Raw genomic sequence first — 72,089 nt, 5'->3', positions numbered from 1 at the left:
GTGAATTTTTACTTCATTCATTCATTCATTGTGGATTTTTACTTCATTCATTCATTGTGGATTTTTACTTCATTCATTCACTGTGGATATATAGTTATGAATTTCTGGATATATAGTTATAAATTTGTGGATATATAGTTATGAATTTATGGATATTTAGTTCATTCATTGTGGATATTTAGTTCATTCATTGTAGATATTTACTTCATTCATTCACTGTGGATATATAGTTATGAATTTATGGATATTTAGTTCATTCATTGTGGATAGTTAGTTCATCCATTGTGAATTTTTACTTCATTCATTCATTCATTGTGAATTTTTACTTCATTCATTCATTCATTGTGAATTTTTACTTCATTCATTCATTCATTGTGGATTTTTACTTCATTCATTCATTGTGGATTTTTACTTCATTCATTCACTGTGGATATATAGTTATGAATTTGTGGATATATAGTTATGAATTTCTGGATATATAAAAATGTTATTGCCAGGAATCGAACCTGATTTCTTCTTTAAGTGGGACGCGCGTTTTTTTAACCAAAACGGCGCCGTTTTACAACCGAATGCACCTTGCAAGGTGCATTCGATTGCACAGCATAATTTGCGAACTAATAACTTGTGCCATGTCATCATAGTAATCTGGAAACCTATAAAAATGCTAGGGAAAAAAAATTAATGGTAGGTGACTAATATACGTTATGAAAGTTCATGGTGCGGCGTGAACAATCCAATATAATTCATGGTGCGGGATGAGACTTCAAAGATAATAATAATCCCAAAAATCATATTTGAAAAACATACATCATAGATACTAATTATACCCCAAACAATTTTTTATTTTATTTTTTTAAATTGTGTACATTTGATTTGTAGGCAATAGCTAGCGGAGCTAAGTTTGGTACCCTCCCTTACATACTTTTTGTCTGAAACTTCTTATCAGTATCATAATATATATGAAAATTTTAGAAATCTATAATTATATTTTCCTCCCTAAATTAATAGTATATATAGTAGGTGAGTTTAGTTTGGAGTTTCTTTCGTTTCTTGAAGACTTCTTATGATTTGGGATTAAATTTGTGTGTTATGTCATTGAGATTGAAGATGGAGACGATAATAATCTTGGTGAGAAAGAATCCTTGCTACTTCTTCTCATCTGTACTCTAGTTATACTTGGCTTATTTCATTTATCAATATATCAGCTTTGTATTATCATAACATGGTATCAGAGCCTATATCTCCAATGAAGTTTGTTTTTTTTTTTTTTTGTTTTTTTTTATTTACTTACGTCTTTAAATATGGAAGTTAGTTTGATAGGGAAGTGAGAAGGGGCATTTAATTGAATTACTCCAGTCATGTTTATACCAGATGTCGAAGCAGTTGGTGTGATTGGAGTGATGGTAGCCATAGAGAGGAGAAAAAAAAAAACTTTGTTGGACATTTAGGCTCTGATATCATGTTTTTTTATGGAGTACTAATGACTCTAGTACAATGTAGTATCTGTTCATCCATATGGGAAAGTCACTACATGTCATTTGAGCACAAGGTGATTGTCTCTGATACCATGTTATAATAATATAAAGATGATATATTGATTAATGAAATAAACCAAGTATAAATAGAATACAGATGAGAAGAAGTAGCAGTGAGTTACAACAATCCTAAACTACAGGAATACAAGTAGGAAATATAGGATAGAATATGTCAACTAGTGCATATATATATATATATATATATATATATATATATATATATATATATATATATATATATATATATATATATATATATATATATATATATAAAAGTAAGAACTATCCATTAGCAGAGAGCTACTAGAGTTGGAAGAGAATGGGCGTTTTGAAAAAATAAAGAAAAATGCTAATTAATAAAGAAAATGAACTCACGCATCACTTTGCAACTCCAACATGAACTGAATATTATCCGCCATCGACATTCCATGCGAAAGAAAATGGGGATGCCTACGACGCTGAATGCCCCTCCGCCACTCCAACGCGAACTGAATATTATCCACAATTAACATTACATGCAAAAGAAAATGGGGATGCCTACAACGCCGAATGCCCCTCCGTCTCTTGCTAACCCTCCGCCTTCGTCTACCCCACCCCCTACTGTTGTGCCATGGTCAACTCTAGAAGCTTTCCAGGAATACAAGAGTAAGATTTTACGTAATTTGCGGAAAGCTGCGGAAGGACAAAGGCAGGAAAAATAGATTAAAAAAAAGAAAGGAAAAGAGAACAGACTGGGCTAGAAGAGGATACTCAATAAGGAAAATAAGTATTAGTAGTTACGTTTATATCTTTAATACAGTATACAATAATGTTAAAAGCTTAATAGTTGATGAGGTAGATAACGATAAGAAAAATATATGATCTTATTGGGTAGATAATAATAAGAAAAATTGATCGAGATTTAAGAAATAAGAAAAATATATGATCTTGTCAGCCTCACAAGTAATTATTCTTGAACCAGTTACATCATGGTGAGCGCATAAATGTCAGCTTCACATTCCAGTGACCCTGTCACAACATGGAGCAAATCAATAGTGAAAATTAGGGTTTGTCACGAATCTTACAACATGTTGGAGATAAATTCTCCATCGGTGAGGTTGAATTTTTTTATGTTGTCAGCAGAGGCAGTTGCAAACGCATCCCTGGAGCAGAGAAATGGATACCAGTCATATATGAGCCTAGAAATGAGGAACTAAAAGAGCAAGTTTGTTGAAGGCTAATAAAAAAAATGCATATATACTCCTTTGGATGCAAAGTCGTCGCCTGAATTAGATTTCTCTTGGTGTGTGAGTGTTGCCATAGTCTTACCTGAATCATCACCAGTAACTATAAAAGTGAGCAACAAAGTTAATTAGAAAGATAAATATATGGTGTCAATATCCATAAAATAATACCATATCTAAGGTCTCAAAATTTTATAGTTGAATCTTGTGAACCAGTGATGACTTGAGGATTCTGAAAAACCATAGTTAAAATGTTAGATTAATTCATTTTAACCCGCAGATAAACTAATTAGAAAGAGTAAAAGTATGGGTTTTCTTCCTCCTGTATTCATTTGCAATGCCTTTCATGCTTGAAATATGATATGGTATCAGAGCCATAACTCTTGATACGAGCTCCAATTAATGGCGTGGCCACCTCCAATTAATGGTATCGAACACTATTTGCATTTGGAGGTGGCCACCACATTAATTGGAGCTCGTATCAAGAGCTATGGCTCTGATACCACATCAAATTCCAAGAATGAAAGGCGTTGCAAATGAACATAGGAGGAAGAAGTGCACTTATGCAAAGAAGAAAGTAGAGAGCTCTTATTCAAAGTAAAAATGAGGATTCTTTTATGTTTTTTATTACCGAGAATATTAGCCATTTTATACAAGTTTTGTAGAGTTTAACTAACGGTGAAAATACAGAAAAGTAAATTACTCTTGTACTGAGATGGTTGCTGAGCTGCGCCTAGATGCTTCTGTTGACAGGTAACTCTAACCCAGGTGAGGTAGAAAGGAGGAAAAAAGAAAACAAAAAAATTGAAGATGGGCAGAAGAGAATGCATGCACTAGACAGTAAAACAAAAAAGGTGTAGTATGGACAATCGCAGTTGTAGAAGGAGGTTGCTATGGCGCTGTTATCAGGTACTGTTATTGTCACTTCTGAAAAAGCTAATGTTTCGTACCTCAACTCAGTTCTATCAGGTACTGTTATCCCCCATTAATGAATGCTAGTTTGTTCTTAGTTAGTAAGGCTATTTTCATTGCCCTAGCCCAAGGATAATATTTCGATTCATCTAAAACAGGTATAACTAACACCACTGCTGGACTCTTATTAGAGTGTATGCAATAAAGTTTACCTGCAGTATTTGGATTGAATTCAATGTCTGGAACTAAATTCGCAGCTGGAGAAGTCTCAATTCTTGCCCCTAATCCAGAGATGGTCGCAACAGTTGGAATCACTGGAGGTGGACCTTACGGTCCAGCACTATTTGCATTTGGAGGTGGCTACGCCATTAATTGGAGCTCGTATCAAGAGCTATGGCTCTGATACCATATTAGATTCCAAGCATGAAAGGCGTTGCAAATGAACACATGAGGAAGAATATCACTAATGCAAAGAAAAAAGCGGAGAGCTCTTATACAAAGTAAAAAATGAGGATTCTGTTGTGTTCTTTATTACAGAGAATATTAGTCATTTTATACAAGTTTTGTAGAGTTTAACTAAAGCTGAAAATATGGCTTAAAATACGAAAAAGTAAACTACTCTTGTGCTGAGCTGAGTTTAGAAACTTCTGTTGACAGGTAACTCCAACCCCATGAGAAGCAGAAAGGAGGAAAAGAAAACGATAAAATTGAAGACGGTGGAAGAGAATGCAGGTACTGGACAGTAAAACAAAAAAACTTTATGGTTTTTGTTAGCATTGAAAATTAAAATGGGCTGATTTGTGTGTTATTGGCCTGCTTTAATTTTGTTATTGGACTGATATTTTATTTATTGGATTAATTAAATGGCCCGATAAATATTCAATTGGTTTAATTACTTAATTAAATGTAGTTTGATGTTGGATTGTTCGGTCCAAAATGGTGGAATATTTAATTTAGTTAGACCAAACCTGTTTGTATTAATTGGGCTGATTAATTGGTGTGTTTGACTTGGTTTTGACCCATCAAAATTATATGTGGATTATATAATTTTGAATGAATTTGGATAAGTGGATATTATTTAAAGTTGGATTGGATGAAATGATGATCCTGGACTTGATGGTTTCCCGATACATTCCCGAATTTAATTCAGCTAATTAAATTAAATATATGAATTATTCAAAGGGATATGGTTTGTTAGATTTTCTCTACACACTCACCACTATATATAGTGGTTTCATTTTAGAAGAAGGAGAGCTCAAGATTTGCATATCGAAACTCTGTCGGAATCTCGTCAGAATATCGTCTATCGTCTGGAACACGGCTCGCAGTAATGGCTACCTACCCCTGAGCGTTTAGTTTTGGCACAAATTGTGGCTTATAATACACCATTTGGCTTTTAAAATATTGGAAAATCCTTCCATCCTTACAATTACCATTTCCATATTAAAAAAAATAATAAGCAAATTATTTATTTTCATGGATTACTAGTGAATTAATTAACCTCCCTTGGTCTCAATGGATGCCTTATTAGTTTTTTGTGTTTCAATAGGTTGAGAAAGTATATGAACAGATACTATATTATAACAGAGCCAGTAACATTCGAAAAAAAATTAACCTCCCTTGAATTAATAAGAAATTTATGTGTCCCATATATTAATAAAAATTTTACGTGTCCCATTCCCATAAAAAGATTATACATTAGGGAGTGCTACGGTAACTATTGCAGCACGTTTGGTTCACGGAATGAATTTTAAGGTAATAGGAATGTTATTCCATAAGGAATGGAATAGGCAAGGAATAGAATAGGAATTGTATTCTATTGTTTGGTTCGCGGAAGGAATAGACTTTAGGAATTATATTACAGTGTTTGGTTGATTTAAGGAATAGAAATGAAATATGTTTTAAAAGACATAAATACCCTTATAAAAATATGTGATGGTGGCGATGGTGACGGTGGTGGTGGCGGTGGTGGTAGTGGTGGTGGTGGCGGTGGCAGTGGTGGGGACGACGGTGACGGTTGTGGCAGTGGTGGTGGGAGCAACGACGGTTGTGGCGGTGGTGGTGGTGGTGGTGCTGCTGCTGCTGGGTGGTGGCGGTGGCGGTGGTGGTGGTGGCGGTGGTGGTGATGGTGGTGGTGGCGGTGGTGGTAGTGGTGGTGGCGGCGGTGGCAGTGGTGGGGGCGGCAGTGGTGGTGGGGGTGGTGACGGTTGTGGCGATAGTGGTGGTGGTGGCGGCAGCTATGGTGGTGGTGGTGGTGGCGGCAGCTATGGTGGTGGTGGTGGTGGTGGTGGCGGCGGCGGCAGCGTCGGTGATGGTGGTGGTGGCGGCGGCGACGATGGTGGTGGTGGTGGTGGTGGCGGCGACGACGGTGGTGAAATAGGATAAATTTATATATATGATTAAAAAAATTAGGTTAAAGAAAGGGGTAAAAAAGGAAAAGATTCTAAAATCTATTCCTGAGCGTTCAGTAATAGGCTAATACTAGGGGGGGGCCCTAGTAATAGCTATTACCTTATTTGAGGTAATAGGCTATTACCAGGAATATTATTCCTGGTAATAGAAATTGTTACCAAACAACGGAATAGGCCTATTACTGGGAATGCTATGCCATTCCTGGCCTATTCCGTGAACCAAACGGGCCATTGGTGTTTCTAACAGTACCATGTCTCTCTTATTTTACTTATCATTTTTACCAATAATTGGTCAAATCAATTATTTTTGGGTTATTTAATTTTTTTTTAAATTTAATTTTTAATCGTATTTTTAATGTATTTTAATTTAATTGAATGAGAGAGAGGAACCAGATCAAATGAGAGTTGATGCGCAGGAGAAAACGTAACTATGAACCCACTCGAGTCGTCCATAAGGAAAAATCTAGCGGATTATAAGCAATTTTTTTTTTGGATAAGGGTCAAATAAACCCTCCAACTATATATCAAAATTTAATTAGACCTTCAAATTAAAAACACATTCAATTAGACCCTTAAACTTGTTAGATTTGTGCAAAAAACTTATTTCACAGGTTACCAAAAGGTAATTTGTCAACTTTTCTTACATAACATGCATCTTTTGTAGAATCTTATTTAAAAATATTTTAAAAAAAATATTTTTAAAACTTTTTGAATGCTACTGGTATTCGGGTTGGACTTCCATTTGGAAGGTTGTGAGTTCGAGCCTACAGATACTACAATGTAATAGAATCAGTAGCATTCAAAAAATATTTTTAAAACTAAACTTTAAAAACTAATTTAAAAAAACTTTCCATCCGAAGAAAAAATCCCAACTACGTCTTCTCATGACAATAAATTTTCCATTTGACGAAGCTTCTGCTTCTTCATCCTCGACCACCTGGCCGATTCCCCGTTCAATATCATGAGCCTGCGATTCCTTTGATCCATCATCATCTGCGAATCTTCTTGCGATTTCACGCTCTCAAGTTTCACTTCGCTTGATCCTGAACAAGTTCATTCCACTAGGACAAGCTATGTTAGTGTTTCTTATACTGCAAATATATATATATATATATATATATATATATATATATATATATATATATATATATATATATATATATATATATGGTAGCTATGATGTAATAATAATTGAATTATGATGGAGAAAATATGAAATAAAAAGGCCTGGGTTTAATTTGGCGATGATTAGAGGAGCTGAGGTGAGAAGACGTAGTTCGGTTTCTTCGTCAGATTTTTTTAAAATTAGTTTTAAAAATATTTTTTAAAACATTTTAAATAAGATTTCACAAAAAATGCATGTCATGTAAGAAAAGTTGCAAGTTACCTTTTGGTAACCTATTAAATAAGCTAATTGCACATATCTAACTAGTTTAAGGGTCTAATTGGATGTTTTTTTAGTTTGAGGGTCTAATTGCACTTTGATATATAGTTAGAGGGTCTATTTGACCCTTATCCATTTTTTTTTTTTAAAAAAAAAACATACTGACATTTTTGTAAATAATCCAAACTTTGATGTGCCAAGTAAAATGTGTTTAGAGTGCGAGTAACAACTTAATAGAGTGCAGCAATAAAGAGTGCACTTTGATGTGCAAGTAATAATACTATGGAGTGCACTTAACAACATTATAGAGTGGAACAATATAATGTACACCTTAGCAACAATATTAAGTGCACCTAACATTATCATTAGTTGCACCAATGTGAAATGTAAATTACTTGTATCGAATATATTATATAGAAAAGATGAGCGCTCATATGCGGTGGGTGCTTACGGTGCGGCGAGGGTTCCAGATATACACCAACAGTGTTAACAACATGCACCAATAGTGTAAGCAAAACACATCACAATGAAATGCAGTAAAAAACACCAAAAAAATACCCAATACACCCAAAAGAATACACCATATAACTTACCACCCCAATGGTGTATTTCCAAACACTGTATGATGCTTTTACTCACACCTAATGGTGTGTTTTTGACGATGCGTACCTAATTTGTGTTTGTTTTTTATTGTGTATTTCCTAACGTTGATGGTGTATAATCGTTCAACTGTTGGTATTGCCGCACCACCGCACGAGAGGACCCCGCCGCACCTTAATCTAACACGTACATATAAAAAATATCGTTTCTCTTTTTTAATTGTATCTAATAATATCTACTTTATGACATGTTAATAAAAACTTTTATACTCCGTACTACTTATAAATTCATCAATCTCACCTTGTCTTAACAAATGAAAATAATAAAAATATTAAAATTTAAACAGTTTAAAAATTGAAGAAAAGCAATCATAATAAAAAAAATAATGCACAATTAAAATTAATAATTCAAGTTGTATTTCAATAATGTACAGTGATTAAAGAGAAATTAAAGTCACCGAGATATTAAATTGCCTAGGTATATTCATCAAGTTGTATTTCAATAATAAAGATAATTGAGCTTATTATTCATAATATAATAAAAGATTGTGCTTGTTATTTATAGGGAAAATGGCACTTTTTCCCCCTATGTTATATGCTTATAGCACTTTTTCCCCCTGAGTTATTCATGCATCCACATTTGCCCCCTCAATTATTATAAAAGTGGCGGTTTTTCCCCCTGATAATATTAAATAGACATTTTTACCCTTAAATACATATTTTATTTATTTCTCTTGTTCAACAAATTATTGTTTATACGTAGGGATGGCCACGGTTCGGTTCGAACTGAACCGAACACTATAGCAATCAAATAAAAAAAAAATTCGGTTATGATTCATAACATAACCCAATATTTGGGTTTCCATTTATTAAAATTGTGAAGTGGAAAAAAATAGATTCTGAACCGTGAACCAGAGGTTCAAATCGGAACAACTACTAGCAATAGCTTAAAATTAGAATTATAATATTTGCAAATAGTGTATGTTTTTTTCGCATTTATATTGACTCTCACATATAAGTATATATAATCGCGATTTGGTTTTTATTTTGAATCGTTGTTTCACAATTTCGGATCCAATTTGAACTGTTGGTTCAAACATTATTTTAAAATTTTATTTTTTTATTTTTAAAGTATTCTAAATTCAACAATTAATGTATTTTATTTTTTCAAATTGTGGTTATAATTTGTTGGAGAAGTAAAATAAAGGAAATATTTATTTTAAGGGTAAATATGTCCATTTAATATATTAGGGGGGAAAATTGCCACTTAAATAATATAAGGGGAAAAAGTGCTATAAGTATATAACACAGGGGGAAAAAATGCCATTTTCCCTTATTTATAATAAGGGCCGGCCTTGATAGCGGGCGTGATGGGCATCCGCACTAGGCCCAAAGTTTGAATGGACGCTACTCTGACCCAAGAGTTTATTCGTCCCGGGCAGTGGAGGCGGAGAGGTTCTTCGTCTCCGGTCATGGAGACGAAGAAGGACGAAGTCCTTTTTTTAAAAAAAAAAAACTTTTAAATTTTAAATAATTATTTTTAAAAAAATATTTTAAATTTGGAGTGACTTGTTGAAAACTTGGAGAGGAATTGCATTAAATTGATTAGTTTAAGAATTCAATTGTTGGTTTTTTTTTTCGTTTTAATGACTTAATTGCATTATCGTGTACAATTCGATGACGTATTTGACTCATACATTCATTGTTTTTATTTTACCCCGAGCATATAAAATGATAGGATCAATTCTGTTCATAATAGAATAGATTTGGCCTCCTTAATCGGTTAATCTCATTGTAACACGGACTTCCTTATATGATGCAGTAGCCATTCCTATTTCTTGTAGGACAAGTAATCCAAAATATGCATATATAAATAAGCCCCATAGGGAGAGGATTATCAATTCACAATAATACAAAATAAAATCTTACTCTTTCTAAATCCTGTCTGTATTCTTTCTATATTTAGTGTTGCCCATAAGTCATAAGCTCGTCCAGTTTATAATGGAGAATGATTTTGATAATGGTGAGTGGATTGGTGGTGAGTTTTATTACAGTAACCGCAAGGAGAAGCGGGTGCGGACCAAAGACGATGTTCTCTATGGCATTTTTGCTTCTGGGAACAGTAGTAGTGACTCCGACTATGAGGGAAGGGGCAAAAAGCGAAAGAAAGACCTTACCAAGCCTGTTAACTTTGTCTCCACTGGGAGTGTATTGCCCAACCAGAAAATTGATAGTGATAAGGAGGATTTGAAAGAGATGGAAGAGGATAGAGGAGCTTCATCTTCTGACAACTTTCTTTGTTCTGCTTTTGGGAAGAAGATCAAGGAAGGTGCAGTGTTGAGACAAAAATCTTCTCAGGCTGGGAAGAGAGAATCAGAAGCGGGAACCTTTGAAAAGCACACTAAGGGGATTGGAATGAAGTTGCTTGAAAAGATGGGTTATAAGGGAGGTGGGCTTGGGAAGAATGAACAAGGTATCACAGCTCCCATTGAAGCAAAGTTGCGGCCCAAGAACATGGGAATGGGTTTCAATGATTACAAGGAGATTAAGGTGCCAGCGCTTCAAGAATCCGAAGCAGCAAAGTCTGCTCCTCTTCCTGCCCACAAAAGAGAGAAGCCCTGGCTGAAGCAAGCTTCAAAAAAGAAAGTTTGCATAACGGTAGAAGAATTGCTGGCCAGGAAGCAAGAGCAGGGGGTTAATGTTGTTCAAAAGGTGTATGATATGAGGGGTCCACAAGTTCGGGTGCTGACAAACTTGGAGAACTTAAATGCCGAAGAAAAAGCCAGGGAAAGTGATATTCCTATGGCTGAACTTCAGCACAATATGGGGTTGATGGTTGATTTAGCAGAGCTTGAGTTTCTAAAAATTGATCGGGATTTGAGAAATGAGAGGGAGAAAGTGGTTGCTTTGCAGAAAGAGAAGGAGAAACTCCAAGCTGTGGCAGTTCACCAGAAAAAGCAAATTGAAAATATGGAGTACATTATGAATGAATTGGACCGGATAGATAAAGCGAGTAAAGAGGGTACATTGACTCTTGACTCACTCGTGAACTCGTTTCTTGACTTGCAACAACGTTACGCTGATGATTATAAACTTTCTAAATTGTCATCCATAGCTTGCTCGTATGCTATCCCGTTATTTATCAGAGTATTTCAGGGATGGGATCTACCTCAAAATCCAACACATGGATTAAAGATTGTTTCGTCATGGAAGAATCTGTTGCAAGACAACTCATCTCTTTATTCTCAGCTGTTTATGGAAGTATTTTTTCCTGCTATAAGAATATCTGTGACTAACACTTGGCAGGCTAGGGATCCAGAACCAATGCTTAGATTTTTGGATTCCTGGGAGAAGTTGTTGCCTCCTATAGTCCTCCACACCATTCTGGACAACATTGTTTTGCCAAAATTAGCAGCTGCTGTGGATTCGTGGGATCCCCGTCGAGAGACAATTCCAATCCATTCTTGGATTCATCCTTGGCTGCCCTTCTTGGGACAGACGAAGCTGGAATCATGCTTTAACACTATACGTTGCAGATTGGAAAGTGTACTTCATGCTTGGCACCCGAGTGATATATCTGCATACTACATATTGTCACCTTGGAAAACCGTGTTCGATCCAAGCAGTTGGGGAAAACTGATGGCAAGATTTATTGTCCCAAAGTTGGTGGCTGTGATGCATGAATTCCAAGTTTACCCAGCCAATCAGAACCTTGATCAGTTTCACTGGGTCCGGACATGGGCTGCTGCTATTCCCATTCATCAAATGCTTCCACTTATGGACATCTTCTTCGACAAGTGGCAACAAGTTTTATACCATTGGTTGTGTTCAAATCCAAACTTTGAACAAGTTACTCAATGGTTTTTAGGTTGGAAGCAACTTTTGCCACCACAACTACTTGCAAATAATCATATCCGGTATAGGCTTATTGTTGGTGACGATATGATGATCCAGGCTGCTAATGGCATGGAGGTAGTCCACCCAAGTTTAAGAGAGAATATAAGTTATCTCAGAGCTCTCGAAAAGAGACAATTCGAGGCATCAGCACAAGCTCAAAAACCGAACTTGAGTGGTGGGCTACAAAGAGATGGAGAAGACAGTGGATCAGATCTCAGCTTCAAAGCAATAATAGAAGCTTATGCGCAGCAGAATGGTTTGCTATTCAAGCCAAAGCCAGGGAGGATACATAATGGTTATCAAATATATGGTTTTGGTAGCTTAAGCATAATAATGGACTCTCTGAATGAGAAGGTATATGCACAAATTGAGGATAAATGGTCTCCCATGTGTCTTGAGCTGCTTTTGGAGTTACAAAATCGGAGGCAATGATAAAGAAAGAATGTTTATAAAAAAAAAAAAAATTATTACATATTTAGATAATAATAAACTTGTTGCATTTTGTGGGTGTTAATTTATTCATGTAATTTCCATTGAAACTTATTTTTGTGGACTGCATTCCAGGCTTGCAGCAGTTTGTGAAATGATTTAAGGTGTATTTTTTTGAGGTAAACTCTTTAGTTTTGTATGTCTTATCTCTAACTTAAATTACTTTTAGCAGGTGAAATTAATGGTTTATATGTAAATCTTAGCAAACTAAGGGTTGTACAGTTGAGATTATGTTTTTCTAGTTTGAAATTTATAGCACTTCGATAGCATTATATTGTTGAAAACAGAACTGATGTGTGAACATAAAACCTTTGTTATGATATAATTGTTGAAAACAGAACTGATGCCAGCCTTCAGCCTTCTATGATGCTAATAGATACAGAATCAGAGAGAAATTAGATACAGAACTAAATACTCTGTATTATATAATCAGAGAGAAACCAGGAAGCATATTGGGGATTCGAACAATAAATTCTTGAACTTGTTGAACTAGTTTGCTCTTCAATTTATTAATTAATGATTGTATTAAATGTCTTCCAATGTATTTGCTACTGTTCTCTTCCTTCCACCTGAGTGTTCATATATCTCTTATCTCCATCTATGTTTACTGTTATAATCCCACATTGAAAATATAAGAGAGAACATATAGTTTATAAGGTCATAGATTAAATTAGCTAATTGATTGAATTCAATCTTAGATTATAACACAACTGTTACAAGGCTTCAAAATGTATAACACAACTGTATCTTAAGCTCCATTCTTTTTTTGTCAAGATGTACCATGTTGAATCCTGGTCTTAAGCTCTACTCTCTTTTGCCAAGATGTACTACTAACCGAGTTGTTACATTAAATTACTGCTCCAAATCGTAGAAGTAATTTTTTTTTTTTTTAAATGAATCAAAAGGTTAGCAATACAAGGGGAGGGATAGTGTTTGAGCACTTGAACTAGACTGAGAGTCAATAGTCTTGGCCAAGGCATGAGCTACGTGGTTAGGGATAACAATGAGTCGGAAGTAGATCGGAAAGAGCTACATCCATCAGTCGATTCACCTTATATTTTATCCATCCATTTTACACTCTTAACCTGTATCTGGTGGACTTTTTCAAAACCAACCACCACCTCCATTGGTGCGTGTGCCCATCATAGATACCCACCACTTATTATTTTATTAAAAAAAATTAAATAATATTTAAATTAGTTACACATAATAAAATAATAAAATATTCAAATATAATAACTAAATTGTTAAATTTTTAAAAATAAACTTATTAGTTTAAAACTAAAATTAGTAAAAAGTTAGTAAAAGTTTTTAAAAATTTTATAATTAATTATACACTAGTACTTATATTCATGGTGAGTCAGGTGAGGTTCTAGACGAATTTTGTACATAAAACTCGAATCTAATCCAATCCACCGATCACCACAGGTTTAATTTTTTAAGACTTACCTCCGACTCATCACTCCCTATCACTCAAAAATTCGATCCATGCAAGTTAGATTCGTGTAGATATCTGCATGATGGATTGATATTAACATTCCTATACATGATTTGTTAATCGATTGACTTGTCTAATCATAATACTACTCAAAGAATAAATAAGGGACTTGTTTGTAGTAGCAACAAAACCATCATCAGATTAATCCTCACAGGGCGTTTGGTTGGAAGGGGGGAATTATGTGGGAAAGGAATTGTAATTCCATAGGAGTTGAATTACTGGAAATAAAGTGGGAATTTAAATTCCAGTGTTTGGTTGACAGGAATAGAATTACTGGGAATTTCAATTCCAATGTTTGGTATACATGGGAATTGAAAGGGAATAAGTAGTATAAAGTCAAAAATGTCCATTATTGTTGTTAGACATTAATTTTAGGTTAAAAAAGGAAGGGGTAATTTGACTCATCACTATCTTTTTTTCCCAGGAATTAAAATACCAGGGGGGGACATGGGATTTTAATTCCATGAAAATGGGGGAATTGCAATTCCATGGAATTGCAATTCCCTCCAACCAAACTACGGAATTTAATGGTCTTTGGAATTAGGTGGGAATTAAGTGGGAAGGGATTTTAAAATCCCTCCAACCAAACACTCTGTCAATGTTACGGATGAGACTATTACAAACATACAAACAATTGGACTATACCATCTCAAAGATTCAAAATAAATAAAAATAATCTTTGTAAATGTCATGATATCATTACCCTTCAATTGTCATACAAATTGACTTCATACATCAATTCTCATACTTAACAATAAAGTCACATTTCACAGACATAACAACAATTGAGTTTCAAGTTCATTGAATGCAATAATTATGATGAATGCCTAAATTTAACTTAAGAAAAATGTTCATTATATATATACACTAATCATAGTCACTCGTTTCAATCCTTATCAGGTCAACCCACCAATTACTTACATTAATACATTCTCATCTCTTAATCTTTATTAATATAGTGAAACTCGATCTAAATCTCCACTCCCATTCTAATTTACACTAGCAATTATAATTGGTTAATTTTTCAATCACGGAATTTCTTAACTTAACATAAACCAACCACAATACATTATATGAAATTAAACTTTAAATGTGGGAGTAATTATATTATATATTTTGGCTTTAGGAAGCAAGTTGGTGTCGGGTAGACATGATTGATTTGTCTACATTCATCCAAAGGTTGTCTGATTGAGAGGAAAGCAATAGGCGGTATCCCATTATTTTATCAACTTGGATTTATGAGCTTTGGAATTTGCCGGTTTTCTTCGAATAGCAACGTTGTTTAACCAACCAATCAACCTCAATTTAAAGTTTCCTTTCAACATTTCTTTTTTTGCTTTATACGGAGTAGCAAATAATAATTCACGCATGTAACGTAGTATCCACTTGCACAAATTATTACTTCCGCCGATTTGACGTCCTAGGTGGCTCCAATGCATCTTCCCTTAAATGAAAATAATAATAACTTTTTTAGAGATTTTTTCTAAATATGGAATATTATATTGTATATTTTAGTAGTTTAATTTTAAATTCGTTCAAATATAATATGATTATTTGGAGACAGAATTGATATGAATAAGTGATTTGATTGCAAATTACAAGAGTATAGAGTATTCTAGAGAAACAATGTATAAAGTTAAGAATGAGTAACTAGAGCAATTGAGTGGTAATTAAGGAAGAAAAGAACAAACTTGAGCCACTACTCGAGTAGGTTGGGAGCCCTATTGTAATTTAAAACTTAATTAGAGAATATCAAAAGAGTTTAAACCTATTAAAACTCTTCATATCCTATCACGGTAAATTAGAGTTCTCATTTGAAAATAAAAAATAAAAAAATCTCATATAATAAGGTAATTGTAATAGAGGCCAAAATGTTATTGACCAAAATGTTAAATAGAGGCAATATAGTAATTCTAATCCACTAAAATGTTGGATAGAGGCAAAATGGTAATTCCAGCGGAAACTCATGATAATTGATAAGATAGAATTAAGAATAAATTGACTATTTTACTATTTTGAAAATGACAATTAAATAATTAAATTAAAAAACTTTTAAATACACGATTTCTAATCATGTTATAACAATGTGTTAGATGAGAATGTGTGACCTTTCGTTGGTCCTTGATTTTGGGTGATCTAAGGGTTGATATTTACTATGCAATATGTGGTTATTTGCACTGTGCAATATGTATAGTTGTTTGCACTATGCAAATAATGAATTGCATGAATCTAATCATGGCCGTACAAAATCAAACATTCAATGGTACGGATTTGATCATACATTCTCACCTAATACTTTGTTCTTACCAGATTGGAAACCTAATTTTATGGAGATAAATCTCATACATCTAGCCTTTATGTGAGAATCAAGCCCATATATATGGTCCTTCGTGAAGACCAAACCCATATATCATGCTCTTTTATGAATACCAAACCCATATATCCCGCCTTCTCTGAAGACCAAACCCAAATATTCGGCTCTTCCATGAAAACCAAGCCCATATATATGGTAATTTTGTGAAGACCAAGCATGTTGATCCAGCCTTCCTTTGAAGGGAAATTATTGTGTGGATCATGCTCTACACAATGTTATGTGCACCATAACAAAAAGTACATTTTTAATATATTAAATGTACATTATTTTTGTACTGAAGGTACATTATACAATATAATGTACACTCAGAACAAAAATAATGTACATCCCCTGAATACAAAGTACATTATTTTTATCCTGAATGTACATTATTTTACAGTAGACAAAATATCGTTCACACAACTTGTGTGGACCATGGTCCACACAATAATGATTGTCCTTTGAAGACAAAGTCGTTTAAGTACATAGGCCATTTATCGAAGAACAAGCTACATATATGCATTTTTTCTAATCTAAAAATTAATAAGTGTGAATGAAAGTTATACCCGTTATATATATATTATGTTATAAGAGTTATACTATACATTATTTTGGACAAATATACCCCTATCGTTATAACTTATGTTATCTTTTCCACTATTATTACCATGGACATTCATCCACCATATACCTTCTAATCTTCTTCAATAATAATAATATATACACATTATATATTAGAATTATATGTTAGTTATTTCCTAAAATATAAATATCAAATTTATAAAAATATTTAACATTATTATTATTATTATTATTATTATTATTATTATTATTATTACTATTATTTACAATTTACAATAATATAAATATTTAAAATATAAATAAATCTAAGATTTTAATATAAAGTACTAATATTAGGCACTTATTTTTGCGCATCGCGCATAGAAAAACTAGTTTTTAAGATAAGTCACTTAGCTTGAGTTCCATGGGAGACTATTAAGAGATTTTGTACCTGAATTAGTACTCATTATAAACCAATTTTGAATTTTAAGATAAATTCAAATTTTCAAGTCCCTCCGTGCATGCCAAAATCTATAAACACAAAATAATTTAGAGTTTGTACATATTCAACTCCAAATTCAAGGTGTACCCTTGCCTTGACAAACCCTTGTCCTTTGGTTCTAGTATTGATAAATGTTAATGCTTCTTATATATACTCATATCGACAATTGCAATTATTTCTTTTGTTCTCTAACTATTGATAATTGTCTCTAATGTTATGTACATAGCAAACTTCTCAATTGAGAACAAGGAACGTGATTGAAGGGTTAGCTTGCAAGGCTGGCCCTGCCTTGATTGCCTCATTTCATTTGATTTTAATACGTTCTTTTTAGACTCGTTTGTTAATTTTATCATATTAAATTCAATAAATCTTGTATGATAGTAAAAAAAAACTAGGGAAAAAAAAAAAGCAAAAAAGAAAAGTTTGGTGGCACGGGTTAATCCCTATTCAACTCCCGAGCCTGCCGCCTAAGATGGGGTTTCCATTGATGAGAAAGGGGAGTTTTGCATCAATACACAAGTTGATCTCTGTTACAAGTAGGGAGGTGGCAGAAAATAGGGGTCGACATTTCGGATTTTGGTTCGATTTTTAGGGCTCTGTTTGATTTCGGTTTTGAAAAAATGAAATCATCAGATTTCAAATTTAGTTTCGGTTCAGTTTGAAATAGTTCGGTTTCGACTTGAATTTGGTTTGATTAGAATTTGGGTTCGGTTTGATGACTCAGATCAAACATTCCCTAGTTCTCTTGCGCGTATAATTATTTATTTATTTTTACTAATAATTTAAATTTGAAAAAGGTAAATAATAAGTTCACAATGCATATTTTAAATTTCTTAAACTAAAATAAGTCCAAATCGAACCGACATCTTCACCCGTGTTTGCTAACCGACGGCAACCTCAGACTCGCAAAGAAAAATTTGGAAGAAAGAACAATTTCGAAAATTTATGTTAGAAAATTGGGAATTTAGTATATATATTTGGATAAATTTGTACATATAAAAAAGAGTGAATTCCATATTTGGTCATACTATTATAGCGGTCTTTCCAATTTTAGTCCACTTTAATTAATTTTGCCACATTGTGACCACTGTTATTAAAAGTGTTCCACTTTTTGTCCACCATTAGTATTTATGTCAAGAGGTCGTGTAATCCAGGGGCATTTTGATCTTTTTATGTTTGTCTCATATAATTTTTCCAATTATAACATATATTTGCCGTGTTTGATTTTCTCGACAGGTTTTTGCAAGTCAGACCTGGCGGCGAGGGGAGGCCAGCCGCCGGTGCTGCAGCGGCGGAAGGTTTTCTGGCGACGGTTAAGTCGCTGGAAAACGAAAAGTTGGCAAAATCTGCTAGACTGCTTCCAGAAGGTCGGATTGATGATTCGATTGGCTATCTGCTTCCTGATTACTTCCGATTTCCATAAATTGCATCACAAAGCCGGGAGCAAGAAGATTTTTGCACAAATACCAAAACAGAAAATCTGATGTGAGATCGATCAAATTGGACTCGCACAACAGTCAGAACTGATAATTTGAAGGAGAGATAAGAGGATTGTCACCCGATTGTGCGAATTCCAGAGGAGGAATGAGAGGATCTAACCGTGATTGAGAACAACAGAGCGATGATAGGCAAAGAGCAGGTCTACTTCGCAAGGTGGTCACCGGTTAATTTTCATGCACCGAGTCGTTGTTTGTGCTGGTATTTTCATTCTCACCCGATTCGTCGTTTGCGCTAGATAGTATGGATACAAATTCCTAATCTGCCAATTCAGTTGTTTAATTTTCATGCACAGAGTCGAATTTGTGAGTCGATTGGGGAATTGATTGCGATGGATGTGGCGGACTGAGATGAAATTGAGACCTAGTGTTGGGAAGGTGCGGGTGGAAATCGATTTGAGGAAGCCGCCGTCGTCGGCCTCTTCTCCTTCTCCATCTCCATCTCTGTCGCCCAAATACACACCTCTCCACAACCACCGCTGCAGTCTCAAGCCCTAACCAACGTTGTCGACATTCTCTCCGACTCCGGCTACATCGCCATCTCTCAATGTTAACCTCGCTCATTGCGGAAAATCTCATCCACTCCGTCTCATCCCACTCCGCCTCCTCATCGCCAATGACACCATCGCTGGTCACACCATCTTCTTGCTGCCAGACTCCGTCTTCGCTGCCGTCGTTGCGTCATCCCCTCCTCCATTTCTCCCCTCTCGCCCTCTATATCTCCGCCTTCTGTTTCCTCACTGGCTCAGAAATTCCCAATTTTCTCATTTCCTTAGTCAAACACTCAAACATAGTCTTAAAAGACCAAAATGCCCCTGGATTACACGGCCTCTTGACGGAAATACTAACGATGGACTAGAAGTGGAACACTTTTAGTAACAGTAGTCGCAATGTGACAAAATTAGTTAAGTTGGACCAAAATTAAAAATGCCCCTATAACAATAGGATAAAAAATGGAATTCACTCTATATATAAACCATTCATTTTTTCAATTCAGTTCGGTTTTTAAAAGAACAGAACCGAACCGAAACCATTCGATTTATAAAATATAGAACCAATCGATTTTTAATCTAGGGTCATTTTGGATGGAGAACAACTCATGAAACCGGGCATATTTCAGTGTCAGGACGACAAGGGGAGAAATGAATGATCATTGAAACGTTGTCATTTGTAGGAGAATCTATCCTAATCTTTTAGCACTAGGACAAGGAAATTCTATGAATGGAAGCTGCACAGCTCCAACAACAACACATACGTGGGAAGAAACAAAAGACCCACTGTATGGAATTGAAAGATTCGCATCAATCATCATCATTGTCTCCTCTCATCATCTACTTTTGGGGCCTTCATTGCTCGCATTCTCATCTGCTTCCCAGAGGAACAATGGAGCCCCGCTCGAGTAATCATTCCTTATTTGTGAAAACCCATCATTTCATAAACAAATCAAAGTCCACTTCCCTATTTGGAATTGAAAGCTGTCCTCTAATATAATGCTGCGCTGCAGGTTGATATATGTTGTAATAGCTAGCATGTGTTAGTTGAGTCTTTTTGGGTTTTTATTTCTTGTTATGATTGGGAAAAAAGATCCCATTTGATCAACAATATTATATTCTTAAATTTTCATCCATATTAAACATTTTTCTTTTTCTTTGGTGTAAAGCTGATATATAATAAAATGATTATGAAAGGTCACAATTAATCATCAATGAGACTCAAATCAAACACCCCACCAAAAAATTGGTCACTTTATATTGTTTCATAAAAGCATGATAAATCTTAATTGGTGTGGTGCTCTGTAATGCTTCTGGTGATATTGTGGCAGCGGTGAATGGACCTTTTTGGTGTGGGGGAGACCTGTTCATGGGAGAGGCATGGACATGCAAGGAGGCCCTCTCGTGGCTAAGGAAATCGGGAGTGGGGGCGGTAAGTCTAAAGACGGATTGTTCCAATCTTTGCAGTGTCATTTGGGTCAGGAAGATCATATGAAGATGTTTTGATTCAACATTGTTTAGTATTGTATTATTCTCTACTTTTGATTCTATATCTATTTCTCATGTAAATCGCGTTTTATGAATCTGATAGCTCATACTCGGCCTATTTGTGGGATTGACAAGGCAGATTGTTGTTACTGGAAATCTTCTCCACTTGTGTTTATGTCTCATCTTTTCCCCTTTATGGGTTAATTTAAAGTTTGCTAGTTTGGTTTTCCAAAAAAAAAAGGTGGATAAAACCATATTACATACCTCTATATGAAATTTAATTTTGGAATAAGGTAAAAATTGGCCACTGAACGTAACCTGAAAATGCAATTAGGCCACTGAACGAAAAAAAAAAGTGCAATTAGGCCACTGAACACTCCAAAAATGTGCAATTTCACCTGATAGCAGGTTACCTTCAATTTTAGCAGGTTATCTGCTTACGTGACAGCTGAGTTGGCATTTTTAATAAATTTTAATTAATTTTTAATAAATTTTAATAATAACTTTTTATTAAAAAAAATTTAAATAAAAACGACTTTATTTTATTTTTTATTTAATTTTTTCTAATTTTTTATAAAATTTATTATTAAAATTAATTATTTAAAACTATTTAAAAATTATTAAAAATGTCAACTAAGCTGCCACGTAAGCAGGTAACTTGCTAAAATTGATGGTAACCTGCTATCCGGTGAAATTGCATACGTTTGGAGAGTTCAGTGGTCTAATTGCACATTTTTGGAGTGTTCAATGGCCTAATTACACTTTTTTCGTTCAGTAGCCTAATTGCATTTTCAGGTTACGTTCAGTGGTCAATTTGAACCTTATTCCTTTAATTTTTAATGTTCATTTCCTAGTGTATCAGAATTTGAGGGCATCGTATTTTCTATTGTCAATGTGTTAACATATTGGCGATGAAATTTATTCGGTAGTCTCATTCTGTAGCAAAAATGAACTTTATTTTAATATTAAATATTTTAGCGACGGAAAGAACGATCATCACAAGTTTCGTCACCAACCTCAAAGAGTACGTATGTGGAAATATTTGCCACTTTGCGCCAAACATCATAGCTGAATTCATTCTTGTCGCCAATTCCATTGTAACACTGTGAAGGAAATATCGGCCGTTGCCTTTTCCATCACCACTATAGTGAAGGAACTTAATTCCGTCACAAGATTCGTCACCAAAATGTGAGTGCCAAAGTTTTCTATTTTTTTTCTCACTTTGCGCCAAAAATTGCTAAAGAATTGAAATTCATAATAAATTTCTAATATAGTGTCTACGTTGATTTGTCAGTTTATCTATAAACCGATGTAGAAATATTAAATTAAAAAAAAAAAAAGTAAAGTTTCTACATCGATTTTCTAAAAAATTGACGTAGAAAACTTTGAATTAAAAATTTTCCCTTTTAGAATATATAATAGTTTTTTTTTAAAATCAATGTAAAATTACATTTATGTAGTAGTGTGTATAATATAATACTCCACAAAGTTTTTAATTGATACCCAGGAAAGTGTAGATGAGATGAAACAATGACTTTTCTAATTTAATGAAAACATGATTAATTTCAGTGTATGATTCTAATTAACTTGTCCAAGCAATTAACCTCTCATCATAACCAAAAAGAAAAAAAATGAAAGTTTTATATTGATAGAGACATGTCTCTACCATGCAACCATTTCTACAACATTAATGTTAAATTAGGCAAAGTTAAACATCATTTATTATTTGCACTAAAATTTTATACGGAGTAATAATTAAATAATGTTAGTCGTGTTAAGTATAATGGACCTTCAAATTTATTAATTACTCATGATTATGGACCACTATCATTATAATTAAGTTAATGTCATTCTAAGATTATTTACTTTCTATGTTTCTTCCTTTGGCATAGAGAAACTAATTTTATGATGAATACAATTAAGTTAATGATACAATTGCATGCAATGAATGAACTATCCATAAATGGCATGTGCATACATATGCATACATTTATAGAGAGGGAGTCGAAATTAACAACTAATTAAGCAAAAAATTGTTAAAGTCAACAATGACGGTAAAATATTGCTTTCAATAGAATGTCACGCACTGTACTCAAGCTTTCCACTTCTGTAAATAATATTTTAAAAAATAAATGTTTATTGATTGTCAATAAATTGACTAAACTTATGATAAAATCAAGAAAGAGTAGACTTACTAATCAAATACAAAAACTAATCATTCAAGTAATAATGCAACATGCTAGGGAGTAAACAAAGAGTCAACAACGCTTCCACTGAGACTCGATCTCATGACCATATGAGAGGTCACTACATGTCATCTGAGCACAAGGAGCTTGGCGAACTTATCACTCTTTAGAAATTTAAAAACTTTTAAAAAAAAAAAAAAAGAAGATTATATTAACCTAGGTGGCTTGGGTCAAGCACGGAGCCCCGCCCCAAGGCTCCGAGTCCACCCGAATATAATCCTTCTTACTCTGCTTCACCGGGTCGGTCTTCAATATATCCATCAATACTCGTAATGTCTAACTCAAAAGCAATTAATAGAAAAAACTAAAAATGTAATTTTCTCTTTAACTATATATTATAAAACTTTGATTTTAAAATGTTAGGTAGTGAGAAATGCATGAACCCAAACGTGTAAGTGACATTACAATTCCGCAGATTGTGAAACAACATATTTCTAAATTAGTACAACGTACATAAATGGGAAGGAATTGATTTGAATGGTGGGAAGATTGGTGTTGTCGTGGCCGCTTGGAAACCTTACGTACATTAGTTTCAAAAATAAATCCACTTTCCAAACTTGGAAAGTCTCTAAAACCAAACATAGGTGGGAAGATGACTACACTTAGATGACAGGAAAAAATTTTTAAAAGGTTGTCTCTTAGATATTTCTATTTTCCTCCCGGACCACTCTGCTTCCTCTTCCATTATTCTACTTTATTCTGCTAGGTGTCTTTGATTGCCTGATTGGACCACGAGCATTAAAAAAAACTGTATTTTTGTATGAAAAAGAAAAAAAGAATTTTATGTTTCAACAAATTTGATGATAAAATAGAAATTGTGTTGATTTATGGGTTTTTGCTCGCTCATAGGCATCTTGTATCGAGTATTTACACTTAATTAATGTGGCCAAGGTTAAAAGAGTAATTTTAACTAATTTTGACCCTGTTTGGTAAATGGTTGTTAGCTGTTAGCGGTTAGCTAATTGAGTTAATTAGAGAGTATAATTAGTTGATAACATTAACTTATTGTAATAATGTGTTTGGTAAATTAGTTGTTAGTTAATAGCTGTTTGATATAATTTCTTTTCTTAAAAAGCTAATTGAAAAAGTTGGTTTGAGTAACTTTTTTGAATTTTAACATTTTGAAGCTATAAAAAGTTAATTAACCAAACACTTATATTAATTTTTAATCAAATTAAATAATTAATAATTATTAAATAAACCAAAATTGATTGATAGACGAATTATTTTACCAACCAGGGCATTTATCAAATTTCTTTTGTTATTTTTAAAAACAATATGTATATCTTAATTCTTAGAGTGAAATGCAAGTTATTGATTCGAAAAATTTGAGAGTTTAAATTTTAGACTCCATACTAGGATATACCCGTACGCCGCAACATCAATACGTAAAAAAAAATTATAGCACATTGAGTAATAACTACGGATCGTTAAACGACATCGTTTTATTAAAAACGCGCATCCCACTTTAAAAAAAAAAAATCAGTTTCAATTCTGGAATTTTAGTTCATAGATTCTGGAGTTTTAGTTCATAGATTCTGAAATTTTAGTTCATTGATTATGGATCTTTAGACGTGAATCGAAACTGATTTTTTTTTCATTCATGCTGGATATTTAGTTCATTCATTATGGATATTTAGTTCATTCATTATGGATTTTTAGCTCATTCATTCTGGAATTTTAGTTCATAGATTCTGGAATTTTAGTTCATCGATTCTGGAATTGTAGTTCATTGATTCTGGATATATAGTTCAAATTATGCACAATATAATGTTGTTGCTTGGAATCAAAACTGAATTTTTTTTAATTGAGACGCGCGTTTTTAATAAAACGACGTCGTTTTTGCATCCGTATGCACCATGCATGGTGCATACGGATGCACAGCAAAATTTGCCAATAACTAGTGTTACATAAAAATAAAAAAATAATAATAAAAAAAAAAAAACTAGTGTTACATATTGATGGAGTTATGGGCCTATACCCAAGGTCAGGGAGTTGAGATTCAGAGCAAACATTATTACATGGACTATAGTCCATACAACTGCATGGACCATAAATAACAAGTACATTTTTAATATATTAAAAAAAAGTACATTATTAAAAACACATTATTTGAATACTGAAAGTACATTATATATATATATATATATATATATATATATATATATATATATATATATATATATATATATATATATATATATATATATATATATATATATATATATAAGAGTGCTCATATGTGGTCATGTCATTAGGTGTGGCGGTGTGGTCGTATCTGTGTCGTTGAATCAGTTTAATCTAACGGCAGCGGTTAATTCTGAGGATTTGAGGATTTTTGCGCTTTTTGGTAAGTGGGGGTGTTATAGTAATTACAGTGGCCATTTATAGCGGCCGGGTTCCAGAATACACCAACAATGTTGACAACATGCACCAATAGTGTATTCCCGAACAGTGTATGGTGTATTTATTCATATCTAATGGCGCATTTTTGGTGATGCGTACCTAATTTGTGTATGTTTTTGGCTGTGCATTTCATAACATGGATGGTGTATATTTGTATAACAATCGGTGCGGCCGCACTGACTACACAGGAAGGCGTTGCCGCACCTGAACTTGGCACCAATGAGAATCTACAAATACACCAGAGTAAGACTAATAATGCACCAATTACACAAATAAAACATACAACAATATGATTTGCCTTATTTCGGTGCCCTATGACGAGTTTACCCTTACAGTTCGCTGGGTAGGAGAATGTGCGCGAAAATACTGGAAGAATCTTGATTAACATGATTCATTGGATCTATCTAATCTAATGGTCTGTAATTGACCATATGACCACACCTAACAACATGGTTGCACTGATCGCCCCTCTATATAAATGCGAATAGGAGCCGCCGGTTGCTATAGTGTTCTGATTTATAAATGCGAACAGATTTTCGATTCGCAGTTATTCCGATTCCAGTTTCGATTTGAACCGCCGGTTCAAAACTTATTTATTTATCTATTTTCCGTAAATTCTATTTTCTATTTTAAAATAGCCTAAATTCAACAATTATTTTATTTTATTTTTTTACAGTTCTGAATCATAACAAGAATCGTCCCCACTGTTTCAGTTCGGTTGCTAAAGTGTTCGGTTCAGTTCATATCGAACCATAGTCATCCCTACATATAAGCAATAATTTGTTGGACAAAAAAATAAATGAAATAATTATTTTAAGGGTAAAATATCCATTTAACATCAAAGGGGGAAAAACTGTCACTTGTAAAATAATTGAGGGACAAATATGGATACATGAATAACTCAGGGAGAAAAAGTGTTATAAGCCTATAATTCAGGAAAAAAGTGTCATTTTCCAATTTTATAATTATAGAAAACTTTTAAGATCAGGATTCATTTTATAACTATTGTAAATTTTAAAGTTTAATAATTGTAAAATCCTAATCTTTGATTTTTCAAAATAGAAGATGTTGTGAATGTATCCATATATACCTTTTACAAGAGTGGTATTCTCACCTTAACCGCACCCATACATACATAGACACTGCACCATACATACTTATTATTGGCAGAAAAGGAAAAGGTGCTACTGTAGTCTAACATGGGTACAATGAAATTAACCTAAAAAAGACAAATAAATTAAACATAAATGAAATATATACTACCATACATAGGCTGTAGATACAGATGCAGCGTAAGAAGGAAATAATAATGAATAAGATGTGGCAACGTGCAGCGTTTCGTGGATCCTATGCAAGGATAATAAAATCTAGCGACTCTCATGTGGTCCAGTCCTGTCTTAAACCAGTCTTAGAAATGAGTTGTTATTTTCTTCTCCAATTTTTACTATTTTTTAGCTAACATTTATTTCTCATATTTGAATGCCACAACTACTCACCTGTTTTTATTTTATTTTTCAATTCCTTCTATCGTGTGGTACATTTTTTGTTTTTATTTTATGTTTCCTTCCTTCTATCGTGTGGTACATTTCTCTTTAAAAAAAAAAAAAAAAAAAAACATGAATCAAAATTAATGACATTCCAGCTCCTTTGAATAATCATCATTGATCATAGGAAGCTAATTGATTAATTACGTTCACAAATATTTCAAGTTTTGTTTTTAAATTACTAATTTCATGAGGTTTGATCATAACTCGCTAAGGGTGTTTTAACTTTTAACCAAGAAGCTTTTGATTTTTTAAATGTCACATTAATTATAACATTTACATTTCTGGAATTATAGCCACATAAAATAAAAAATTTCAAAAAATGATCTTGTAATCAAGCGATTCTTGATTCCCTTTGAGAAGGTCACTTCGTATTGCTAGACCACAAAGTTATTAACTGATCATATATAATATTGTTGAATCTCAATTTATAAAAATTTAAATTACAATTGTGTTTTTATAGTAACGATAAAAATCTACCCGAAAGCATACACTTAATAAACTCTAATTTAAATAGAAGTGTCAAACTCTAAAATCGAAACTATTTCCATATACTCCATAATTTGCAAGAGCGCAGCCATATATATACACGTACTCATCATTGAGAACCCCAAAAAATTATTTAAAAATTTTCCTAAGTTGAGAATAAAATATGCGAAATGTACTTTAATTCCACAATAAACAATAATGTTTTGTGTGGTCAAAAAGCACACCAACAAAGCAAAAACAATTCTTTTATCAAATAACAAAAAGCAAAGGCTGTATGATTGGCTCAACAGAATAGGGCAACCGAATATATATATATATATATATATATATATATATATATATATATATATATATATATATTAAAGTCTCTGCGATTATTTTATCTATATAAATATATCCATCCACACTTGCCAATAAACAATTCAACAATAAACAAAAATAGAAAGGTTCACGACCTTTATTATAATCGAGGGTGACGTCCCAGATGATGCATTCTTCCCCTCTTTTTTTATTTCTTTAAATTTCATCGACCAACCAGACCATGGAATGGGGTTGGACAATCAATGCTCCAAATCTTGATTTCATTTGTTTAAGCACATGTTGATTGCGATTATTAACCGGTTTTTCTGTGCACAAATTGCATTTTTTAACGTTAAATTCTGTAAAACATGTACTAGGATAATTGCTAATATTGTCAACGAGTTGTTAATTGTCGCCCTCGCACGCACCCCAGAATTCTTGTTCTCTGATTTCAGCAGTATTGCATTTTTTTTTTTGTTAATTGTTGTTAACGAGTTGTTAGGTTTCCAGCCTATGTTAGAGTAATCATAAGCCTCCAGAAGACCAGAACCCTTATCCAAGAGTTGTTTGAAGTCAGGACAATTGATCTCAGTCAGTCTTGGGGAGTCTATGAGTCCAAACGTACTCTAGCTTGAAGAGCCTTAGCTTCAAGATGAATCGAACTCTCATTTTACTGCTGAAGTGATGGCTTATGGTTAGGTGATCTACCAATTGAGCTAGTCCTACGGGGCAAACACACGATGACGATTCAGTAGTATTGTATTTGGTCTTTTATAATAATGCTTATTAGTCGACATTTTTATTATTCAATTTTGTAAGAGTTTGTTACTCCTTAAAATGAGAGTTTTTCAAAGTCATTGAAATTTGTGTTTATGGTAATTTGTTGTGTAGTGAAAAGTTTCAGTTTATAACTGTGGATGAAACTTGTTGAGTTGAGGTTTAGTCCCTCTCGCCATAATAGCCCTGCCTGCAGGCTGCTTTCAGTGATGGAGAGAACTTACTCAAAGGACACTGACGATGGTGACTATTCATCGGATCATTTGGTACGTTTAATATATGGTCGTGACTGAATGGCTCAGCAGTCAAGGTCAAATACTGGTGCACATAAAGGATCTATCTACTTTGGACATAATTCACACATTGCCGCTGTCGAGGTTCAAATCCTGGTCTCTTCTCTCAAATACTGGCTACTAAACCAGTGAGTTAGGCTCACATGGGACGAGAATTTTACTGGGAATAGAGTTATGATTTTCTTATATTTATTGTTGTATCAACCCCGTACCCCACACCCATGTTTCTGTGATTTAGGTTTATGTACATTTTAAGCAATGAATATATGCATTTACTGGTGATTCACGACACATGATAAACTCACCTATGCGGTACCTGATTAGGTTGCAAAAATAGAAGAATTTGCAATTTTTAGCATTGAGTGCCAAAAAGAAAGACAGGGTTTTTAAAAATGTTTTTAAAAACCAAAAAAGTAGTACTACATGGCTACTTGCTCATTTTATTGTTGCGCAATTTGGCACACTATCTAGAAGCTACTCCTAGTATTTCATAGGCCGGCAAATTATATATATATAGACTACTGATAAATGAGTCTATCATGTTATATGAGCCTGTGTGAACAGATCTAGACCAATGAATACTTGAGATCAATGACTTATATTTCATCACATGTGCAACCCGTGCAAGTGAAGTGCACAGTTAGCCAAATCTAAGCCATTGATCTCAAGTATTCAATGGCCCAGATCTGTCCACACAAACTCATATAACATGGTGGACTCATGATAACACACACACACACACACACACACACACACACACACACACACACACACACACACACACACACACACATATATATATATATATATATATATATATATATATATATATATATATATATATATATATATATATATATATATATATTATGGTGTATAATACCCTCACTAATAATTCAATTGATTCTCAAGTGAAAGATGCTCCTAAGGATGCAAATTAAAATCAAATTTTTATAGTCTTAAAGTTGAAATTTTCACTTTTGTAAGAATGGCTCCATGTGAACACTAGACGCTAATCCTCTTATCTAAGAGGTTGTTAAGTTATTATGATTTAACTCTTTCACAATCCCGTAAGGGCGTGGGGCAAGGAATTTCTTTAGCAACCAAAATAGAAAGATAAGAAGGGGAAAAAGTACGATTATGCCTGAATAAAAGACGATGTAATTATATTACATGGTGAAAAATGTTGAGTATTGAGAATTGCATAGTAAAATTGGTTAGTTTTGAGCAACAATAATTACTTCCAAATTTGAATGCCTCGATCAACAGCTTGAAATTTACTAGCTATGGAAGACAGTAATAAAATAGCAGCCTTTACAACAACGGTGAAGATCAGAGAAAGGATGGGAGCTGGTAAGGAGGAATTGGATGGCAAAGAAGAAACTCAAACTGTCAAGAAATGATATTAATCCAAGGTGGTTTAATGGAGGAACAATGGAACCCGGTTTTTCGCGAAGGCCGATGATGCTGGTGAGGGAATCCTGATGATGCTGCAGCAGTAGTTGCAGGTGTTAGAGGGAGGATGATTATATTGGAACCGCCATTGTTTGATGTATATATATATATATATGATTGATCTGTGGTTGATCCAATATAATGCAGCCTCCATTGCTGCTGCTGCTGGGAAGCTGATGATAGAGTTTTTTTGACTTAGCTGAACTGTGGTGGGAACATCTGAGGAGGAGTCATGAAATGCCCAAATCTCAGCATTTCACTGCTACTACCTGTGTTGTTATTAGCCTTTCTTGAGCCTGGAGAATTAAGGTGTGTTTGGCTTAGTTGCTGCAACGTTTCTGTCTCGTTGTACCCCTCCCTTCTCCGCCCATCATCACTACCACCATGCTCCTACAAATCAGGGTTTAATATTTGTTAAGATCAAGCGCTTACTACTACGTCAAAAACTCTATAGCGAAGGCGGCAGGTGCTAGACCCGAACCCGTGAAGGCGGCAGGTGCTAAACCTGAACCCGTGACCTGGTTCTAATACCACTTGTTAGATCAAGCGTGGCTATAGTTATAGCTAGTAGCGAATGCGGCAAGGTGCTTGACTTGGCCTTTTTCGACCTTTGCCCAAGGTTTGTACTGGTACTCAAATCTGTGACCTGACTATAATTTTAGATCAAGCGCTGCTATAACAAGTTACTATTTTTCTTTATACCGTCACATTTTCTAGAGGCGCTGAACTTGCCCTTTTGAGCCTCTACGCAACAATCTCCTTAACCACCTAGTGCTGGACTTAACCATTACCAGCCTCCGCCCAACAATATTTCATACCAATTGAATAAGAACTAGTAGATATCAAGATAACGATAGAGAGTTAAAGTATTGGAATATGTACCTTAGGCGGCCTTAGGCCACCTTGGTGCCACCAATTGAGTTCAAATTGCAATAGTGAAGAGTTCTGAGCCCTATGCTCCCCCACCATTTCACGGCCGCCACCGCCTTGCTTAGAGCTTGAACTGCCTAAGCTCAGATCAAGACTGTGATCAGCAGCATTCCCAGAATTTTCTGCAAATCAAATCAAATATTATCTAATTAAATTTGTGACATTAATGTAACATGCAACACATAACACAAATTAAATTACCAGTGGAATTAATCTGTTCATCCTCATAAATGCTGGGTTCAAAGTTGGTAACAGCGTCCTTGCCATTACATTTTATGGCAGCTGTATCATAAGCCCTAATCCAACAACCGTACCACAAAAAGTTATAAAATAATAATAACCATACATTTTCTATAGTGCCCGAATCGAATTATCGTCTCACAAAAAGTTAAATATATAATAATAATAAATAAAGAAAATGCAAGAGAGGTTCAGAAGAACCTGGCAGCTTCAATTTCAGTATCAAAGAGACCCAAATAAACATACCTATTTTAGCAACAAAAAAAAAAAAAAAAAGGAATTAATAAGCAAAGGAAGACAAGTGACAAGCAGTGAAAAGGTTTTTTTCATATTCCAATCAACAAGAATTTGAATAATTTTTATGTTTTACTTTTTGCCCAAGAATTGACCCATTCTTGCTTCCCATCTCCCACATTTGTGCAAGGTCACGCCTCTATACTTGGAGCTTCCCCTCGGAAACCCAGTGCTCTGACGCCGCAGTACATGCACAAATTCCTCCTTCGTCAAATTGCTCATCTGATAATAACGAAAACCCAAACCCAAACCCAGTCAAAAACATAATTTTTTTGATTTCGGAAAAATTAAGGTTTTTTAGGTAGTTGTTGGGAGTTGGAGATGGCCATTAATTCATGACAGAAAGGGAAGGTGGGGAAAGGAGCGTTGAAGATAAGGGGAAAAACTGTAGAAGATAAGGTAAGGTGAAACTATGGGATTCCAGGTAGGCAATTAAGCAAGCAAGCAGACAGACAGACAGGCCGCTAAATTCTCTCTCTTTCTTTCTCTCTCTCTTATTACAGTCGTGAAAATACATACATACCTGTTTCAAGTCTTCCTCATAATCCTCGAGACTAAAGTTTATGTCGGCCTCTACTCCCCGGAACTTTATTGCTGCCCTGTCGTATGCGCTGCCGGCAATATATACATTTCTATGCTTCATTTTCTTTCTTTAAAGATGAAGAAAAAAAATGTTTTTTTTTTGGGTGATCGAATTGAATTTCCAGATTCTTACCGAGCAGCTGCATGCGCTGTGTCGAATCCACCTGTTCAGATATATATGGTTATAACCATGAAAAAAAAATCAAGATTCTTTTATTTTGGGAAGAAAAAAAAAGGATTTTTAAAATACCTAGATAAACTTGCTTCCCACAATCCCTGAAACATGTTTGAGTTGATGGGGATTAGTTTAGTATAATTATGAGAGAGATGGGTGGATCGGAGGAAAAACGGGAAGGGCTAACCATATGTGAGATTCCCAGCGGCCAGTTCGCCGGTAAAAGGTGACGCCGCGATATTGGGAGCTGCGGGACCGTGGTCCACGGCGGCTCTTCTTCATAGGCTGCTGAGAGACCTCCAAAGGCTTTCCGGCAGCGGCGGCGCCGTTGAGAGGGTCAGACTGGCAGAACTTAACTCCGACCCAGTGAGCGGCTCTCGGGAAACTGGGAGATCCATCGCCGGAGGTGGCCCCCATTTCCGACTCATCAACCGGGAAGAACTGCCTTGTCACCGGCGGCGGCTCACTCTCCGACGACCAGTTGTCGTCGCTCCGACCCACCACCGGAAACCCAAAAATCTTGTTCCCACCGCCGCCGCCTCTCTTTCGCCGGTCTTCCTCATCCTCCGATGAAACATCCTCAACCACCAACGCCGCCGACGAGCTGGAATTCGACACCGATCCAACCCCTTTCCCTTTCTCGTCATCTCCGTCCATCGGAGAACAGCACCCTTCATCCGACTCCTCGTCCCTTCTCTGATCCGGCGAATCGTTTAGATCCCACATTCCGACAACCTCAGAACCAAAAACAAACAATACAAAACAGAAAAGAAAAGAAGGGTTCTCAGATCCTAGATCGATCACTCAGATGTCAGAACCCAACACCTCTCCCATGAAACCAAAATCTTGGAGTTTTATTTTTTATTTTTAGCTTAAGCTAAGGCTGTAGCTTTAGCCTAAGTTTCTCAGAGACTGCTACATATGTATGGGTGTATAGTAGTGTATGTATATATGTATATATTCTTTCTGTCTAAGCAGATGAGTGGAAATAAAATAATAGGGAAATATTGGAAGTAGCTGAAACTTCAAAGCCCGCATAAGAAAGAGAGAAACCTACGAATTATAGAGAGATTTGTGAAAAAAAGTTTTTAAGGTTTTTGTAGGAAGAGAGAGAAAGAGGGAAGTTTAACTAAGAGAGAGAGAGAGAGAGAGAGAGAGAGAGAGAGAGAGACCAAACAAATATTTTGGTTAGATGTGGTTGTGTTGTATGGATCCCTCTCTTCTCTTCTTAGCTGCAGCATAGACAAGCCTAATGAGAGTTGGAGAAAAGAGTAAGCCAAAAGCAGCCACCATTGCTGCCTGCCATCTCTACCCTCACTCGTCTAGTCACATTCACAATTACTTGTTCATTGTTAACCTTTTCTTTATATATATATATTGCGATCTGCGAATCAGGCTGGACACTTGTTGGTTAAGTAGTCTGTTTCTTTGTCTGATTGCATGAAGTGGTTTTCAAACCCTCCCTCTATCATTTGTAATGCTTTATCTTTGGATGTTTTAATATAATTCGTGTTTGTTTCCAAAATAAAAAATAAAAAATAAAATTATTGAGAATTGGTCGATGTATAAATGTTTTAAAATATTAATTGTTGGGTGTCTTGAGCACATAATATAACAAACACAAATATATATTTTGATCAATTACCGATGTATGAACTTTTAGTTGAGGTTTGTCTTGCCTTTTAGTTTGGTATGTCAAATCCATGTGAAATGTCATAGGGCATGTTGAGGATCATATATATATATATATATATATATATATATATATATATATATATATGGATGGAAAAGTTTAAGTGAGAATCCGTGGCAAAAAAGAAAATTAAGTGCTTAACTGTTCATCATAGCTCAAGTGGAAAGATTGACGGCTTTGAAGCAAGGAAAAATGCGGCGAAAATTAGATAATTATCTCAAACTTTGAGTGCGCAACACTACCAAATGCATTATATTATATGATATGTATAAGTGCAACCATTTTGAGTGCATTTTACATATCATTGAATACACTTGTAGTTTTGTGCAATGCGTTTTTAGAGTCACAAATTTTTAGTACACTTGTATATACTAGCATATGCACTTGGTAGTGTTGCAAATTGCACATCCGCAGATACTTAGTCCATCTCATACACACACACACACACTAAAATAGTAAAATCAGGAAAAAAAAAACTTTGTACAGTATAATATTAATTATCATTTCAATCTACTAATCATATCGTTAACAAAATTGTGAAGTGAATCGAACATTATTGTTTAACAGTATAAATATATAATTCTTGAAAAGATATAACTTATTCAATATGTTGAAGTAGTGTAATAAGTAACATTTTGTGTTGTGTACTTTTACCTAAGTCAATTAATATGGGCATGTGAATTTATTCACACACTCATACACAAATAATTGTGGATGGACATTGCCTTTGATTGCATATAACAATGTAATGTATAACTTGGCTGTAATATGCCAAATAAGTACATACCCCAATCATCATATGTGTCTCCACTAGATGTGCATTATATTAAATGTGCACATAAAATTCCACACAATATGTTAGCATAATTACATAATTTGACAAAATATTAAATAATTAAAATTACTATAGATGAATAGTGATGAATCTATATTTATAGTTCTTCCCAATCTATATTTGTAGTTGTGACTTGTGATTGTACCTATCTCCACTATATATAAATATTGTTCACAATTCTTTTGTATTATGTGTACGTACTTTTAACAAATTTATTATGTACATCACATTTTATAACAATTCACCACTATTATGTTTTTAAATAAAACTTTAATAAATTTGAGCCCACTGATTTAAAATTCTAGGATAAGTTGTACATACTACATGTATAAAATATACACATTTATGATTACACGACTTGATAACTTGTGCACTTAATTTCAAATATTATTTTTGTCATATTTAGTGCACAACTATTTCTTTTTATTCGAACACAATTATTCATTTTTATAACTAAATCTCTAGTATAAAACATCTGAATGTGTCGAATTTCAAATTTAAAATTATACTACCTTAATACTTTAACACTTTTATGAATAAAAAAAATGTATGATTTCTAAATATAAATTAAATATGACATTGTTTTCTAGTAAAGATTTGATTGGAAGGATCAATTCTCAAAAAATTGAAAGTATAAACCAATGTCACTTTAGGGCAATGGATTTGATTTCAAATCCCATCACCCACCTCCCTTATTAAATGTATCAAAAAAGAAAAATAATAAATCAACTCAAAATATGTTGGAAAATTAGAAAAAGAATGACATTTAAGTTGTTATTTTGAGATAATGTTTTGAGAGGTTTACTTTTAATTTGGGTCGAGTTAAAGCATATTTGGATTCTCTTAGTTGAGGAAAAGAACTTGATGTATTATACACTCAAAATAGACAATAGATGAATAAAAAAATTGATTATCAAAAGTATACCATAAAGTTGGAAAAATGGATATTAATACGATATATACGAGGGTCTGTATGATACGGTGTGGGTGTGTGGTGTTTGAGCTCTGGAGCCTACCACAGTGTGTCAGGAGGTCCAGTCAAACAAGTTGTCAAAAGTCCCCTCTTCTTCGCATTTAATACGGTATTTATAGGGGACCAGAGGGACATGATCCGGGCCTCCGGCATGGGGGCCGCTTGGCTCTCATGCACTCGCCAGTGCCCTGCCTGAGGAGCTTCTAACACGTGTCACGGATCTCCTGACGTTGTTCAGGAAACGTACTGGCAGGTCGGTGGTCGGTGGTCGGTGGTTCAGGTCGGTCGGACCCGGTCGGTTTAGACGAGGTGCGAGGGAAGAAAGCGGGCCAACCGTTGGTCCCAACACATGGTACGTAGGTAGCCGAGTATATTCCTATCAGATATGTTTATTAACCAAGGTGTGCCGATCAAACAAGGTTTGCCAAATTGGGTATGGTGAAATTAACGGGGTGAATTAATTCTCTTCAAATTCGGGAGTTACACTATTTTGACTCCAATTTAACTTAAGATTAATTAATTATGTAACCTCATATGTTAATGTCATATTGATGTGGAAGTTTTGAATTAAAATTTAAATGCCATGAATAATGTTAGTGAATTTCATTTTCCTTACAAACAATGTTTGTTGGCAAACTCTTTTTCTTTTTCTTTTTTTTTTTTAATATTTGTTGGCAAACTCTTTTTGCACTAAAAATATTTATAAAAAAAATCTAACCTTTTCTACTCTCGTTCCCTCTCAAAATTTATAGAAAACTCTACCAACTTCTCTTTAAATTCTTGTGTTCTATATTTTGTTGAAGTTCTTCGTACGGTTTAATGGGTTTATTCAACTGATCAAATAAACTCGTATTAATCTATTAGATTCTGAAAAATTAATGATTTTGCACTCCTAACACTTTCGTGAGTAAGCAAATCATTTTTTTAAAAGTGTGTGCAACCCATGCTTTTAATTTTTTTTTTTTTTTTTAGTATTACTGACTCAGTGACTTTGTTACACCTATAATGACTTTCTCAATCTACTGAAGTATAAAACTGAGCTCAACCCTATATTTTGATAAATTATTTTTTAAAATATGTAATAAAAATTTGTGAATTTAATATAGATAGACGTATCCAACATGTACCTTATATAGTTATATTCATTGCAATATCTACTAAATCATATATCATACATTATTTATTCACGTCATACACAAGGCAGGCATCACATAAACCGTAAAATATATGTAAGTGAATGAAAATTTTTGTTAAAAGAAGGAAATGGAAGTAGGAAGGAAAGCAAGAAAGAGGCATACATTGTTCTTGTTACGCAACTTTCCGACGTTAACCAAATCGAAAAGCGGATTCTCTCTCTCTTTCTCTTTCTCTTTCTCTATCTCCTTTGCCCACTAATGGAAACCGACAGCGCCAAGACTAGATGGATGACTTATTGTTCAATTACCATAATTAGCTACACTAATTAACATTTCACTTTCTTTCATTCAATCGCACGTCACCCCTCTTTCTTAGATTTTGTACTCTGTTTTTAACCTTGGAGTCAGCCTTTTTGTTTTTACCCTGTCCTTTACCGCTGCGCAACTGTAACCCATCCCCCGGAATGGAGTAATATTTCGCCCCATACACCTTTTTTTTTTTTTTGTAAGAATTCATATTTAACGCTGGGAAATATTTGGTGTATTCTCATTTTAAACTTCCAACTTGTACTCCCTCTCACATGCTTTTGATGTAGACACTTTTCTGTGAACTCATATGATGAAATTAATCAATCTTGATTTGCCACCTCAGGGAGTATAAATGAGGAATTAGAATTTTGGGAGTCTATGTAGTAGAACTCATTTACCACTAGACCTATACAATCGGATAAAAAGGTTACTTAGGCGATCCCCAATAAGGAGATTTTGGACAGATTTTACAAAAAAAAAAATGACAAGGTGGAAGAGAGAGGAGAGAGAGATGTGGTTGTTCTGTTATTTAGGGGATTTTGTCACTGATGGGGCCCATTGTATTAAATAAACAATTGTAGCCAAGGCTGCGTGAAGGCCAAATAGCGCCTAGTCTGGCGCGTGCAGCTGGGCGCGTTAATTAAAGTTGTGACTGTTTTTTTTTTTAATTTAACTTTTTTTTCATCACTTTTTTTATTTCCACCTCATTTTTTCTTTCATAATCATACCTGTAAAATCCCCTCAAAATCTTCACACTATTGAGGATGCCCTTATTCGCCAGACAGGATAATGACATGAATATGATAAAATTAAATATAAATATGATCCGTTAAAGTTTATAGTTTAGAGTTCTAAATGCGATCATGAACATAAACATAATTTTTAAACAAAATAGATGCGTTTAGTTAACAAGTTTTAGGTCCACACTGACACAATAGATGTGTTTAATATATTTTTTAAAAAAAATTGTATTTTTTGTCCAACACTTATACTCGTTGTACAGACTTAGTCCATGAATTATATGTGTGGCCATTTTAATCGCTGAGTTATCTGCGAAGTGACGATTTTAGTTTCTTAGGAACAATTTCTACCACAAATATGTCACTTAATAAAGTGTCAGATTTGATCGTTCAAAGACTAAACGCACCACTTTGCACATAATTTAGGAGTAAAAAATGACCACGTGTATAAGTCAGGGACTAAGTATGTACCATGTGCCTAATTAGAAGACTAAAAATATAATTTTTTTAAAAGAAAAAAGTATAATGATTTTTAAAGTTAAAAGAACTAAAAGTTTTAAAAAATCCTTTCAAAAAAATTAAAGTTTTAAAAAATAAATTTAAGTATTAATAGTAAAAAAAAAAAAACGAATACCGTAAGTAAAGTATTATTGCAATCGAGGGATTAAAATGAATTAAACTCCATTTGATTTGTAATTTTGACATATCTTTTTTTTTTTTTAACTTTAGGTTCAAAATATATAAAATATTTTCACTTTAGAAAAGTTTTAGTAAAAATTGAATGTGAATGAGAAATAATATGAAAAAGTAGGGGAAAAAAAAAAAGGATGGAGGTAAAAATAGGAGGGTAATTTGGGAAAATGGGGAGGGGAATTATTGCGAGTCAGGGCGACGGCAGAGGGGCAGGCGAGTTTGGTCTGAGAAAAGGAAAATGGAATAATGGCAATAAATGGAAAAACTTTCCTGAAACGTCCAATCCACGAGTACGGGATGTGGGCCCCAGCTTTCCTCTATTTGCTCTCCCGGGGACCACTTTCTTTTTGACCATGTACGTCCTATTATATTTAGGACTGCTTTCCCACTCGCACTTTCTCGGCGCGTGCTCCTAATTTACTGCTTTTTTACTTCCAACCCAAATTACACTTTACACGCCTCACCAAACATTTTTACTCCCTATTTTTTTTTGAAACAGTACGGAGTAAAAAAAAAAAAATTTACTCCGTATTTTTTAACAAGAAATATCTTATTATCTACTAAAAAAATTGTATTTTATAAGTGATTATTCTGTTAATTTGATCATAAATTAATCAAAATATTATTATAATATATTCTATATATTCTATATTTGCATATATCATTAAATCAACTAATTTTTAAATTTTTAACAAAATCAACTGATAATCAAATTTTCATAATTTAAAATTGATAACTAAATTTGCTTAATTAGGTTACCAATCAAATTAACCGTTTGTTTAACAGGCAACTAAAATTATTTTAATTAATTTGTTAGCCCAGTGCCCCTATGCCACTAAAATATAACTCAAGATCCCCAAGCAAACCCGAAAAAGTTACCAAATTAAATGTTTTTTTTAAACACGGTCCACATTTCAGTCCAGTCCAGCTTGACTTTCTAGATTTGAGCTGTTAACTTAGAGCATCTACATCAGAAGTTATTTGGGGGTTATTGTTAGTTAAAAAAAATTGAATAGAGTTATTTAGAGATGTGGGGTGGAGTTATTTCTCCTGTAAAGGGTGGTAGAATTGTGAGATACACACTGAAATAAAAACAAAAAGAAAGCCTTGGTGTCTCTGCGTGAAGGAAACATAAGACTGCACGCGCCTGACGCATTACCGTTTCATTTTTATTTTTTTAATTCAGTTTTTTATTTTTTTTTTCTCTCCCCTCTCACATTCTCTTTCCTAATCACTTTTACATTCTCCCCCTAATATCCCCAACTAATAATGTTACGGTAAGGGTTAAAAGGTGAAAATAATTATCTAAGGAAACAACTACCATATATATATATATATATATATATATATATATATATATATATATATATATATATATATATATACTAGTTTTTTACGCGCATTGCGCGATTGAGATAATGTCCAATGCTTTTTTTTAAATAAGTACTTTAAAATATATTAAAGCAAGATAATATTGAAATTGTTCATGCATAGATAATTGAAGATTGAATTTGCATATTTAAATAGGTAATTCTTTTCCCAAAGGTTGAGTCCCCAACCCCAAGGGCCCCCCACACTCCGACCCGACAGAGCATTGTGGGAAGTTGTAAATCACGGTGACTCAATGGTTCAGCAGACAGGGCCAAATGCTGATACACACAAGGAATCTGCCAACTTTGGACATAATTCCCGCATTGTCGCGGCCGAGGTTCAAACCTTGGTCTCTTCTCCCAAATACTATCCACTAAACCATTGAGCTAAGCCCGTGCGGTTTAAATAGGTAATTCTAAGTTTACAAATGCAAGATAATATAGTCAATATTGATTATAATTGTCAATAAAATAATTGTATAGGTATGGTTGAAACCAAATAGGGACATAAGGGAGAACAAATAAAAATTAGGGCATAAAATATTAAATATATACTAATATTGTTTGAGGAGATTCTGACATTAGGATTTGTGGTTAAGTTCTATTAAGACTTTAATATTAGAATTAGATTAATGGTGTAGTTATAATTCTATATTAGACTTTAATATTAGAATTAGACTAACGGTGAATTAACGGAAAAGTTAAATGGATAATCATATAATTAAGGATAAATTAGAAAATCTTAAAAGAAAAAAATTAAAACCTGAACAATATGAACCATTCATTTGATTTAATAATTTGGCGGTCATTTTTCTACCCAATGTTAATAATTAAATAAATTCGCTGGTCAAATCCGCTAGTATAATCCGCTAACGCTAATCGCTAACTGCTAATTGTCAAACAAGGACATTGCGAGGTAGTCCTCATTTCAATTTGTTGTGTGATTTGAATACTCTCTTTGTCACAAAATCTCTCAAAGTAGTTAATATGGTTGGCTTTATTAATTATATTTTTTAAATTTTTTCATGGTATTAATAAAATACTTGGTAAATAAATACATAGCATTATTTTATGTTATAACTTTGATATTTAATTAAAAAAATAGTGCACAAAAAAGATAATAGATAATGTAGTGAATATAATCAATTGATGAATTTGAATGTAAAAATTTTTACATTTGAGAAAAATAAAGACAATATAACTAATGAAAATATTTCTTTTAATTAATTTATTGATAATTAATAATTTGTTTTTCACTGAATAAAGACATTGTAAGGATAATGTAGCGAATATATTATTATTTATATAATTTAATAAGAGTAAAATAGAGTACTAATTATGCCAACTTTGATTGGAATGAGGTTCGAACCTAAGACCTTTTTTTTATTATTGAAATCAATGAGTAAGTTAAAGGTGAACTAATGACAATTCTTAAAATTTTAACGGAATTAGTAATGGTGTGTTGGTATTTTAGGAAATTTTAGTGTAAAATTCAAATATGATCAATCTTTTAATCAATCTAAGCCATTCATTTGATTTAAATCTGTGACCGCCATTTTTTCTACCCATTATAGGCCTAACTCTCTTGGGCTCTTATTAGTGTGTGTATATATATATATATATATATATATATATATATATATATATATATATATATATATATATATATATATATATATATATATATATATATGTATGTATGTATGTATGTATGTATGTATGTATGTATGTATGTATGTGGAAATAAATAATACATTATTTATAGATAAAAATTTTAAAGATTGAGGTAGTTTAGTTTTTTTTTTTTTTTTTTTTTTTTTTTTTTTTTTTTTTTTTTTTTTTTAGAATACTATTGACTCTATTACCATGTAATATCTGTTCATATATACTTTCTCAACCTACTGAAGCACAAAGAGTCAATGCCCTCCACAATGGAGTTTGAACCTGAACCCTCTTATTAGTTACTAATTTAGTAGATTTTCTTTCAATTGTTATGTTGTGCAACCGTGTGCACCATGCATGGTGCACACGGTTGCAAAACAACGTCGTTTCATTTTTTTTTAAAATCCCGTTTGGATTGTCGTAAACGGCGTTAGGCGGTTTCCTTTCGTATACAAACAGTAGGATATATCAATAATTTCATAACTATATATCCAGAATTACATAACTATATATTCATAATTTGACAACAGTACATTCAGAAATAATAACTACACATTCATAATTTCATATGCATATATTCATAATTTCACAACTAGACATTCAAAATTACATAACTCCATATTCAGAATTCTTAAAGTGCTTGTTCACAGAGAACTATATCCATTCTCACCAAAAAAAAAAAAAAAAAAACAGAGAGCTATATCCATAATTGCATAACTACACATCCATAATTTCAAAACTATATATCCATAATTTCAAAACTATATATCCATAACTTCATAACTATATATTCAGACTTGCATAACTATATATTCATAATTACACGTCGATTGGAGTTTTTGTAATAATAATAATAATAATAATAATAATAATAATAATAATAATAATAATAATAAAATTATTTGATTGGTGAAGTTAAACGGTGTCACTAATGGCACCATTACTCCATCATAATAAAACGGTATCGTTTTATAACCGTGTGCAACATGCACAGCATAATTTGCGATTTTCTTTATAATAGGCTGAAGGATCAAATTTGGGCTCCGCCCCGAGTGGGGTAATAAACTCGCGAATAATTATAAAGCACTCTTCTTCTCCTCTCCTCCCAATTATAAAGCACTCTTGTGTAGGCAAATGATGGACTTGGCACGAGAAATGCAATTTAAATGGATTAGAAATGATAAGTCCCACATAAGTTTTTGGTGAGTCAAGAAATAAATTGTCAAATCATTCACATGGATAGCTTAATTGGTACTCAATGAATAAGTTGTGGGCAAGAACTCATAATCAAAATTAAGTGGGTTACATCTAATGTGGTGAACTTTATGTGGGCACCAAACACTGCTTGTCCTTCCACTTAAGAGGCCATTAAATTATCATGATTTATCTATCCACTATCTTGTCAGGCCGGAGTGTCAGGTATGGGGCCTTTGGGCAATGATTTTACCTTTTTTTATGGGAAAGAAATTGGTCAAATTTCTATTCTTAAGTTAGGTTTTGTGCATTTTGCTTTGGTTTTGTATTCTAAAAATGTAAAAACTAATTGACTAAAATTCCTATGTAAAAGTAAATTGAATAAAACTGTGAAATGTACAGGCTTTTCAAATACTTTTGACCAAAAATAAATTACGGAGTATTACGTTATGAGTAATAAGTAACAATGTTGGACCATATAATTATTATAGTGTTTTTTTTTTAAATGCTACTGACTCTATTACATTGTATTATCTGTTTAAACATACTTTCTCAACTTAATGAAGCACACAGAGTCAACAACGTCTCCACTGAGGCTCGATTTCATGACCTAGCTCCCACATGAGAGAAATCACTATTATGATAGTGTTTGTTCCACTGGATTTATTATTCAAGAAAAAGCTCACTTTGTTTGTAATAATTAAAAGGAAAAGGCACTTAAGCTTTATAGAAAAAAAATTACTCCGTAGATCTTTATGTTTAAAAAAAAAATTCTAATTGAATACATCAACTTGTCGATTTGATACAATTAAATCAATATCCGGTTACCTAGAAGTAATTTGTAAAAATTATTGAGGTGACATATTTATTTAAATAAGTTTATATTTAAAAATTAAAAACATTAAAAAAAAAAAAAAAAAGACATAGAAGAAGGTCGGCTTCTTCGCCTAGATCACTACAAGAAAATCGTTCATTAGTGAGAGGTAAAATCGTCACTAAAAAAAATCAAAAATCATCATAAAAGACTTTTAATGACGAGAAATTTACCGTCATCACCCGTCGTTATTTCTTGCGAGGATAAAAACAAATAGTAACGAGATATGATACCATCATTAATAAGCATATAGGATAGTGTATTTACCGTCACAGATCCCGTGCGGTTGTGTGGTTAAATCTGAGCCATTGATCTTGCTTAAATGAACGCCCAGGACTACCAATTTTTTTTAAACAGTGGCAATTTGGTAATTTTTTCATCTAGGTCAAATTTAAGATGCGTGATTTTTGTGCTTAAGATGAGTAGTTGTTAAATCTTAAGGTGCGTGATTTTCCTTTTAAGGTGCGTTGTTTTCCTTCTTAAGGTATGTGATTTGTATGCTTAAGGTGCGTCACTTGTGTGAAACTTTAGGTGAGCCATTTTAAAACCTTAGGTGCGTGGTTTGTGTTCTTAAGGTACTTTGTTGTGTGCTTAAGGTGTGTAGTTTGTGTTTTTAAGGTGCTTTGTTTGTGTGCTTAAGGTGCATGATTTGTGTATTTAAGGTGCGCCATTTTGATGTTTAAGGTGCGTCATTTTAATGTTTAAGGTGCGTCAACCGCACAGGAAGCTACACCCGCACCTGAACCCTTCCTTTTATATATATAAGTGTGTGATTAATTAACTTTTTGTAACAGCTTATTATTCCAAAATGCTAAAATTCAAAAAGCTATTCAAAGTAACTTTTTCGATTAATTTTTTGAGAAAGTTATTTTGCATGTAATCAGCTATCAGCTAACAACCAATTTACCAAATATCTTTTTACCAACTAGTCAAACCCACTAATTCAATCAGTTAACATCTACTCCCTTTGTCCCATTTTATTAGAGCTGTCAAAACGGGCCCAACCCGACTGGCCCCGTTTAACCCATTTTTTGAACCGGTTGGGCAGTTTAATTTTAGGCCCATTTTTTGAACCGGTTGGGCAATGTAATTTTAGGCCCGACCCGTGTAACCGAACGGGTTCATCTCGGGCCAATCCGTGGATTACACGGGTTGGCCCGTTTAGTTACTATTGTTTTTACTAGTAGTTGCACCCGTGCGAAAATATATTTTAATTTAATTGATTTAAGTTTAAAATATTTGCTTGTAGAAAAACTAAAACCTAAAACCTCTCAATTTTTTTTTTTGAAAAAAAAAAAACCTCTCAATTTAATACACCCTTATCATAAAGATCTAACCAATTAGCCTAATTCTACTCATTGTTCATATGTTTTATTGTTATATACTTATATAAATAATTTGTTTTACCAGAAAGCATGCTTCAGCTGTAGTACGTAGAACATACTATAGTTAAAAAATGTATATAATGAAACTATGATGCTAGAAGTTCATTTACACAACAGAAGTCATAACTTTAAATAGTTAATTATCAATTCAATTATATATATATAGTTAAATTAATCATATTATATTTACAAACTTTATTTATATAATTAATTATAATTTTATGTAAATATTAATATAATTATATAGTTAACATAAAGTTTATTTATTGTTATGTTTTATAAACTCAGTTAATTAGAGTTTACATGTGTGTATATATGATATATATCTATATACATTTATTTATGTTTATACACATAATTTGTTTTAAAAATACATGTTGTCCAAGTGGAAAAAAGTTTAGGTATTTATATGGGAGGTCAAATGTTTAATTCTTGTTGTATATAACAATTTTATAACATTTAAAAGATATATATATATATATATATATATATATATATATATATATATATATATATATATATTTATATATATATATATATATATATTATCCCGTCAGCCCGTTGTATACGGGTTTTGTCAAGTTTCTCAACCTGTATTGGACAACGGGTCGGGCCAGGTTGGACCCGTTTTCACTAATCCGTGACGGGTCAACCCAATAGTTATGCTGTGCAACCGAATGCACCATGCACATGGTGCATACGACGCAAAACGACGTCGTTTTGACTAAAAACGCGCGTCCCACTTTAAAAAAAAAATTCAGGTTCGATTCTCAGCAATAGCATTATTGTGAATATATAGTTATGAATTTCTGGATATATAGTTATGAATTTCTGGATATATAGTTATGAATTTATGGATATTTAGTTCATTCATTGTGGATATTTAGTTCATTCATTGTAGATATTTAGTTCATTCATTCACTGTGGATATATAGTTATGAATTTGTGGAAATATAGTTATAAATTTCTGGATATATAGTTATGAATTTATGGATATTTAGTTCATTCATTGTGGATATTTAGTTCAATCATTGGGGATATTTAGTTCATTCATTGTGGATTTTTACTTCATTCATTCACTGTGGATATATAGTTATGAATTTGTGGATATATAGTTATGAATTTATAGATATATAGTTATGAATTTATGGATATATAAAAATGCTATTGCCAGGAATCAAACCTGATTTCTTTTTTAAGTGGGACGTGCATTTTTTAACCAAAACGACGTCGTTTTGCATCGTATGCACCATGCGCATGGTGCATTCGGTTGCACAACATAATTTGCGGGGTCAACCCATATGGGCCCGACTGGTCCGTTTTGATAGGTCTACATTTTATGTATTTTGTTCAGTTAACGAGGTTTGATGAAGTTGTTTTTAATTCAGTTTTTTATGATATTAAGTTCAATATTAGTATACAATTTTATTTTTTTTATAAAAAAGTATATAAAAATTATATATTTAGAAACTAAACTAAAAGTACTATTAAACACAAAAATTTAAATTTAAAAAATAAACAAAAAATAAAGAGTTTGTTTGACTAATAAACAGTAAGTATAATAAATCAAATACGACAGATGGAGAATTTACCAAACACTTCAAATATCTTAATGCTTTCACCTAACTTTTTTGCCACCGTCGTCGCCAATCGCTACTCAGATGTTGTTGGGAACAACCTTGCGCCGACCGCCCCTGGCGATGATTTGTGGTCACCTTCTCCATGCCTAGAGAAGACAACCATCGCCGCCTTCTCCAGATTTAATTTGAAGAAAGTGGTTGTTGCTTTTTCCAGATCTGAAGAAGGACGTCACCTTCATTAATTTGATTGGTCGGCGATGAAGGCAACAAAGATGATCATATTTCAAAAAAAAAAAAACAACAACAAAAGACATGTAATCAAAAGTTCTATAATGTCATCATTTGTTAACCGGTAACCTTGTTGGTTTTTGGTAAATATGATTTAGATAGATAATTTATGGAATTTGAGAGTTTAATTGAAATTTTTTAAAGTTTGAGGATGTAATTGTTATTTCATTAATAGTGGAAGAGTCTATTACTTTATTTGACTATTTTTTTAGTTAAATTTGTATTTTTCAATTTTAATATAAATAAAATTATAATATAAGTATAAAAACACAAAGTGGAATAATGTTTGGAAATTGCAGGTTCCCCCAAAGTGGAAGGTGTTTTTGTGGAGAGCTCTTCTAAATATTCTGCCCACTTTTGATAATCTGTTAATTAAAAGGGTTGTTGATGTTAATTCTTGTCCGTCATGCGGCTTAGATTCGGAATGTGTTATGCATATTTTTTGCTCTTGCCCGTATGCTGTTTGGTAGTTGTCTCAAATTCAAATTCCTTTTATTGCCAACAGGAATTTTGTGCAATGGGCGGAGGAGTGGCTCGGTAATGCTATGGTTTTCACAAGTGAAATGCAGGGGCGTATTTGTGGTGTGCTTCACTCTATCTGGACTGCTCGCAATTCTGCCGTGTGGGACGCAGCTATGCTGAGACCTAGCGTACTGCTCTGCCGGCTTCATGCGCACTGGTCTGCCTGGAAAGAGACCGAGCGTCGTCAAGTTGCGGCGTGTTGAAGAATCTCAGACGCGGAGCCAGTGCATGTCCCCCCTGCTACGTCCGTCACCTTCTCATGTTACGTTGATGCGGGGTTTCATGGACCGCAACGAGCGCCCGCCTTCGGCTTTGTGGTGTATGGTGCCGACTCGTCTTTCGTGGTGGCGGCAAACGGCCCCTTGGCGTGTCCTTATGACCCCCTGTTGACAGAAGCTATGGCTATGAGTGAAGCTCTCTCTTGGCTAAGGGATAATGGGTTCTCAGGTGGATCAATCTACACGGATTCTTTACTTTTGGTTTCTAGTCTTATTTCTGTTAGTTCATTTCGTAATTACTTTGGTTATACTCTTTTAGCTTGTAAACGCTTAGTTAATGCGCTGCCTGGTTCTAGAGTTTGTTTTGTTAGTAGGGAGGCCAACCAAGTGGCGCACTCCTTATCTAAACATGTAGCTGCTGCTACGGAACGTTCAGTTTGGAGGGATGTTCCTCCTTCGTTTATTCAGCCCATGATGGATAATACAATCTGATTCTTTTGGCTTTCAAAAGTATAAAAACACAAAGTTTAAACTCTTAAAAATACTAACAATTAATATTTATTGAATTAATAATAAATAAAGTATTCTATAAATTAAAATTAATTAGAAAAAGTTTTACAAATAATCAATAATATAGTTAACTATTATCTTACAGGCATCTATAGAAGAAGAACAATGGGTAAATTCAAAAGATTTAAATTCAAAAAGAAAGAATACATCACCAGTAAACCATAAATAGAATCAATCCCAGTTCTACCATTTTATAGGTATGGGAATAGCAACACAAATGGACCCTATATGAAATTAATTTACATTTTATAACTAAAATTTAAATTAAATAAGAAAAAAAATATTAATATTAAATAACTTGAAATAAGATTTAAATTTTTTTTACAATTTTAAATACACAAAAAAAAAAAAAAAAAAACAACTATAGATGCTTTCCGGCTTAAATTCAAAATAATCAATAACTGCATTCGTGACTTCATAAATAAATAATTATAGTTTATAAAAATGAATAAATAATTTAAAATTAAATAACCTTATAGATAATAACATTATTATTATTATTATTATTATTATTATTATTATTATTGTTATTATTATTATTATTATTATTATTGTTATTATTATTATTATAAAAAAGTAATTATTAATAAAATGTGAAACATAATTAATTGGATAAAATAGTTCGAATAGATAACACATTATAAATAACATATCGTGTACATCGATATCATATTTATAAATACTTCATCTTTTCGTAAGATTACTTGAAATTACTGCAACTTCACCCCTTGTGGGTTAAATCCTCAGAGTTAGATCGAAGCTAAGTCGCCTTTAACTTCGATGAGGGAGAGAGAAGAAAAAGAAAATAAGAAAAAAAAAACAAAACAAAACAAAAATAATGACAGTTGCAGGAAGCAGGAAACAACAAAAGAAACACTATTACAGCACGTTTGGTTCACGGAATGAATTTTAAGGTAATAGGAATGCTATTCCATAAGGAATGGAATAGGCAAGGAATAGAATAGGAATTGTATTCTATTGTTTGGTTCGCGGAAGGAATAGACTTTAGGAATTATATTACAGTATTTGGTTGATTTAAGGAATAGAAATGAAATATGTTTTAAAAGACATAAATACCCTTATAAAAATATGTGATGGTGGCGATGATGGCGGCGGCGGTGGTGGTGGTGGTGGCGGTGGCAGTGGTGGGGGCGACGGTGGTGACGGTGACGGTTGTGGCAGTGGTGGTGGGGGCGGCGACGGTTGTGGCGGTGGTGGTGGTGGTGGTAGTGGCGGTGGTGCTGCTGGGTGGTGGTGATGGTGGTGGTGGCAGTTGTGGTGCTGGGGTGGTAGTGGTGGTGGTGGCGGTGGCAGTGGTGGGGGCGGCGACGGTTGTGGCGATGGTGGTGGTGGCGGCGGCGGCGATGGTGGTGGTGGTGGTGGCGGCGGTGGTGGTGGCGACGACGGTGGTGAAATAGGATAAATTTATATATAAGATAAAAAAAATTAGGTTAAAGAAATGGGTAAAAAAGAAAATATTTTGTAAAATCTATTCCTGAGCGTTCAGTAATAGGCTAATACCAGGGGGCCCTAGTAATAACTATTACCTTATTTGAGGTAATAGGCTATTACCAGTAATAGCAATTATTCCTGGTAATAGAAATGGTTACCAAACAAAGGAATAGGCCTATTACTGGGAATGTTATGCCATTCCCGGCCTATTCCGTGAACCAAACGGGCCATTAATGCGCTGGGAGCATCTGTGTGGTGTGGTCCAAATTTTTTTTAAAAAAAAAAAAGAAAAAAAAGAGAGAGATGTGACCCACATTTATGACAAAATTCACATTCTTGCATGAGGAACTCTACCCTTTCTCTCCTCTCTCCTCCACCTTGCCATTTTTCCTTAAAATTCGTGCACAAACCCCTTATTGGAATTGCTCTAAACGTCTCACTGATAATTCAACAAGAACAGAAGAACCCATATCAAATTATCAATATCTTAGAAGAAATTCATGCAATGTATTGGAATATAGGAAATTAAAGGATGACAAAAATACTGAGGCTTGCCTAAATAGTACTCTCCTAAAAGAGAAATTCTGCAACTTGATCATGAGTAAATGTTCCTTGTGCCCCATCCAATAAATTCCATCCTTAGCTTAACGTGTAAAGGTTCATAATGGCCACTGCATGTACCCCTCCAGAATTCAGCAGATCCTTCAATTGATGATGTGCACTTAAGATATATAATTGTACATGGGAATAACACAAATTTGTAGTCCAAAAACAATGCCACAAATTTATAGATTAACTCGTTTGATTATTGTAATATGAATTCTCTCCATAGCTATATTTTGTTTTTTTGTATTTTTTTAATTTACCTTTTAAGCCTCTAATCAATACCATTACTAAAATTTCAACCTTTAGCAAGCAAATTCAATATGGATGTCACAAATTTGAACTTTAAATGTTTTCACATATTTGAGTCTATAAATATCGAATGAAACTGTAGTTATATCGAAATGAAACTGTAGTTGTGTTGAATTGAAACTGCAGTGTATACAAAATGAAACTGAATAACATAGTTACTTTTTGCGGAAGGGTGCGAAACGATGAGAAAAAAATACTGTTTCTTTTCATTTAACAAAACGACGTCGTTTTGATGCGCGGTGCATAATCGATTATGCACCGCGGTGCATGATATAATTTGCCAATATAATAATGTTTGTAATGGCCTCTCAAAGACATACATTTCCATTATTGGAAGGAAACGAGGGTATGGTCCAACAGCTTGTTTTCCCTAAGCAGAAACCACGCCTCTATGTGGGCCTCCCTAACCCTACCACCTTTAATCATAGCCCAGGCCCACTTGCATCTATTTATACGTACAATTTCTACTAGGGCCACACCTCTATCTAACACTTTGCTTATAAACTTCATATTTCTCATAAAATTCCCATTTCAGTCAAAATTATAATCGCCCGTCGTAACTCTTTTAGTTACCATTCATATCGACTACACACGGGCAAATTATTGTGTGGACCATGGTCCACACAATGTTATGTGGACCATAACAAAAAGTACATTTTTAATATACTAAATGTACATAATGTTTGTACTGAATGTACATTAAACAATATAATGTACATTCAGAACAAAAATAATGTACATCCCCTGAATACAATGTACATTATTTTTGTACTTAATGTACATTATTTTTATACTGAGTGTACATTATTTTACCGTAGACAAAATATGGTCCTCACAACTTGTGTGGACCATGGTCCATACAATAATGATTGCTACACACGAGTCGTCGTTATGTTATGCATCCGTGTGCCCCATGCATAGTGCACACGGATACAAAAACGACGTCATTTTGACGTCGACTTAAAAAATTAATAATTCAGAATTACATAATTACATATCCATAATTTCATAACTATACATCTAGAATTGCATAACTATACATCCAAAATTGTATAACTACACATCCATAACTTCATTACTATACATCCAGAATTTCATAACTACACATCCATAACTTCATAACTATAAATCGATAATTACATAACTTCATAACTATACATTCAGAATTGCATAACTACACATCCATAATTTCATAACTATAAATCCAGAATTGCATAACTATACATCCATAATTTCATAACTATACATTCAGAAATTATGCACAACATTATGTTGTTGACGGAAATCAAAACTGAATTTTATTTTTTTAAGTTGGACACGCGTTTTTAGTCAAAACGACGTCATTTGCACCATGCATGATGCACAACATAATTTGCCACAACACACATCTACTATATATATATATATATATATATATATATATATATATATATATATATATATATATATATATATATATATATATATATATATATATATGGATCAGTTCACGTGTGAAGACTTTCCAAGGTGAAAGTTGGGGTGAGATCTGAGTCGTACATTAAATCTAGATAAATGGCTCAAATTAATGAAATTTAAAAAAAAAAAAAAAAAAAAAAAAACGCGTGTCTTGAAGGAAGAAGCAAAAGCTAAAAATGACGCACCTTAAGTGTTACAAAGATGCACCTTAAGTGTTAGAGTGACGCACCTTAAGTGTTAAAATGACTCACATTAAGTCTTAACATCGTGCACCTTCACTTTTTAAAATGGTGCACCTTAAGCGTTACAAAGACACACCTTAAGTGTTAAAATGGTACACCTTAAGTGGAGAATTTATGCACCTTAAATTATAACTGACGCACCTAAAATGTTTAAATGGCGTACCTTAAGTGTTAAAATGACGCACCTACAAAAAATGCACCTTAAGCTCTCGATCAACTGAAGAACTGACGTACCTTAACCACAGAAACCACAAACCTTAATAAGCACAAAAACTACGCACCTTAAATTTGACCAATACGCAAAAAGACCAAATTGTCACCACATTTTTTTTAATCTGTGTTTACCCTGAACATTGATTTTGACAAGATCAATAACTCTCATCTCACCGCAAGTTTCACATGGACAGAACCTCCGCATCTGATCTCTCACACACACAAAAAGTAAGCACAATATATAAATGATTACAATGTGGTGATCTTGTAGGAGAGGACACCGCATGATGATGTGTTCTTATTACCTATTATAAATAGACACTTTTTCATACTCGTAAAAACTAACATAATGGTTGTGTTGGGCAGAATTTGTTTAGGAGTTTATAGCATATTTTAAACTACTAATAAGCTATAAACTATGTTTGGTAATATTTTTAAAATAAGCTCCTAGCTTAAAAGAGTTAATACCCAAAATCGTCCTCGACTATAATGGTTTTTCTCAATTTCGTCCTAAACGGCTTTGGTGACCTAATATCGTCCCAGACTTTTGTGTTTCGCTCAATTTAGTCCTCCATTTGTTATTCCGTCAAATTGGTGTTAAATAAAGGGACAATTCAGTAATGTCAATATTGATCTCTCTTTACTTTCAACTTGTGAAGTGCGAAATTCCTCTTTCTTGTACGAATTACACCCAAAATTACTCCCGGACATGCAAATCAAATTTTATATTCGCAGTTTTAGGAGTAATTCTGGGAGTAATTCGTAAAAAAAAAAAGGGATTTCGCAATTCACATGTCTATGAGTAAAGAGATGTCAATATTAAAATTACTAAATTGTCTATTTATTTAACACCAAATGGACAGAATAACAAATGAGGGACTAAATTGAGCAAAAACACAAAATTCTGGGACTAAATTGAGCGAAACACAAAAGTCTGGGATGATATTAGGTCACCAAAGTCGTTTAGGACGAAATTGAGAAAAACCACTATAGTCGAGGACGATTTTGGGTATTAACTCTAGCTTAAAATAAGAGCTTATTTTGGAACGTTACCTTAGGTAGCGTTTCAAAATAAGCTCCTAGCTTCCTAACTTTTTTTTTTTTTTTTTTCATTTTTATCCTTATTATTTTAAAGAAATGATATAATTTATTACCCTTCCCAATTAAAATTATTTTCTCTTTCTCCTTTATCCGCAACTTTCACCTCAATTATTATTATTATTATTATTATTATTATTATTATTATTAGATTTGCAACAATATTGCTACTTCATTATGAGATGCTAGATCATGATTATGCTAAGGGGTCGTTTGGTTCACGGAATGTAAGATTACCTAGGGAATGTTAGATTGCTGGGAATGTTAGATTACTGGGAATGTTAGATTCCTGTGTTTGGTTAAAATTGGGGTATGTAATATAATGATGTTTGGTTTAGGGTTATCTTTTATACACACTATAATATCCTTAAACATATTTTCATATATTTTAATAAATTTAAAAATTAAAATAAATAAATAAGATAACGGTATCATATATAATCACATGATTTTAAAATATTAACTAAAATCTTGAACTTGAGAAACAAAATTATTTTATAAACTAACATAACATAATATATATATATATATATATATATATATATATATATATATATATATATATATATATATATATAACTAACATAACCAAGGTTATCTTAGATTACCTAAGATTTTGAAGGGAATCACATTCCCTTCAAAATCCTATGTGGAGGGAATGTGACATTCCTTGGGAATGTTAGATTCCCTGAGATAATATGAACCAAACACCGGAATGTGAGCTTTGGAATGTCACATTCCCTTGGTTATCTTATATAACCTGAACCAAACGCCCCCTAATAGTTTTATTTCAAAATGTTAATTTTTTTTAAAGACAAAATGTTAAATTTTAATATGTAAACCAACTAATTTAAATTTTATGAAGATGTCATTTTTAGTCTTTTTACATTTATCAGCTTATCAAAAAGCTAATTTTTCCAAACACTTTCAATCATAACAGCTAGCTTAATAGCTCTTCAATTTTCAGCTCCGAACTTATAGCTTTTCAGCTTTCAGCTCCTAGCTTATAGCTTTTCAGCTAGGTTTGCCAAACAGAGCCAATATTATTTTCTACTCGATTAAACGCATACTGATTAATATAAATTTCTTTTAGCCTGAGCCGTATGTCCGTAACTCATTAATTACTATAATGGGCGTCTTGATTAATGTTGAATTTGGGTTTGGGGAAATTAAAGAAAGGAAAATGATAGAAAGTAGTATAGGGTGGGATTGATTAGTGATTACCCAGGGAATTGAAGTGGAATATTATTTTGTGTGTCTTTTAAGAAGAAGAAAGCAACCTAAGAAGTGATTAATGAACTAGGTTAGTACCAACCACAACTTGAGAAACCAAGTTCATGTTTTCACACTTTGAGGTAAAGACAAGTTTCATAAATATATAACACACAACTACACAACTGGCTTGCCTTCACATACAATACCAATTACTCCCTACCTTTCTTTTTTAAGAATAAAAAACAATACATACACATGCATGTACTCTTTTAATTAAGTTAATTAGTTGAACTTTAAAGTTCGAAGAAATATTTTATAAATATATAGTTGTAACGAACCGAGTGTCTTTTAATTTGCATGATTTTTTTTTAAATGCATGATGTTGATATTTACAATTATAAAGTAAAGAAAGAAAATTTACCAAATCTTTTAGCATCTGGCATAATTTTACATAATTAAGTAAAATATTTTGTTACAAATTTAGTTTAAATGTTATTTCCGTAACCCTAATAATGTACCTTAATTAATAACCATAGATTTCTAATGTAGTAAAATCTTAAAGTGGTCCCTTAGTTGATAGGATATGTAAGTCTATATTTATAATTATGGTCCCCTCTCACTCCCAAAAACGTATATATAGTGCTTAAAGTCAAACAAGTTATTAGATTTTGTTACATGTTATTATAATTTTACACGGGGCCAATCAATAAAATAACGACGATATTTCTGCTTGTTTGAATTGTTGGGCGGATTCAAAAAAAATTTTTTTAGTGATGGCGAAACATTAAAACAAAAGACGGGAAAAAAAAAACACTTAAAAAGTATAGTATAGCTATAAATATTGTTAAATATAACAAAAAAATAAAACACATCAAAACTTTATAAAAATATTCATAACAAAATATGAAATATAATTAATTTCATAAAATAATTCGAATAGAAAGTACATTATAAATTACACATCTCATTATAAATATAAAAGAAGGGTATATATATATATATATATATATATATATATATATATATATATATATATATATATATATATATATATATATATATATATATATAGAAAAGCGCTCATATGTGGTCATGTCATTAGGTGTGGTCGTGTGGTCGTATCTGTGTCGTTGAATCAGTTTAATCTAACGGCAGTGGTAATTCTGAGAATTTTCGCACGTTTTGGTAAGTGGGGGTGTTATGGTAATTACAGTGGCCATTTTATAGCGGGCGGGTTCCAGAATACACCAACAATGTTGACAACATACACCAATAGTGTAATAAAACACACCACAGTGAAACACACCAATGGTGTATTTCCATGTTATGGCAATTACAGTGGCCATTTATAGCGGTCGGGTTCCAGAATACACCAACAGTGTTGACAACATGCACCAATAGTGTAATAAAACACACAACAATGTGATTTTCCTTATTCCGGTGTTTTATGACGAGTTTACCCTTGCAGTTCACTGGGTAGGAGAATGTGCGCGAAAATACTGGAAAAATCTTGATTAATATGATTCATTGGATCTATCTAATCTAATGACCTATAATTGACCATATGACCACACCTAACAACATGACCACATGTGATCACCCCTATATATATATATATATATATATATATATATATATATATATATATATATATATATATATATATATATATATATAACTGTGTTGAAGCAATAGGCTTACTTTTAACAATAGTAAAACGCCATTAAAAACTATGTTAAAGCCATAGGAAAGGACTTAAACCCCTAACATTTCTTAAGGTCAAACGCATGCTTAGCCAACTAGTCTAACTCATCTCTTGTTCACATTTATTTGTTTTCTTATACTTATACTAAAACCTGTATTATATATACATATACATTTACAAGGGTTATATATGAGATGGGAGTGGGGTGGGGGGCAGCTGCCCCACTGTAGCTCCGCCCCTGACAACAATATTGCGTGTTTGAGTTGTAATATCGTATATGGCTAAGGCCGGCCTGCTCAAAAGCCCAAGCCCCTATATACATCTAACAAAAAATAAAGAAGAAAGAAAAAGTAAGATAAAGGGAGAAAAGACACTGACATTTGACTCGATTTGGCTAAGTAAGTACATAAAAATCACATAAAATAACTTGGATCTCACCATTCTCATGTTAAGAACTTTGTGTTGATTTGTACATTTATTTATGTGTGGTTGAGCAGTGGGGTCCCAAAAACGAATAGCTCCAACATGAATGTTGAGTGAAAGAGAAGTGAGCAGATGGTGCAATAAATGTGGATGAAGTTTCGCAGCATATGTGATGAATCTAATAAGCATGGAGATAACAACCTCACCTTAACAAATCAGGGAAAATGCCAGCTATCCAAAGTGAAATTTTGCTGCTTTGCTTTCCCTTTTTCTATTAAAACTACCAAATTCTTGTTTTGTCAACTTTGAAAAGTGAAAGGCTATGGATGGGGGGGTGGTGAAGGGAGGGGGACCATTGCATTATCATCAACAACAAACAAAACCAAATATCATTTGTGGTTTCACATGGCCATGCATATATATTGCATTTGTTTACTTTAGTTTTTATGTTAGGTAACTTTACATTAATAATGATTCATCCTCCTTAATTAATTACTTAGAGGTGGTATATCAATCATATATAGAACGAATCTTTGGTCCGGTCGTACAGTATTACATTTACCACTGAAATATATATTTCTCATTATTTAAATATATATTTACTAAGGGTGTGCGTGATGTTCAATATGACAACAAACGGTCAAGATGACCATTATTGTGATTAGGGATCAAGAGGGATTATTAGTTGATAGACAAATTAATCTGAATCTATTATTACAAATTCATCTGGTATCTGTTACCATCTCCATTAAGAGGAAAATAGACAATTTTAAACTATACTATGCACACTCTACATGAATTTGAAAACTAATAGTCAAATAGATAAACTCAATAATTTGTATATATATTTTAGAGGAACTAGGTCTTAATTTTCATATTAGTATATGTATAACAAATCATACAAAATTAGATATGAAATTCTATTATCAACTTATATAAAATAATTAGGAAAATCAAATCAATCTCATATTTAACCAACACGAGTATGTCTTTGTCCTAATCCCCTTTAAAATTAAAGATGAATATTAATATAGAATTTAAGCACATTGGTTAGAAATAAGAATTAATTAAGAAATTATTTTCTATATATAAAATGATTTCAGTTTCATAACAATAATAATAATAATAATAATAATAATAATAATAATAATAATTATTATTATTATTATTATTATTATTATTATTATTATTATTATTATTATTATTATTATTATTATTATTATTATTATTATTATTATTATTATTATTATTATTATTACTACTACTACTACTACAATGTAATAGAGCCAGTAACTTTCAAAAAAAACTTAATTATTTTAATTTTTAACATCTTAGGGGTATGGCATTTTCAATTCCTAAATTATACTAGTGGCGTAGAATTACTCACCATTATCATTCAAATGGTGTTTTTAGTCTCATCAGACGAAACTTGTTCATTAACATATTAGTAAAAGAAAAATATATGTGAACCCTAATTTGGTAATGTATTTATGATCATTTGTATAGTTTTTTTCCTCCTACAAAATGTTTTTGTCAATTTACTTCATTCTCAGCTAAAAATGTGTAAGAATCAACCAAGCAAGATTGGAGAAAATAAGGTTTTGCCCCCTTTGTAATGGGTTTATAATGGTATGCCTTAAGTCTTGCAACTCGTCCTAAGAAAATAACCAATTTTATTGTTCAAAGGAAAAAAAAAAAAAAGTATTATATTATCTTCAATATTGTATTAATCTCCAAACTTTTTAAATTGGATTGATGTAGGTTACCCAAAGCATTTTGTAAGAAGAAAAACACTAATCAAATTACCCCAAAAAAATGCCAAATTAGGTCTCAATTGAGTCAATTCTATTTTACTTCCATTAAGTAGTTAACAATTTTCATTAGGCAAAACTAAAAGTGATACATGAACAAAAATATAATTGATAGACTAACTTTACATCTCTAATAATTTAGAGACTATTGATACACCTCATGAATAACTTAGGGACTAATAAAATTTCATTTCCTCAACATTTTATATAACTATTTTTTAGAATATATAAATTTTTATTTAAATAAACCAAATAAAAAATTAATTATAAATAATAAGTTAGGTTAGGTAATAAACAGGTGGTATGCATTACGGTGTTTATTAAACTTGCAATCATAGTGGATAATTTTTTTAATATTCACACACAAACCTTTGACCTAATATCATCCAACAAAAATCTGACTCATGCAAGTTAGCATTAGCTTTGACCTAATATCATTTGATTTTTTTTTTTAGTGCTATTGACTCTATTACAATGTAGTATCTGTACATAACTACTTTCTCAACATACTGAAGCACATAGAGTCAATGCCGCCTCCACTGAGACTCAAACCCACAACCACCTATATGGCTATATAGGAGTGCAACCTTGGTGTCATTAGACAATTTAGGCTGTGTTTGGACAATCATTATTGTGTGGACCATGGTCCATACAAGTTGTGTGGACCATATTTTGTCTACTGTAAAATAATGTACATTCAATACAAAAATAATGTACATTCAGTACAAAAATAATGTACATTATATTCAGGGAATGTACATTATTTTTGTTCTGAGTGTCCATTATATTATATAATGTACATTCAGTACAAAAATAATGTATATTTAGTATATTCAAAATGTACTTTTTGTTATGGTCCACATAACATTGTGTGGACCATGGTCCATACAATAATACCCAAAAAATGATTTCTGGAAATCATTTTTCGGGTTTTTGGTGTTTGGCTACACCTAGAAAATCCAGTCAACGAAAAACATTTTCTGCCATTGCTATTTCATTTTTTTTTTATGTTTCTGGCAGAACTGGTTTCCGCCAGAAACCATAGCTATGGCTTCTGGCGAAAACCAGTTCCGCCGGAAACCATAATTTTTTTTTTTTTTAGTTTTAAAGATTTAAAATGTATTTTTATTCTAAATAAAATAATTAAAATATTTAATTATACCACTCTACCCATTTTCCAGAAAATGAACCAAACACACCAAAATAGTTTTCCAAATACAACCAAACACTGGAAAAAGGAAAATGTTTTCCAGAAAATGACTCATTTTCCAGAAACCATTTTCCGGAAGTCATTTTCCTGCTTTCCAAACGGACCCTTAGTCGATCTTTAATAATAAGTTAGGGTCCGTTTGGAAAGTCGGAAAATGACTTCTGGAAAATGTTTTCTGGAAAATGAGTCATTTTCCGGAAAACATTTTCATTTCCCGTGTTTGGTTGCATTCTGGAAAACTGTTTTTGTGTGTTTGGTTCATTTTCTGGAAAATGAGTAGAATTGTATAATTAAACATTTTAATTATTTTATTTAGAATATTACAACATGTATAATAATATATAATAATATAATAATAATTTTAAATATAATAAAAAAAATAACTAATAATATATCAAAAATATTATGGTGGTGGTGGTGGTGTAGTGGTAGTGGTGTTATTTGTTATATAATAATAATAATAATAATAATAATAAATAAATAATAATAATAATAATAACTGGTGGTGGTATGACGGTGGTGGCAGTGGTGGTGGTGGTGGTTGCGGTGGTATGGTGGTGGTGGTGGCGGCAGTGGTTGCGGTGGTATGGTCGTGGTCGTGGCGGCGGTGGTGTTATGGTGGTGGTGGTTGCGGTGGTATGGCGGTGGTGGCGGCGACGGTGGTATGGTGGTGGTGATGGCGGTTACGGTGGTTGCGGTGGTATGGTGGTGGTGGCAGCGACGGCGGTGGTGTGATGGCGGCGGCGGCGACGGTGGTGGTATGGTGGTGGCGGTGGCGGTTACGATGGTTGCGGTGGTATGGTGGTGGTGGTGGTGGTGGTGGTATGATGTTGATGGTGTTGGTGGTGGTAGTGGTTGCGGTGGTATGGTGGTGTGATGGTAGTGGTGGTGGTGGTGTGGTGGCGGTGGCAGTGGTTGCGGTGGTATAGTGGTGGTGGTAATAGTGGTGGTGATGGTGGTAGTGGGGTGGTGGTGGTATGGTGTTGATGATGTTGGTGGTGGTGTGATGTTGGTGTAAAAGTTGGAAAATGACTTACCCCCAAAAAAAGGGGAAGTCATTTTCCTCCAAAACAAGCCTATTTTCCAAAGTCAACGGAAAATGATTTCCGTTGACTTGATTTTCCAGACACATCCAAACACTGAAAACTTGGAAAATGATCTCCAGAACTCATTTTCTAGGTTTCCAAACACACGCTTAGTGGAGTCCCAATCCATGATGGGGTGGGGGGGGGGGTGGGGTGGGGGGGAGGGGTTAAGAATTTTTTAGAGGAACAAAACATATACATACATATTACATACATACAAACATATATATATATATATATATATATATATATATATATATATATATATATATATATATATATAATGATCAAATGTGAACTAGGTTTCTTGTGATACGTCATGAGTAATTTGATCCAACCATCTATGATAATCAATGGTTAAAAAATAATGGGATCAATTTTATAAATATTAGTATAAGCTAAGGGAATCAACTTAGAGATTCCATGCATCTATTTCTTTAATGAAACAAAATTAATTAAACCAAATATGTTCTTTTTGCAAACTAGCACCAGTAATCTAATTGCACATGAGACACTACCAACAAAAAACAAGCGAATAAACATTAAAGACGAAGACAATGACAAACCTATCCAAAAGTGAATTAACAAAACGTAGAATAATTTCATCCAAAAATAGTATCTACTACCTAATACCATACCAACTACAATAAGTATTTAGATATATAATTGTATTTAGAAAAATGCAAACTAAACATTAATTTTAATACCAACTATAATGAACTTCTCTTATATATTCTTGCATTGATATACTTTGAATTACTTATTTAAATACAAACATTAGACATTAAATCAGTCGTGCAATATGCGTGTAAAATTAGTAACTTTTGTGAGTGTCAATTTAACCACATGAAATTTGACACTAGCAATTACGATTTTCTTTAAAAATTGATACTCTCGACAATAATCAAATTCATAACTTTTATATCACAAGACCGACATCCCTTAAAAATAAAAATAAAAACAAAAATAAAAATTCATTGGCCTGACCATCAGAAATAAATGCAAGGAAATTCAGCAATAATCCAATAGTCACCAACCTACTGCGCAGGACTTTATAAGGATATAATTTTGTGGACCACTAGCTGATGAATTTTTATTCTGTTTTATTTTTTTGTGACGAGAAAAATTTGTAGTAGGTCGGAGCAGTCCATACAAGAAAAGTAAATTGTATAAGAAAAAGTCATTCTAACAAATTCAACTAAAAAAGTATTAATAAGAATCAAATTTGTAACCTAGTATGAAAATTATGCTCCGTTCATTCGACCACTTGTTGAATTGGAAGGTGACCTACTTGTTTAGCTTTAAGTGACTTCTAAGTTTGTAAATTACTAATAATAATTCATTTTGTTTAATTATATTTATTATACATATTAATCATGAAGCAAGCTTTACTATCATTATTTTATCTCATTATAGAATGATGTAAATATGCTAATTATGACTTATTTACAGTAAATCTTTCAATTAGAGGAATGTTATGCATAATGTTGTCCCAATTTATGATATGATTAACCTAACTGTCGCAATAAGTACAGTTGCAATTTTCAACATCATATCTACACTAACATAATTACAATAATTTATATATCAATTTCAATTGACTACTACCAACCATTAACAATAGTAACAATTATTGAATAAACAGATATTTTTAGCTTTAGTTAATTCGGTTTGAGACATCAATTAAAGTAAATTATTCAAATTATAAGTTTGGTATAATTTTCTTACTAATATTAGGTTGCTTACGTATTATTATTTTTTGGGGTTAATTATGACATTTATATTAAAATTATAAGCCAATAAACTATTCAAAAATTTAGGTTCAGTTAAAGATGAAAATAATATTATCATTTTTTATGAGTGACAAGAAAACTTGTAACCGCTATCTGAAAATACGTATTAGATAAATTCTCATGTTGTGTAATAGCATGTAAATCACACAAGAGAAGTAAATCATATGAGAAAGACCTTGTACGATGGGATTGGTCCAAAAGGTACTGACAAGAATTGAAAACATTCTAGTACAAGAATTATGCCCTGTCCAAATAAACATAGGCGACTTATACCATGAACCATGATTTACCTTGCATTGTGACTTTGATCGAAAATGACATTCAAATTGTGTGGCTGCAGTTAACATATTATGTGCCTACAGTAAATAGATTATGTACCATAAATAAATTGAAGACACATAATATGTTAATTGTAGATACATAGGCTGATAGGCACATAATTCATTAATTGAAGCTATATAATATATTAACTGTAGACACATAATTTGAATGTCATTTTAAACTAAGGTTCATAATCCAATGTAGACCATCATCCATGGTATAACAATTGATTTTGGCAAATTATGTTGTGGAACCGTGTCCACCTTGCAAGGTGGCAAGGTGGACACGGTTCTAAAACTGTTCATAATTATGAATATATAATTCTATAATTATGAACATAGAGTTGTGAACATAATTATGAACATATAGTTATGTAATTATGAATATAAAGATTCACTAATTGTGAATATGACATTCAAAAATTATGAATATATAGCTTTATAATTGTGAACATATAGTTCAGTAATTATGAACATAGAATTCTGTAATTGTGAATATAGAGTTCAATAATTATTAATATGAAGTTCAAAAATTATGAATATATAGCTTTATAATTATGAATATATAGTTCAGTAACGATTGTATTATTTTCTAATGGATCAAAAATCCTCTTACTCTGAAGGTGAACCGAAGCCCAATATGCTCAGCCCAATGAGGTTAGCAAGCCCAGTTACCCCGGGAATATTTATAGCTGTTTTTTTCTTCTAACGTTATACATCTTAAAAGAACCTAGTAATTCACAATCATTATAACATGGACTGTAGTCCACATTATAATGTGAATCACTAAAATATAGCTTCTTCATTTTTTTCTTTTTTCTTTTTTTTTGAGGATTATAGCTTCATTTTAAGTATATACTAAATTACTTTTTTTTTTAAAGTTACGGAAAGTTATTTTTAAATATACTACTTAAAATGAACATTCAATTTATAAACAAAAACTTTTACAAGTAAATCACAATAGTCAACCAAAGGCCTTGTGGTCAAGCGGCATAGCTGTGGCCCTCAAATGAGTGGTCTCAGATTTGAACCCCAGTATGGGTATATTGACTCTTTGTGTTTTAGTAATACTATATTCAAATAGAGTCCACTGTTGCAAAAATCGGTCTAAGCGCCCGCCTAGGCGCCGCTTAGGCGCTAGGCGCCCCTAGACCGTGGCGATTTTCCCCCTAGGCGTCCGCCTAACGCCTAACTCGGTCGACTTGGCCTCCTAGTGTCTAACTTAGCCGAGTTAATTCGTCCATTTGGGTCGAGTTAACTCGATCAGTTCAGCCGTGCCAATTTTTTTTTCATTACACACACACACACACACACACACACACACACACACACACACACACACACATATATATATATATATATATATATATATATATATATATATATATATATATATATATATTTGTGTGTGTGTGTATACACACACATATACATACATATATATACATCAAAATAATATTAAAAATTAAAAATACTCAAATATTACATATATACACCCGTAGACTAGTTTGATACTTTGAATCTTTGGATGATTGAAGTATTTGAGTATTTTTAATTTTTAATATTATTTTGATGTTATGACTTGTGAATTATCATTATTTCATTTATTTGAATGTATTATTTGATTAAATGTTGAAGACAACCTCATTAAAATGGTCAAACTGCAAGTCTGCCACTGTTTTTTTTCTTTTTGCGCCCGCCTAGATTCCGCCTAGGCGTTGCCTAGGCCGCTTAGGCGCTGTTCGGGTGCCCGACTAACGCCTACCGCCTACTGCAACCATGATAGAGTCAATAACAAATAAGAAGGTAAATTGAAAAAAAACAATTTATTTCTGTTAATATTTATTTGTTCGTTAACTAGCAGGGTACCACCTTGAGGTGGTGAGTCAACTGGCTCACCAACTCTTATTTTAGTATTGTATATTATATATTATATATTTCTTATGATAATATAAAATAAGATAAAATGATGAACAAGAGCACATGAAATCTTATATCTTAACTAACGAGAGTGTATTATCAAAAAAAAAAAAAAAAAAAAAAAAAAAAAAAAAAAAAAAAAAAACTAACGAGAGTGAATAATTTCAGTTGACACATTATTTAATCGGGGCACTTAATATATAGTTATTGAAGATGCCATTCACATCCTAAACATTTTGGTCAAAAATATTTTTTTTTCTCCCACACATTTACCACTCACACACTAATTTCTTGATTTGACATTGTATGGTGAATTGAAATTTAAAATTAAAAAGAAAACAATTAACCATACAAAAATAGTCACATCTCAAAATGTATATCAATGCAAGTTTTATACGGAGTAATTACAATTAAAATCATTTACACGGCTGTCATGTTTAATATAGGCATTCAATAACTTAATGGTGGATATAGTGAAGAATAAATAAAGGATGTTTTTTTTTCAAAAGATTGAATTCCCAATTCCAAAAACCCCCACGTTCCAACCCGACAGAGAATGTTTAAGGATGTAAGAGAATGTAAATCACGGTAATTCAATAATGGCTTGCAAGTTTATAGAAGATATTTATACACTTTGGATATGTACATTATTCCCAAAAATATGAAAGTTTAAAGGAACATATTTGAACATAGCTTCTAAAGGACTAATTACTTTCATCATGTGATCTTGGTTGATCTAGTTTTCTAACAATGTGCATGTCTTCTTTATTACCCAAAGTATATAACCATAATATTATAGGTCCATACAAAATTCAATTCATAAAAATGGCACAACTAACATGGAAAGAGAATTTTGTATTCTTTTTTTTTTTTTTAAGTTAACATGAGAAATTGAGAACTTGTAAAACCATGAGCTTTTTATGTTTCAAATAAAGAACTCTTACAACTCATGACATTGTAGGCAAAAAAAAAAAAAAAAAAAAAAAAATTACAAGTAAATAGGAACTATGATTTTGTATTTAAAAATGTTTTCTGAATTTCTTTTTTTAAGTTGGAATCTAATATTTAAGGATAGTGTCTCAAATATCTTTAATCATTAGACGAGTCAGGTCAATATGCAAATGTAATGCTTATACTAGCAAATGTAATACTAAATATTACACTTCATCTTGACCCAACCCATCTCATGAACAAAAATCCGCAAGATATCTCACACAAGTTTTTGCCAATATTTAATTTATGTTATTGTATCCTTTTAGCACTGCTAATTGTTAAACACAAACAGAACCAAACACAGTCATCGAGTTTTGTTTTCCCTCCAATAAATGTACAGTTGTTCCTGTGTACGAGGAGAAGAATGGACGACCACAATACAATCAGATTAAGCATCCTATTATAAAAGTTTTCACCCTAGAATATATATTGGGCGAATACAAAACAAACTATGAATACTTTGGTCCCCATTACACCACTACTAGACAATTAGCTAAACCATATTCAAGCCAGATATATTTTTAGACTAGAGGAGGGTATTGCTTAGCCTGCTGTCGAACCCTCCTTTTATACTCCACCGTGTCCTGCATTCAAACGAGACCACGAGGGTAAACCATATCCCGCAGTTCTACTTTTTATGTGGCGTTCACTAGACACCATTGTTGACAATGAACCTAGAGTTCGGAGTTATGGCTAACAATAAGATAGGAAGCCGTTTCATTACATACCTGGATAAAGAGATGATATCCTTCAGTTTGAGCAGGGTCAGCAGGATTCGGCTGATCTAACAAGTCCTGGATACCAACTAGAATTTGCTTAACGGTAATGGCTGGTCTCCAACCCTGAGGATAGTAAAAATAATAAGTGCATCCAACAAGTAAAGTTGAACTGAAAATTTAATTAGCTTTAAGAAAACACAGCCTACATACACTGTCTTCATTAAGGATTGAAAGGCAAACTGTTCCTGAAGGATAGACATTTGGGTGGAAAAACGCCTGGGGAAATTTGCACTTTGGCGGTTTGCTTGGGTAGTCTTCGCTGAAGTGCATTGTTAGCGGGTAATTACCACCTTCCCAATCAGTCTGCAATAGGTATAGATTACCAATCATTTATACCAAGGTAACAACATTTTCAAGACTGTTGACTACCAAGAAGTTTCTGTGCAAAATTCCTAACAGAATCTAGAGAGCTACAATAACATCAAGCAGATGAATATAATCAAAATTTCCAGAAAGTAGGAGTTAGATTGTAATTAGTGACAGCTCAAGGTAATATAAAAGTGAATGATGTGTTTGCTGTGGGGGTGGGGTAAAAAAAATCAGGCTGCTTGTGAGCTACTCCAACTTAACTCTACAAACACTCAACCATTGCCCAAGCCAAGCTCAAATTCAAATAGGTTAAGTATCAAGGTAGCTCAAGGAGCTCATGAGGCTAATCATGCTTTCATATTTTTAAGATATATTACATAAAAGAAAAATAAACAATGTATAATACCAATTACAATTATTCCTTGTTATACCCAACATCTCTATGTGACATGAGAGTATAACTCATGCTCACTCTAAATTATATAGTTTCTCTCCCTAAAAATCTCCTGTCTGGAGTTGACTAAGTGTTGGTTTGGTTTCCTTGACTAATTTCTCCCCATATCGGCCTGTGTATCATTTCTGATTTTTTAATTTTTTTGCTCTTTTCTGGCAAAAGGCATCTTTAAAAAAGTAATGGATAGAGAATGCATTTCCTTTTGGAATTTGAATAGAAAGGAAGAAATTGATTTTCTTAGTTACAAAAAAAAAAAACTTTGTTCTTTGAAAACTTATATATAACTTTTAAATTGGCTCTGGATTGAACCAAATTTAGCTGCTTGAGCTCAACTCAGCTTGATTACACCCCCTAGTAGCACTCATGAACACATTTTCACTCTAACGGGGCTTGGGCTCAACTTTGTTAGATTACACCCTTAGTACACTATAACAACATAATATCGTATATCATCTTGTGATCATTTGGCAACAAATTGGTTGTGGATGTGATGACCTTCGAAGATTAGGACGAAACCATCAAAATTAACAAGACAATTGGAGAAAGCTTCCAGTGAGGAATAGACAAGCATCCCCTCACGACAAATCAACAAAAGTGAGATGCACAAACAGTTTAGCTTCTTTATTAACTAAAATTTGAAGAAAAGGATTTTCAATAGCAAAGTAGAAGAATGCAAGAGAATATTAGAAAAACAAAAATCATACTTATTCGAAAAGCCTTTTACAATTTACTACTCGGTATAAGCAAATACTGCAAGAACTACCTCACCAAAAAAAACTCTATAATTCATAAGGAAAACAGATATGCCTCTCAATTTCTTAGCTTTATAAATGCAAAATACATATGTTATCAAACAGGGATGAAGACGCACTTAACAGACCTCTAAACTAAAGTAATAAAACAGAGTAAACCTAGTTTAGTACTAGAATTCAAAAGAACTAAATCGAAGTAAGTGCGAGAAACAGCCCCAAAAAATAACATTCCGCCAAAACCAAATTCGGCACAATCTCTCAACCTTTCACAATATTTTTTATGAGTTCATCTTGCTATATTATAAATAAAATTCAGACGGAGGCATACCCCGGCCTTTCCAGGAATAGTGCAGTGCCACACCATCAGGTTGACGGTACCATCGGGGAGTGTCTCCGGCTTTGCCACGAAACCCTGGAAATCAAAACGAAATTGAGAAGAAAGCAGATAGAGAGGATAAAATCCAAATAAGGATAGAGAGAGAAGAGTGATCGGACATGGGGGTGGTTTTTGCGCCAGGCCTTGCGCTCCTCCGCGAGACGACCGCGAGCAATTCCTCCTAACATCTTTGTATGTTGGGTCTGGTTTCTGGGTTTCTTAGGGACTAAGGGGTGATGGTGAGGGAGGTGGTGTGGATTGGGGTGTGTAGGTTTAAAAAGACTTCAAGACGAGATGAACGGCCGCGATTTGCTGATGGAATGGACCAATGGCAAACGGGATTCTGCACAATTGAGTTGAAAATCGTGTAACCATTATTTGGTCATTTATTTATTTATTTTGAGAATAAGTTTTCCTTATGTTTTGTTTGATAAATAAGTTAATAAGTTTTGTGGGAAAATGACACTTTTTACCCCTGCGTTATATAGCATTTTTTCCTCCTCAATTATTTAGGTAAGCACATTAGTCCCCTCAATTATTCTAAAAGTGGTGTCTTTTCTCCCTAATATATTAAATTGATATTTATACCCTTAAAGTAAATATTTTATTTATTTTATTACTCCAACAAATTATTACGTATACGTAGGGATGACCACGGTTCGGTTTGAATTGAACCGGATACTAAAGCAATCGAATTAATAGTTTACGGTTATAATTCAGATCTAGAACCCAATATTTAAATGTCAATTTATTAAAATTATGTATCAAAAAAATTGAATCTTGAACTGTGAACCGGCGGTTCCGAATCTGATTCGCGATTTTGAATCGTCTTTATTTTAAAATTTTATTTTTTATTTTAAAATAGTCTAAATTCAACAATAAATGTATTTTATTTTTTCAGTTCCGAACATGAACCGTCCGTTCCGGTTCACGATTTTAATAAACTCTAAATATCGAATTTCGATTCGAAATTGTAATTGGAATATTTCAGTTTGGTTGTTATAGTGTTTGTTTAGTTTGAACCAAATTATGGTCATAATTTGTTGAAAAAAAATAAATTAAATATTTAGTTTAAGGGTAAATATGTCCATTTAACATTTCAGGGGGAAAAACAGCCACTTCAATAATTTAGGGAGAAAAAATGCTATAGGTATATAACTAAGGGAGAAAAAGTGTCATTTTTCCTAAGTTTTGTTTAATAATGTTTCTAAAATAAAATAGTAGTTTCAATTTTTTTTTATTTATTTTTATTATTTTAAAGAGAAAATTACACTTTTAGTGGGTCTTGTTAATTTCAGTTCACGACTTTTAAAAACTAACAATTTTATACCGTAACTATGTAATTTTTAACACATGTCAAATGTCGGCGAAAAAATGTAAACCATTTTTAATTATTAAATCATGGAGACAAATCGATTATTTCATGTCACTTTCTCGCTCTATATATCTCTTCCCTCACCCCCCCCCCCCCCCCCCCCCCCCCCCCCCCCGCGTTCCTCTCATAAAATCAATACTGGGTTTTAATTTTCTTCACATATGTCTTCTATGTTTGGGGTTTCGTGTTTTTTTTTTTAATGTTGCCGGAGTTAGTTGGTGATTGTTAGTGTTGCCGCCGATGAGTTGCAACAGCTACCGGATTCTTAGAAAAAGGTGCAATGATAATTGCATACTTCGACAGAGTCTCCAATGGGTCGACACCCCGCAGGCGCAAGCTAATGCCATGGTTTTCATTGCGAAATTTTCAGTCGTGCCAGCCTCATGTCTTTCCTTTCCTCCGTTCCCGAATCCCAGAGACCAGGTAACATGAATTTTTCCTGTAAAAAAAAAAATGGTTGATTGCTTGGAACAATCCTGACGCCTTTGTTGGAATCTGACAAGGCGGGAGAGGCAACCGACGCGTTGAGAAGAGGAAAACGAACACGCCGTTTGAGGAGTCAGAAACCTCCACTTTGGAAAACGGTTTTGTGTATCATATAAGTTCACACAAATCTCCTGAAACAAATCTTCTCAGACTCTTTTTCTAAAATCTAAACCAGTTTTCCGGGAACGCCATAGTTTAACCTTGAAATATATTGTAGTTTCTTTGTCAACTTCCTTTTTCTTTTCGTGGACTTTAAAAAAAGAGCCTATTGCTCTCTCAATCTCATATCATTTTACCTCTCAATTAAATGTAAGCTTTTCTTCATGAACAAGTCAGGACAGCAAGTGCAAGGAAGAAGAAAAAAGTGACATGAAATTATCGATTTGTTCTCGTGATTTAATAATTTAAAATGGTTTACATTTTTCGTGCGACATTTGGTCAATGATTTGGCCGGGTGGACCAAATGTGTTAAAAAATTATATAGTTACGATACTAAATTGTTAGTTTTTAAAGTCGTGGACCAAATTTACCTGTGTATAACCTGTGTATGTATATATGTATATATAATATCAAATTTAGTATTAGTATAAACAAACAAGTAAATGTTAACAAAAGTTGAGTTGGTTAAGCCAGCTAGGCGCGCGTTAGCCTATCACTTTAACACAGTTTCATATATATATATATATATATATATATATATTTATAATGTATTATTTATTCTAATTATTTTATTATTTTATCAAATTAATTTTGTTTCATATTTTGTTAGGGATATTTTCATAAAATTTTGATATGTTTTATTTTTAGTCCATATCCAATAATATATATGGCTATACTTGTGTTTTAATTTTTTCGAACTATCTATCATATCTGCTTAACATGATTATACTACATCATTGATTGAAATAGGACACCAACTTATGATTTTTCGTTTTTAGAATGAGAATAGTAATATGGACAAATTTTAAATAAAATTTCTTATCTACAACTCTACAAGAGTATTACTTGAACTCTATCTATTTATATTTAATTGTTTTTTTCCGTATGAAAGTCTTCCTCTTTTTTTTTTCTTCTTTTTTTTTTTTTTTTTTCT

The 72,089-nt window shown here is 33.0% G+C and overlaps 3 protein-coding genes across 3 annotated transcripts; 1 reads left to right on the top strand and 2 right to left on the bottom strand.

The window, feature by feature from the left end:
• The first annotated feature begins 3,651 nt into the window (after nucleotides 1-3,651).
• On the top strand, nucleotides 3,652-12,393 carry LOC109177578 (septin and tuftelin-interacting protein 1 homolog 1-like). The gene is made up of 4 exons (XM_019326962.1): nucleotides 3,652-3,727; nucleotides 3,928-4,026; nucleotides 4,328-4,402; nucleotides 10,031-12,393. Exons 1-4 carry the CDS (start codon nucleotides 3,652-3,654, stop codon nucleotides 12,391-12,393), a joined length of 2,613 nt encoding a protein of 870 aa, XP_019182507.1.
• Nucleotides 12,394-30,035: 17,642 nt separating this feature from the next.
• On the bottom strand, nucleotides 30,036-33,875 carry LOC109177901 (AP2-like ethylene-responsive transcription factor TOE3). The gene is made up of 9 exons (XM_019327389.1): nucleotides 32,758-33,875; nucleotides 32,646-32,671; nucleotides 32,529-32,559; nucleotides 32,337-32,424; nucleotides 31,890-32,035; nucleotides 31,721-31,765; nucleotides 31,481-31,575; nucleotides 31,232-31,401; nucleotides 30,036-30,739 (listed from the first exon to the last, which is right to left on the bottom strand). The coding sequence occupies exons 1-9, from the start codon at nucleotides 33,294-33,296 to the stop codon at nucleotides 30,545-30,547; spliced, it is 1,335 nt and encodes a 444-aa protein (XP_019182934.1). The 5' UTR covers nucleotides 33,297-33,875; the 3' UTR covers nucleotides 30,036-30,544.
• A 32,881-nt stretch (nucleotides 33,876-66,756) lies between these two features.
• LOC109177962 (SUMO-conjugating enzyme SCE1) lies at nucleotides 66,757-69,401 on the bottom strand. The gene is made up of 5 exons (XM_019327479.1): nucleotides 69,255-69,401; nucleotides 69,088-69,171; nucleotides 67,395-67,547; nucleotides 67,194-67,307; nucleotides 66,757-67,049 (listed from the first exon to the last, which is right to left on the bottom strand). The coding sequence occupies exons 1-5, from the start codon at nucleotides 69,321-69,323 to the stop codon at nucleotides 66,987-66,989; spliced, it is 483 nt and encodes a 160-aa protein (XP_019183024.1). The 5' UTR covers nucleotides 69,324-69,401; the 3' UTR covers nucleotides 66,757-66,986.
• Nucleotides 69,402-72,089: the final 2,688 nt, after the last annotated feature.

The sequence above is a fragment of the Ipomoea nil genome, unplaced genomic scaffold, assembly GCF_001879475.1.
Source record: "Ipomoea nil cultivar Tokyo-kokei standard unplaced genomic scaffold, Asagao_1.1 scaffold0805, whole genome shotgun sequence".
Taxonomy (NCBI): domain Eukaryota; kingdom Viridiplantae; phylum Streptophyta; class Magnoliopsida; order Solanales; family Convolvulaceae; genus Ipomoea; species Ipomoea nil.
Note: the sequence above shows the minus strand (reverse complement) of the source record. Positions and strands in the feature narration are given on the sequence as shown.

Bases quoted from the DNA above. Each gene is read 5' to 3' on its own strand.
- LOC109177578 (XM_019326962.1), top strand. From the start codon at position 3,652: ATGGCGCTGTTATCAGGTACTGTTATTGTCACTTCTGAAAAAGCTAAT. The intron at 4,027-4,327 runs GTGGCTACGCCA...TTCTGTTGACAG, and splicing joins AGCACTATTTGCATTTGGAG to GTAACTCCAACCCCATGAGA. The intron at 4,403-10,030 runs GTACTGGACAGT...TTCTATATTTAG, and splicing joins GACGGTGGAAGAGAATGCAG to TGTTGCCCATAAGTCATAAG.
- LOC109177901 (XM_019327389.1), bottom strand. From the start codon at position 33,296: ATGTGGGATCTAAACGATTCGCCGGATCAGAGAAGGGACGAGGAGTCG. The intron at 32,560-32,645 runs GTATTTTAAAAA...ATATCTGAACAG, and splicing joins TGGGAAGCAAGTTTATCTAG to GTGGATTCGACACAGCGCAT. The intron at 32,036-32,336 runs GTATGTATGTAT...CGTTATTATCAG, and splicing joins ATGAGGAAGACTTGAAACAG to ATGAGCAATTTGACGAAGGA.
- LOC109177962 (XM_019327479.1), bottom strand. From the start codon at position 69,323: ATGTTAGGAGGAATTGCTCGCGGTCGTCTCGCGGAGGAGCGCAAGGCC. The intron at 69,172-69,254 runs GTCCGATCACTC...TTTGATTTCCAG, and splicing joins GGCGCAAAAACCACCCCCAT to GGTTTCGTGGCAAAGCCGGA. The intron at 67,308-67,394 runs GTATGTAGGCTG...TACTATCCTCAG, and splicing joins CAATCCTTAATGAAGACAGT to GGTTGGAGACCAGCCATTAC.